Source organism: Nuphar pumila, chromosome 16 (genome assembly GCF_984573655.1).
Source record: "Nuphar pumila chromosome 16, dmNupPumi1.hap1.1, whole genome shotgun sequence".
Classification (NCBI taxonomy): domain Eukaryota; kingdom Viridiplantae; phylum Streptophyta; class Magnoliopsida; order Nymphaeales; family Nymphaeaceae; genus Nuphar; species Nuphar pumila.
In genome coordinates this window covers 60,653,217-60,725,305 of record NC_143264.1, presented here as the reverse complement: position 1 = coordinate 60,725,305, position 72,089 = coordinate 60,653,217, and the positions used below count along the sequence as shown (strand labels likewise).

The following is a 72,089-nucleotide window of genomic DNA, read 5'->3' as shown; positions in this document are numbered from 1 at the left end:
GCCAAGTTGAGGTCTCTAACAGGGAGATCAAGCGGATTCTTGAAAGGACAGTCCGACCAGACCGCAAGGACTGGTCTCAGCGCCTTGATGATGCCATATGGGCTTATATGATTGCTTTCAAGACCTCAATTATTATGTCGCCGTATCGATTGGTTTTTGGGAAACCATGCCATCTCCCTGTTGAGTTAGAGCATAGAGCGTATTGGGCTATAAAAAAGTTTAATTTTAATATGGCCCAAGCTGGAGCAGAGAGAAGATTACAGTTGAGTGAGCTAGAGGAATTGCGTAATGAGGCCTATGAGAGTGCCAAGATTTACAAGGATCGAACCAAGCATTTCCATGATCAGTACATTGTGAGGAAGCAGTTCGAGCCTGGTCAAAAGGTTTGGCTTTATCATTCACGTCTCCATCTTTTTACAGGGAAGCTGAAGTCAAGATGGGATGGATTGTTCATAGTCCATAGAGTTTTTCCACATGGAGCGATAGATCTTTTGGACCCTCGAACAGGCAGCATTTTCAAAGTCAATGGGCAGCGGCTGAAGCCCTATATTTCTGATATTGTGGTGAAGCAAGACATTGAGACTGTTGATCTCATGGATGCATGAGGGCACACACAAGTTTGTATGTTGTATTTTTAGTAGGATCTAGTAAATGTTCATAGATGGTTTTTCTTTATTTTATTTTGTTTTCTTGTATCTCATGAGTGTATTGTTAGATCAGGTATGCATTCTTGTGTAATCGTAGGACATGCAGTCATATGTCATATCAGGTGACTTCTACTATTTTCTCCCAATTATCTTGTTCTCACGTGCAGCCTCTTAGTTTCATACAAGCATGGGGGAGTGCCACTGAGGATAGTGTCATTCAAGCATGGGGGAGGGTGTAGTTTGCACACCTAAACTTTTCATGTCTTTGTACTTGCATTTTTTATGTCAACTCATTAAAATTAGGCTTTTAGGGAATGAGTTTGAACTTATATGACTGCTTTGCAACATCTAACGTTTTTAGAGAATTTTTAAGCCCCACGAAAAACTTTTTCTAACACGAATCTAGAAAATCGTGGTTGTTTATGTGGATTTCAAAGAAATGATTATAGATGCATGTTAGAGTTTATTTTGAATCACAAGTATGAATATGCATAGTTTGATTTTTGAAAACCAAGCAAATGAACAACATTGCAAAAGAGCTCAAAAAGTGAAACGAGCATACGTTTAGTTGTTTGATATCTTCGTACTCCCTAGTAGCTGGGCTTAGACACAAGTTGAAGTGTTTGAGTTCCATGTTGAAAAGGATAACGAAGGAAGGCAATTCTTTGTCTACGTTGATATCTGTGGCCTATTTTGTTCAAGCAAGTAGAGCCTGAGGGGTGTTTACACCTGGTGCCCTAAAGCCATCTGGTTTGAGAGCCATCGGCTTGAAAGCCCGTTACATAGACATTATAGAGAGTCTAATAGATATTGACATTACATATGATAGAGAAGTAGACTATACGTAAACTATAAAAAATCGAAGCTCTAGTGACTCAAGCAATTAAGTCTGAGGGATACTTTGTATCTGGTGCCCTAAGGTCGTCTGGCCTGGGAGTCACTGACCCAAAGCTCGTTACATGGGTCACAAAAACTGAAAATTCGGTATAGTGATCAATAAAAGATTGAAAAAAAAAGCGTAAAAGAGAAAAGTTCATTGCTTAGAAGCAAATATTGAGAAAACCTGTGTAGAACACATATGAGTGAGGATAAGTAAATAATAACATGTATGTATTTGAATTTCTGAGAATGAAACATAAATGACTATGCTATTTAGAAAAGTGAAAGAAAATATTTTATTCTGTGGTGGCAGATAGAAGACTATAATCATGTTTTGATAATGCAATGACATGAAATATTTGTGAAAACAAATTCCTAATGCTTTGTGTTCTAAAATTTTTATGCATACATGACAGAGATGTTTGTGGGTAGCATCACTGCAAACCCTCACAAGACCTTACTCGTCCACTGGGGTAACCCAGGCGTTTAAAGGGCTTGTTGCATGTGCTAAATGCAACCGTAATTCCTATGAAAGTGAGTTAGGTTTTTGTTTTGATTAGTTGTCATTTTTGTTTTTGCTTCAGTTTGCTCGAGGACTAGCAAACGATAAGCATGGGGGTATTTGATCATGCATATATTTCACATTTTATTAATTAGTATTTATGCATGATCTATGTTAAAATTGCCTTAAAAACCCATTTTTACCATTAGTTTTAAGAAACTGCATTGAATTGAATTTTATCAAAAAATCATATTCTTCAAAGCTTTCCCTGCATATATTTTTTTAGTGTTTCTATTATAGTTAGAATTTCTTAATTGTAGTTTAGTTTGCTTAGCTTTTTATTAGCTAATTTGTAATTTTTAATTAGTTTGGGAAGTTTGCTTTTTAGACAATAAAACATGTTTTTACTAAAGTGGGTCTTTTGAAAATTATTGAAAACTATTGGACTTATTTTGAAAAATTTGTTATACCCTAATATAATATTATAAATAGTATACTACATCAGAAAAAAAGGGGGCCCTCCCACTTTGAAGCTCACGTCTCTCTCTCTCTCTCTCTCTCTTCTTTCTCTACCATCCAGCCGATCTCTTCTCCTTTTCTCTCCTACTTCTTCTCCTTTTCCCCTTTCTTCTTGCCGGCGGTTTCGTCTTCCTTCATCAAAGGGTGCAGCGTGACGGGCATAGATCGTGGAGAGGCCGCTCTTTCCTCAACCCCTCCAGCCAAGCTTGGTAAGTCCTCCTTCTTTCTCCCCATCTTAGTAGCATAGGATGAGTGCATACCTTTTTTTATTTTTCTGCATCCTCATTGCCTGTAGCATATATTGAGATCTTGATTTTTTTATTTTTTTTGCATATAGGATAGATCTGATTACATTTTCTCTGCTGTTTAACTGGATCGTATAACTTTGGGTTGCAGCGTCGTTTAAGTGTTACTCAGTTATTATAGATTAGACCTCATGTTGCTTGCTTTCTTTATTTATTGGTTTCATTAAAAGTTTGTCACATAGCCAGATATTTTAGCCTCAACATTTTTTTTTTATTATTTGTTTAGAATCAATTTTAATGTCAATGTTTTAGAATTATTCATACTGACCACACGTTCTAGTTAGTAATGTATTAGCGTGTTTTGATTTTGTTTGTTAGGTTGCATTAAGTAGTGGGTATAATATAGTGGTTGCATGATTAATAATGTAGCTTACCATTTAGGTTAAGATCTGAATTAATGAATGCCTTATTGATTTGTTTAGCTGCTTTGGTTGATAGTGGTTTGATAAATAAATTTGTGGTAGTTAGTTAGGCCATTGAATTATGTGAGTTTAGATTGACATTTTTTTTTCTAGAATCAAGTTAGTTAGATTAGGTTTATGACATTACAAGCAATAGTGAGGTTGATTTTATGCTTTTCTTTGTTGTTTCTTTAGGCAATTAGTTAATATTCCATTGTTAGTTGAAATTGTTTTACTTTTCCTTTTTGATAATCAGTTTAGATCATAAGTTTTATATTGTTTTATGTTATTACATAGTTTTAGATTTCACGTTTTCTTTATTACTGAGTTGTAGTTTGTCTATGTGTTTTCTTTTTTATTAGTTTCATAGTTGAATTGTGAATTAGCTATTAGTTGTTTTTATTTCATTAACAATAGGCGTTAATTGATTTCTTTATTCATTACATTAGTCACAAGTCAAGTCATTAGTTATTGGGTTTAGTATACATGTTATTAGTTTTGATTCATCACTTAGGTATCTGTTTACGGTGTTTTATAATTGCATTGACGTCTTGCATTAGCCGTTCTTTGTTTTAGGCATTAGTCACTCCAGTGCTTATTTGTTTTAGTAAACTATTCAGTTTTAACATGGTTTAGCATTTGGTGTCTCATTAGGTCATTTAAGTAAATTTTAATTATTTAATAGCAAATAGTTTATTGATTAACTCCAACATGTAAATTTCTTTAATGGTGTAGTTAATTCTTTAAGTTCTTTTTAGAATATGATTTTAGTGGGTTTATACTCAATTAGACTAAGTTAGATCATGCATTAGAAAATCTGTTTAGTTCACGATTTTCTGGTTTTAAATTGGTTAATTGGTTGATGGTTAAATCTGTTTTGATAGTTTGTCTTTTAGTGTTAGGTTGTTAGTTTAATTTTCTTGTAGCTTAGTTTATGTTTAGTTTAGTTTAGTTTAGTCAATTCAAATCTTGTTTTTGCTGAATATTTTTAGTCATTAGTTATTAATTTCTTGTTTAGTTTTATCGTACTGTTTTGTTTTTGTATTTTTGTGTTTTGCAGGAAAGCATTGGAATGTGCGGTAGAGCCCTTTTTGTGCCATAAAAGAGCCCTCTGAGGTCCCTAAAAGGTCCCCCTCAGACCCTCAGAAAGACCTCTCAAGGAGCCCTCAGAAAAGCAAAACTTCAAGAAAACATATATTACCTCAAGAAAGGACAAGAAGACTCGAAGCACTGAAGCCTTTTCTTTTCTTTTTAGATTAGGGTTTTATTTTATTTTATTAATTTGGTCTGTAATAAAACCATTTATTTATTTTATTTAAGCCCTCTGCATAGGGCCATACTCCCTTAGTTAGTTAATTATTTAATTAATTCTTTTTATTTTGGCAATAAAGAGTAGTTTAGATTGTGTGTTTGAATACAAAGTATTTTCCGTTCCCTGAGATCGACCCGAACTCCACCACTTGTGCGAGCCAGTTTTTATATTTCTGGTGTCTGGCTTTCACTGAATTTTCATTAAAATTATTGTTTTAAAAAGGGTTTTCATAAAACTCACACCAGCTTATCATAATTTGGCATATCCAAATGATAATAATAGAACTCTCATTGGATATGGATCTAGTATATATCCAAATTAGATTTGGATATAGATTCATGATAAAAAATAATCGAGTTTGCAAATAACCTCATGATATAGACATATCATGAAGGAAAAATTCAACCAGTGTATGAAAAACCACATGATGCCATGGCTTAATGCAAATATTGCTTAAATGCAACGCATTGAAAAAGTGGGAGCGGAATTATAACTTTGCACATGCATGTGAGGATATTTATCTGTAATAATGATAAATAATCATAATGCTCCCTATAGTATGATGATATAAATACATGAAAGAATATTTTTCATGTTTTAAAGTTTTGCATAAAATACTAAATGATGTTGATCTATTCGGATCCGAATACACTAATCTAAAATGATCAGGTAGTAATCAATATGTGATAATGCACATGAAAAGTGGGAGTATTTGCTATGTTTGGTAAATCATGAATTTATGAATTTCATGGTACTCCACTAGAGTGCATGAATTTGCAAATGTTCACTTACCTTGAATGCTTAAATTCTAAATTCTTAGTTTTACACAACCTTTGATCTGAAATCAATAAATGCCCGTATCATTGTCAAAATTACTAAAATACCCTTATACTTAACCATCAAACTCTGACTTCATTCTTTCAGAGTTTGTCGTCACATCCTCTACTAATAGATTCTACTCAAGCAGTAGAATCCAAGGATTCAAGAATCACATGAATCTGACTTTTGGGCACTTAGTTATGCCTTGTATACTTTGTAGGCATACCAAGGGCAAAATTATCTTTTTACTTTTTTAACCATTAACAGTGACCTCTATGTCATATTTACCTCATGTTACTTTAAGATCCACATCCATAATAAAAAATTGGATCACTTAAGTCCTCAACTCAACTCTGATTTGGATCCTAGATTCGGTATTCTCGATCCAAACCCGCTTGAAATGGTTTGTCTAAATCTAAATCAGGTCATCTTATCAAGTCCGACTTGAGTTTTGGGTCCAAACTGGGATCCAAACCCAAATCCAATTTGTAATGGAAAAATCGAGTCTTCGCTACTTTGAATTTTCCATCGCACCAGATCAATCAATCGCACACATATCTTTATATACCCTACATGTCTGATTTGTTTGGGTCTAGACAGAGTCGGTTTGACCCATATTGGTTCCGCCTTTGGTCTGGGCTGAATCGGTCCACAATTACAAACCCGACTCGGTCTGCTAACTAATTCAGACCCGACTCGATCCGAATAGACCGAGACGGACTGTCACAACACACATATCCTCACTCATTTTTTTTGTTTGGCTTGGTCTGGACACACCCAAACTGAGTCCCTCCGATCTGCACTCACTTTGGGTCATGTCCAGCCTGATGACCGACTTGTTCTGCAGAAAATGCAGACCAAGCGTGTCATCTCGTCGTGCAATAGTTTCGACAACTTCTACTATTGTCGGATTGTTGTAGCTTCCTGCAAGCAGGGCGGCACCGTTGGTGCTCGCCGGTGGTTGCCGATCCAACGGTGGTAGTAGGGACCCCCCCCCCTTTTTTTTACTGCGTCTGCAATTGACGAGGGCATTAGTCGGACCTCCTGCCTCCTCACAGTAGGCGGTCTGCCCCCTCCATTTTTTCGTCACCAGCGGGTGACAGTAGTAGAGGGAAAAACCTCTCTACTACCCCTCCCCCATAGAGTTAGATAGGGTATCTCTGCAACTCGCCGACAACTTCTCGGTTGCCGGTGACCTCTGCTCTGAACATCAAAAGAGAGAGAAAACTCTTTTGTTGCCCCCTTCTATCGCAAGGCAAGGACAGAGTTCTCCCTATCCTTGTTTTATTGCAACTTGTCGGCAACTGTGGGGTTGCCGATGACCTCTGTATTAAAAAAACAATGAGAGGGAGAGGGCTTACTTGATGGCGACTGATGGCTGCAACACCTCCCTCTCCCGTTTCTCCCTTCATGCTCTCTCTCTTTCTCTGCTCCTCTGATGTTCGAGTAGGGAAAAGGGAGGCCCCCCCATGACTTTTATATCCATGGGGTGTCGTTTCCCCCTCCTCTCGAATTAAATGGGGGCAGCCCCCTTCCTCTCCCACGATCTGATTTGTGGGAGAGGAAGGGGTGTTGTTCCCCCCTCCTTTCATAACCCCCCCATGATGGGAGAGCGTTACAATTCCACCCTCCTTACAAAAAGATTTGTCATGAATCTTTCTAAAAAATAATTAGAAAAATTATGCGCGCATATCTGCCTTGTTCTCCCATGTGGCTTCATCCTTAGTGTGATGCTTTCATCTCACTAGGACCATTGGGACGACCTTGTTTCTGAGCTTGTGCTTTTTAAATTCAATTACTTTAATTGGTTCTTCCTGAATGCGTAAATCTTTTTGGATGTCTAACACTAATTCCACTGTATCCAATAGACGTGAAAGATTTGGCACGTACTTTCTTAACATGGATACATGAAATACGTTATGTATCCTGAAAAGCAATGGGGGTCATGCCAACTGATAGGCTGTAGAACCTATTCTTTTCAAAATCTCGAATGAACCGATATATCGTGGACTTAGTTTGCCCTTTTTTTCGAACCTCATTACCCCTTTAAACAGTGATATCTTTAAGAAGACGTAATCACCTAACTCGAACTCCAACTCACGTCGCTTCTTATCTGCATAACTTTTTTGACGACTTTGGGATGCTTGGAGTCTTTCACGGATGAATCTGATTTGTTCCTCCATTTGTTGAACCAATTCAGGTCCTAAGATTTTTCTTTCACCAACTTAGTCCCAGCATAGAGGCATCCTACAACGTCTCCCATATAAGGCTTCATAGGGAGTCATCCCAATACTGGCTTGGAAGCTGTTGTTATAGGCAAATTCAATTAGCAGCAAAATTTCGTACCATGAGTTGCGATACTCCAGTGTACAGGCTCACAACATATCCTTCAATGTCTGGATGGTTCTTTCTGACTGCCCATCCGTCGGTGGGTGAAAAGCTATGCTCATTTTCAATTGAGTTCCCATTGCTTTTGAATCTCTATCAGAAACAATGGAGTCTGGCACTCCGTGCAATCTCACAATCTCTTTTATGAAAAGACGAGCTAACTGTTCAAAGGAACACATTGTCTTACATGCGAGAAAATGCACAGACTTGGTCAGTCTATCAACAATTACCCAAATCGCATTCAATCCTTCTCTGGTCTTAGGAAATCCTGTAACAAAATCCATTGTTATATCTGCCCACTTCCATACCGGAATAGGTAGTGGTTGCAATAGTCCTCCCTGCCTCTGATGTTCAATCTTTACTTGTTGACATATTAGACACTTACTGACATACTCAGCAACATCCCTCTTCATTCCATTCCATCAAAAATTATTCTTCAAATCCCTGTACATCTTTGTACTTCCAGGGTGAATGGAATACTTGAAATGATGTGCCTCGGTAAACAATTATTTTCTAAGTTCCTCATCCTTAGGAATACATACCCGATCCCGAAATCTCAACATACCTTGATTGTCTACTTTGAAATTTGGATCTTCATCATCATCTGTTGTTGACCTGATTCTTTCTAACTCTTGATCTAAAAGTTGCTTTTCTTTGATTTTGTCCCAAATTTCTAACCCTAAGGTCATCTAGACAAACATCAGTCGACTCGGAAGACATTGCACTTCTACCTTTTGTTCTACAATGCTCACCAGCAGACTTGATATGGATAGTTTCGTGACTGATTCTGCTTTTCGACTGAGTGCGTCAGCTACTACATTAGCTTTCCCTAGGTGATACTTCAGCTCAAAATCATAATCTTTTAATAATTCTAGCCATCGCCGCTGTCTCATATTCAATTCCTTTTAAGAGAACAAATATTTTAAACTTCGATGATCAGTGAATACCTCAAATTGTTCTCCATATAAGTAATGTCGTCATATTCTGAGTGCGAACACTATTGTAGCCAATTCTAGGTCATGAGTTGGATAATTTATCTCATGCACCTTTAGTTGTCTTGAGGCATATGCGATAACCCTGCCATATTGCATCAAGACACAACACAATCCTTTATGAGATGCATCACTATAAATGGTAAAACCTTCAGTGCCAGAGGGCAAAACTAACACTAGAGCAATAGTTAATCGCTTCTTGATATCTTGGAAGCTTTTCTCGCACTTTTCATTCCATTAAAACCTTACCTCTTTGTCAACTTAGTCATGGGAGCTGCCAATATAGAAAAACCTTTCACAAAGCGTTTGTAGTAACCAACTAACCCTAAGAAACTTTGAATTTTTGTGGCATTCTTGGGTGTGTGCCAGTTGGTTACCACTTCGACTTTTGCTGGGTCCACCATCACTCCTTCTTTACTAATAATATGTCCCAAAAATGACACCTCATCAAGCTAGAACGCACACTTAGAGAACTTAGCATATAGCTTGTGATCTCTAACTTTTTGCAAAACGATTCTCAAATATTCTGCATGTTGTTCCTTACTGGTCGAATAAATGAGAATGTTGTCTACGAACACCACCACGAACTTATCCAAGAATGGTTTGAACACTCTGTTCATTAAATCCATGAATGCAGCTGGGGCATTTGTTAGCCCAAAGAGCATGACCAGAAACTCATAATGACCATATCTTGAGCGAAACACTGTTTTGGCAACATCCACTTCCCAAATCTTTAGCTGATGATACCCAAAACGTAGATTCAACTTAGAAAAACAAGTTTCACCTTAAAGTTGATCAAATAAATCATCTATCCTTGGCAGAGGATGCTTGTTCTTTATTGTCACTGCATTTAATTTCCTGTAGTCGATACACATACGCAATGACCCATCTTTCTTTTTCACGAACAGGATCGATGCACCCCAAGGTGATACCGATGGTCGGATAAATCCGATATTCATCAACTCCTGCAGTTGATCCTTGAGTTCTTTGAGCACAACCGGTCCCGTCCTATATGGAGGAATAGAAATGGGTGTTGTACCTGGAGCTAGATCTATCTGGAATTCAACTTTCCTATCCGGTGGAAGTCCTGGAAGTTCTTCGGAAAAAACATCCATGAATTCTTGTGCAATCTCAACCTCTGTGACCAAGAGTTTATCATCAACTTCGGTCTTCATATAAGCCAAGTATCCAATACAACCTTTCTGTAGATACCAATTGGCTTGAAGACATGAAATAATAGCCGGTTTCACAAGTTTTCTAATGCCTTGAAAGGTGATAGTTGAGGTTTCAGGGTGTTGAAAACTAACACTTTTTCCTCGACAATTAATCGTTGCATGATGGTTAGCTAACCAATCTATGCCCAAGATAACGTCCACTCTCTTAAAGTCCAATATTAGAAGGTCTATCGACAATAGACGTTCTTCAACTTGTACCATACATCCTTAGATGACTCCATCTATATACATCGACTTTCCTATTGGTGTCTGTACTTGGTATTTTATCTCTAGAGGTATAGGTGAAACAGGTAATAATACCATAAAAGTAGGGGTGGTGAAACTATGTGTAGCACCCGAATCAAAGAGAACATGTGCACTAACACCAAAAATTTGGAGTGTACCTTCCACCATATCAGGGCTAGTTAAGGCTTCCTGTAGAGTCGTTGCATAAACTTGGTCTAGAGCAACTGGTTTCTCCCTGGGTTTTGCTTCTTCTCTATGTACTGGCTGGGGACATTTCCTTGCAATGTGTCCCATTTGACCGCAGTTGTAGCATTTGATATTTTTTTCATCGCAATGACCTTCATGCTTGAAGCTGCAAGTCCTACAACTGTTGTTGCCCTTGGAAGGCGCTCCTCGGTATCGAGGTTTCTTAGCTTCTGGTTGTTCAGGCCTCTTTCCTTGCGACTTATTGTTGTTTTCTGCACTGCTTTCCTCTTGTGGCTTCGAATATCTATCGTTGCCTTGCCTCTTCTTGAAAAACCTCCGGGATGATGAACTAGTTTGTCTCTGTTGTACTTGCTTAGGTTTCTCTTGTACCTCCAGTTTTGTTGTTCGAGCATCCCAAAACTTGTACTGAGATGCCATCTCCACCAATCTGTCGAACCTCCAAATTTATAGAGGACCCACCATCCTCAGAATTTCAGGCTTTAGTCCGCGCTCGTATAGTTTGCATTTTTGTTTTTCACTAGATAATAAAGCCTTTGCAAATCTGGATAATGAATTGAACTTGGCGGTGTAGGCTGCCACACTCATATTTTTCTATTTGAGCTTTCTAAACTCTTCTTTATTCTCCATCTTCTCGATCCTGAGAAAGAATTGTCTGTAAAACTGGTTCCTAAAGGTGATCCAGAGAACAAACTCTCCACTCCCCAAGACATCTCTTATGGATCACCACCAGTACTCTGCATCCCCAATTAAGTTGAACGCTGTGACCCATGCTTTCTAGTTTTCTGGGCACTGTATCACATCCAGTGCCTTCTCTGCTTGCATCATCCATTTTTCTGCTGTTACTCCTTCAGAAGTTCCATCGAACGTGGGCACTCTCATATTCTTGAACTTCTCAGCCCAAGAACTGCTTCCTGACGCTACTTGGTTTTGACTTTGATGCAGTGAATTTTGTAATAGTTCATATAAAATTCTTTCTGTGGTATAGCCAGGAGACACACCACTACCAACTGTAGCACGTTCGTGTCGAGGTGAAACTGGTGAAGCACCTCCACCTTCTGCTCCCATGCTCCTTGGAGGTAGGCTGCCTGATGCATGTGGAGACACAAGACCAATGGGGCTTGCAACACCTCTCTTTGCAAAACCCTCATTCACGTGCCTCGCTTGAGAAGGGCCTGTTTGTCTCCTGCTTACTTGGGAACCTTTTGACTGGTACGATGTTCCTTGATGAGTCCTCATACTGCAACATGAGTAGAGTGATTACTAAAGGATTACATTTACTTACTCATTCAAATTCTCGTAGGTTTGCACATTCGTTGAAAGAAATTTATGATTTATTAATAAAAATAATGTTTTCACAACTTTTCATGGGTTCTTCCGTAATACAACCCGTTACTTACTACTATCACTAGGCAACCATAGGCCTTTATTACATGACTTAAACATAACAAACACTAAGGTGTCGGGGTACGAGGAGTGTAAGTAGGTTCTTCTTCTTCCTCAGAGACTGAAGGAACCCTAACTAGTGTTGGCACTGCCATATTGTTAAAAGCACGTAAGTATGCATGCCTATTCATATGCTCTCTGCCTCTCCTCAGTAAGGCTATTCCTCGAAGAGGTTGCACATGTTCTCTTATTTGTTCCTCTTCTATGACATTAGTGCCACTGCCTTGTTGCACCATCGACCTTTGAACACCTTCATGACAGGATGTATCAGGTTGCTCTTGACTTCTTTCGCTATTGGTAGGTGTAGCGATGCTCGGTCCTACCCCATTTTGGCTGAAACGAGGCCTACTAAAGCCCGAACAACCTGCTGCAGCTCCCCTACCACCTCGATTTGCCAGTGAACCTCTTCTAACGTGCCTGTATGGAGGACGTCCTCGTGGCCCTGGCGATTCTTCAACGGGTGGTTGGGGTGGTGCTACCCTTTTCTCTTGATCGTTGTACCCCCAGTTGTTGATTGTGACTGAAACTAGGGCTGGAGAATGAACGAGAGATATTATACTCCTCATTGCCCTAGTGATGTTCAACATGTCTGTCACGAAGAGTGAAAGGACAACAACCATCTGATCCGTCTGGATCACTTCGGGATGCTTGTGCCTCTCAAAGCTCCTACTGCCTCTACGGTCACTCTCATTACCACTATCCTTATTAGCGTTCATTCCTACTAATAAGAGACAATAATAAGTTCAAGACCTACGTGAACCTTCCTATGACTTTTTTTGCCACATAATCATTTGAATTGTTGTAATTTTCATTCTTTTTGGACCTTCAATATATTTCAAATCCAAACAAAATTCTTCTTTCAAAATCCAACTTTTTTTATCAAATCTGTCTCTGATACCACTTGTAACAACCCGATCTGGGGCCTCTCGAGCCCGGGTTCGTGGACGTTAATTCCCAGAGAGAAATTACTCAATAATCTCAAAAGCAACTCCAAATCATGCCATTTTTTATTTAATAATTAAATGTCCATACATCTATTTTTTTTTTCAATAACCATCCAAATGCATAAATAGAATAAAAGAGTAAAGGCAAACCATACTTTGATGTGGATGATGTGGCAGAGTCGTACTAAGTCCTGTGAGTGACGACAACAGTCTCTGAACCTACAGTTGCAACAAAAAAAAGGGGGGTGAGTCTACAACTCAGTAAGATTTCATTTACAAAGTGACACGACCGTTGCAACTGTAGTGAGCTCTAAGCTCCTAGTCTTAGTTTAGTTTGCTACTTTACACACATGTTATTTATAAGTTTTACCCCCCCCCCTTTTTACTGCATTTCTAACATCATTATCAGACACCTCTATTTTATTCGGCTATTTCAGATATAGCCTTCTAGGGCGTAGCAACCCATGTAGATAACTTAGAGTCTACGATGTTGGCCAGACATATGAATCACTCACAACAACGTAGTCCAAACCGGCCCAGACTATTGACACAGGTGCTGCAACAACTCGTCGGGAGCGAAGGGACTCAAACGGTAGCTAGCAGAAGAGCTAGGGTGGCTATACCTGTCCCCAAGGTGTATCAAAGAGCTATAACTGCCCCCAAGGTATCTTAAGGAGTTATACATGCCCTTAAGGTTTTGTGGTTCATGCTACATCCTACACGTGTCTAGTGGACAACGTTTTAACCCCTAAGGGCCACCTAGGAACATCTGAGGTATTCCCAAGTTGCTCAAGAGGTACACACCTCAATAATGCCCAAGACCATGCCTCCTAGTAGAGTTCTCCATCGTATTCTGTGTGGTCATCTTATACACAACTTTCTTTCAATGTCCACATTTTGAAGTCAGTGCGTTATACAATCAGCAATGTATGTTCACTAACTACTCTTTAACACATGTTCACATCTCTGAACTGTTAAGGATGACAACCTACAACAGATTAATTCACGACACTTACAATGCCCCTCCCAAGGTATAAGTGTGACATTTCCCAAGGTAATACCTACTCTGAGACTCTGGAACTCTACCCTCAATTTTTACGTAACACATCAATCTCATACAAGCAATCATCTCATGTTACATTTATTTCATAACTTAGAAAATATGCATGATCAGGTTTAAGCATCACACTTGAATTTTATAAATTCCTAAGCATGCAAAATAATGTCTATTCACAATAACACAACCGACATACTTGAAGCATTGGAATCCTAATAACGAATGCCTAAACTAGCTAGCATGTGTTTTAATTAACTAAGGAGGAATTTGTAAATGTTCACTTACCTAGAATGCTTAAATTCCAAATTCTTAGTTTTACGCAACCTTTGATCTGAAATCAATAAATACATCGTATCATTGTCAAAATTACTAAAACACCCTTATACTTAACTGTCAAACTCTGACTTCATTCTTTCAGAGTTTTTCCTCACATCCCCTATTAATAGATTCTACTCAAGCAATAGAACCCACGGATTCAAGAATCACATGAATCTGACTTTGGAGCACTTAGTTATGCCTTGTATACTTTGTAGGCATACCAAGGGTAAAATAGTCTTTTTACTTTTTCAACCATTAACAATGACCTCTATGTCATCTTTACCTCATGTTTCTTTAAGATCTGCATCCATAATAAAAAATTGCACCACTTAAGTCCTCAATTCAACTTTGATTTGGATCCTGGATTCAGTATTCTCGATCCAAACCCGCTTGAAATGGTTTGTCTGGATCTAAATCGGGTTGTCTTATCAGGTCCGACTTGAGTTTTGGGTCCAAACTGGGATCCAAACTCAAATCCAATTTGTAATGGAAAAATTGAGTCTTTGATACTTCAATTTTTTCACCGCACCCGATCAATCAATCGCACACATATCTTTATATACCCTACACGTCCGATTTATCTCGGTCTAAACTAAGTCGGTTTGACCCATATTGGGTCCGCCTTTGATCTGGGCCGAATCGGTCCACCATTACAAACCCGACTCGGTCTGCTAACTAATTCGGACCTGACTCGATCCGAATAGACCGAGACGGTCTGTCACAACACGCATATCCTCACTCATTATTTTTTTTCGTTTGGCTTGGTCTAGACACACCCAAATTGAGTCCCTCTGGTCTGCGCTCAGTCTGGTTCACATCCAGCCTGATGACCGACTCAGCTTGTAAAAAATACAGATGGAGCCTGTCATCTCGGCGTGCAATAGTTTCGGCAACTCTTACTATTGTCGGATTGTTGCAGCTTCCTGCAAGCAGGGCGGCACCGTTGGCGCTTGCCGATGGCTGCTGATCCAACGGTGGTATCTGGGACCCCCCCTCCCCCCCCCCCCCCCACACTCTTTTTTTTACTGCGTCTGCAACTGACGAGGGCATTGGCCGGACCTTCTGCCTCCTCGCAGCAGGCGGTCCGCCCCTCCATTTTTTCGTCACCAGCGGGTGACAGTAGTAGAGGGAAAAACCCCTCTGCTACTCCTTCCCCCATAGAGTCAGACAGGGTTCTCCTTGTCTCTGTATCTCTGCAACTCACCGGCAACCTCTGCTCTGAACATCAAAAGAGAGAGAAAACTCTTATGTTGCCCCCTTCTATCACAAGGCAGGGACAGGGTTCTCCCCGTACCTGTTTTATTGCAACTCGCCGGCAACTGTGGGGTTGTCGGCGACCTCTGTATTAAAAAAAACAACGAGAGAGAGAGAGAGGGCTTACCTGATGGCGACTGACGGCTGCAACACCTCCTTCTCCCGTTTCTCCCTTCACGCTCTTGAGTAGGGAAAGGGGAGCCCCCCTCCCCCATAGCTTTTATAGCCATGGGGTGTCATTTCCTCCTCCTCTCAAATTAAATGGGGGCAGCCCCCTTCCTCTCCCACGATTTGATTTGTGGGAGAGGAAGGGGCGTTGTTCCCCCCTCCTTCTGTAACCCCCCCACGATGGGGGGAGCCTTATCAGAATCGGATTGGAACAGCCAAAAATCACAAAACCTCGATACTGGATCCAACCTATTTGCATCCCTACACTTAGCTGTTAGTAAACTAACCAACGGGTTGGGGTTGGAACCCAGTTAAAAAAATTCAACCCGTATTACCAGACCCAGGTAGAATCTCTACAATTCTGGAACTGGTGTGAAATAAACATAGTTGAGCTTACTCAGATTCTCCTCTAAGGCTCTGTTTGGGAGCCGTTGTTGGGCAATGAAATCCGCTGATTTCGCAACAACATCCTTACAAGGACGTTATTGAAATCTGTTGATTTTTAACACCATCACCCCTCTGAACTCCACCCCCATCTCTGCCTCCCCTCCTAAAACTGGGATCCTAATTGATGGAAGTAATAGATTATACCTACTTACAGTGGATGCAAGTGCACAAGGTCTAATAATTCAATCAGATCCGTTACTTCATTGTGAGATCTGAATTAAATCCAGATCCAAAATTAAACCCTATCTTCAAAATCAGATGACCCGATGCATATGCAACTGATATAGCCCCATAATGGTCTCACAAGTTTCCAGCCTTTTTTCGTATGCAAGTTCTTAAGGAAACAGCTGCAGTAGTACTTTACAGACAACGGTGACATCTAGTGAGAGTTTTATCCAGATAAACCACATGAAATCTGGACCAAGATCAAATAGGAACGCAACTTCGTATGCCAAATGGATTTGGCTAGGGTTGGTCTGGATCATTAACGTGCTGTTCATTGACCAGTCTGGCATCAAGATCTCGACTTACCATGGGCTAAGTCCACTCCAGACAAAGAATGAGATCATGAACATTTTGCAAAAACGGAGGAGTGATGTAGGATACAAAAAAAGTGGGGTTGTAAATGGGTCGCATTCAGGAAGGGGAATTTGAAAAATTTGGCTGTCCTGGACCTGAGCAGATCTGAATCCCCAATGTATTTTGGGATCCGAAATCCGAACTGTTTGCATCCTACAAAAAAGAGTACCCCAATTGTGGCATGCTAGGTCGAGGAGGTTGCTTTCAAGCTACGTTTTCTTATATTTCTTTCTATGGAGCAAAGCAAAGCTGATTCGAATTGGGGAGCGAAACCGCCTGCACTCGTCGATAAAAAAAAAACATTTTTATATTTATTTTTTTGACTTATTTATTATTTTGGTTTTGACATAAAATTTGGATCTTAAATTACCTAAGACCCAAGTTACCGTGATCACTATTTAACTACATAAAGAAATTAAAGATTTAGGTACATGTTTGCAAGGCCCTGTGATTCGTAGATTTTCTCAAGGTCCTGTGATCGCAAATCATAATCACAGCATTTTTTCGAGTCAGTGAAACTCGAGAAAGTGCAAGCTGTGATTATGATTCTCGTTTGAAGATGTTCAGCCCTTTGAATACTTTGATTCTTGGTCACAAGACTGACCTTGTGTCTAACAATCTTAGCTTCTGCTTTGACAGTTATGATTTCACATTCTACCTGTAAACAAAAGCAAATGTGGCCTAGAGATAACTATATTAAATAAAGTTTAGGAAAAGAAAAGTTTTCCTATAAGTTTTGATACGATAAATTTTCTAAAATGAAAAAATTTCACTTGTTTGGGTATCATGCCAAAAATAAAAATGAAAAATCTTTAAAAAAATGAAAGAGGAAGAGGTTATAAGACCCGTAATTTCTAAGGAAAAATTTGAGTATTTTGAAAATAATTTGTGAAAGGTTAATGAATTTAAAAATTTAATTTCGTGGATTCAGAAATATTTGGATTTGGATCTTGGTCAAATACCAAAAGTATCCAAAATCCATTAGTTATAGGAAACAGATCCTGGATCTAGTTCATAGACAATATCCAAAATTTCAATAAAAGATATAAAAAAAATGTATATGGGTCGAATTTTGATGATTGAATCCAGATATCGAAATGATCCAAATTGAATCTGGATCCCAAGATCCGAAATTCAAATTGATTTCAGTAGGTGTATGGAGCGAGGTACATGAGACTGGACTTAATGAGATAAAATAAAATACAAGAAGTATTAAGAATAAGATTTAATCCATGAGATGAATCTTATAAGATTAGTAAGACGTTAAACATGGGGCACACTTTTTAAGTGGACCCCACTTGAACTAAAAAGAAATATATATATATGTTGAATAAATATTTAATATATAAGAAAGATAAACATATACACGTTTTTTTTGTAGGGGTTACATTAAGTGAAAGAGGTGGGCTGAACCCACTCTCTCCTATTTAAGTAAATATGAGAGGGAGTTACAATAGTTAAGTATGTTAGAAAAACAAAAAGGAAGATAAACAAAAAGTGTGGATATGAAAGTGGTGGGCTGTGGGGGTTACAGAAACCACCAAGGTGGGCTGAGTAACACCCCCATTCACGTGGATGGGATGGCGGAACTACAAAGCATATATATAAAGCAAAGAAGGGGCTATTGGAGTTCTTTAAACTCCCACCCACTTCTCTCATTAAACTCATACGTGAATGGTTACACTATTGGTTGTGTAACCTTCACTCTCTCCCATGCTATATAAAGCTCACATGAGCTCTCAATCTCCCATATTCTCTTGGATTTTTCTCTATATTTCGGTAGTTGAATAGTGGTGGAAGTGACGACTGGTAGCCGGGTTCGCAACAAATCGGTAGTAAGCAGTTGACAGAAGATCTGAAATTCAGTATTTTTAATCAACCATGTTTATTGTTTTTGCCATATTGTGAATTTTCGAAACTTGCATTTCGATCGGCCATATTATCTTTTGACATAAAAATAAAATTTGTGTTTATCGATGTTTCCTCTATTATGAAAATCTGGATTCTTTATTTGAACTGCTATGACTGTCACGAGCCTATTTTCTTCAATAGGCCAGCGTGGCGCGACGATTCTTCCTTACCGCCTCTAGCTTACTTGTCAACTCGATTGCCAGTCGCGAAAGCTTGTAATCAGTGTGCAAGAGAGCAATAATGAATAGAAGGAGAAGAATTGCAATCACAACGAGGGTGAACAAAAGAAAGCTCAAAGCATTTAATTCATTCACAATTTTGCCTGAGGGCTATTCCAGTTCAAGCATACGGGTTGCCCCTTCGGGGTATTGATTCACCTGAACCGGACAGCTTTCATCAGACTCAACAAAAGCAAAACAGACTCTAAGCAGCACAACTTTACAATATAAGTCACAAGGGAACATGCTCTCCCCTTCAAATCATGCGCCGTCCTCGACACCATCTGTTTCATGGTAAGCCCTGACTTCAGCCGGGTAGCGGCTGTTCATTCAGAATGCAGGCTCCCGCGTTGGTTCTGCTATTTCCTTCCACTGCACTAGATATTTCTTCACTTCGCCCAAGTAGTTGATATAACACCCGCGAACTTTCTGAGGAATTTACTGCTTACTTAGTGTTGATATGTATGCTTTCGTATAATCACGAGGTTATATCGCATAATTAAGTATATTTTGATTGTGCCTTGTATTTCTGCTTTTGCGCGCGACCCGAAAATCGCGTAAAAATACTGTGTAAATAAAAACTGCCTAATTCTGGATGAATTAATCTTTGAAATTTTAAGGGTTAATTTATAATATATTTTTATAGCTTTTCCCCGAATTTGGGAGCTATACGACGTAAAAACCTTATCAGTGCATGTGAATTACGAGTTTTGCTCTACGATTGGACCTGAATCATAATACGCTTAATATTTGCAAACGAAAGGCAATTTTATTGAAAGACATCAAGCATTCCATATTAATTAAGGTTATATAGAGCACTAAACGATTTATTGAAATTTATTTACTATTTAAATGCATTAATTAAGCATTATTTTGAAAGCATATGCATAGACAATTTTGGATTTGAACCGGATCAACTAGGAGAGGACCCAAATCCATTGGGCGTCCTCCCTAGAGGACATTTTTAGTCATGGTTGACCAACTGGTCAAGGTTTGACCAGCTGGGTGGCACTTTTGAAATGTTTTGCATGGTTTTTGAAAAGAAGGCCATGATTGGCCCTTGGTCTTTTCAAAAACCTCATAATGAAGCATTATGAGGGGCACACCTTTCAAAGGGAGGCATGGGGTTGGCACCCCATAGTATTTTTGAAAGATTTTTTAACCTTTTCAAATGGTGAAACTCGTATGGATGGCTTGGGCGGCAGCCCTTGTAATTTCTTCAAGTTTTAAAGGTTTTTCTAAAACCCTTTCAATGGTATTTTTGAAAAGCTTTTTAAAAGTTGCAAAAGATCAACATGCATTAGGCGTGGGCTGGCTATAGGGGGGCGTGGAGCACCCCAGCCGTCCATTACTTCTCTTTTAATCCTATCCGTCCAATCTTGAAAACCCTACCTATTTAGAGATTGAAGAGAGAGAAAGAGAGCCCATTTCCCCTTGGGCGATTTTCTCTTGGGAGGAGCTTCTCTCTCCTCTTTCCCTTCTCCAAACCGTGTGTGAGTGTGAGAAAAATTGTGAGTGTGTGAACCTAGTGCAGCCCTCCAACCGTGGACACCACCATCTCCTTCTTCTCCATTGTAAAGCCTCAAAGGTGAGCTCTCCTTTCATGTACCGTTTGTGGATTTCGTTTCGATCATGCCCTACATGCTCTTGCATTTTCGTAAATCTCTCTTTTTACATACCTTAAGGTGGGTTTTCGTTTTGAGAACACTTTGATATTTTCATTGGTTCCACGTTGATGGTTTCCTTAAGCAAGCTTGCATGCATTGAAGTGGAGTTATCGATTGAGCATTTTAGTTTTTGATTCTTCATTTATGTGTTTTTCAAAATGGGTTGCATGCATTGTGAATGAGCTTTCGGTCAAGCATGTTTTAGGCATTTTCTTCTTGCAAGATAGGCGGGTAAGCTTTAATCCTCGTTTGAGCAATGCAAATGATGCACTACAAGAAATCGGTTCACTCTTTTGCGTTTCATTAAATGTTCTTTTTCAGTTTTTCTTCCTTATGCAACATGGTAGTTGGTAGCTTAGAATATTTCAGTTTCCCCTTTATTTTGGCGATTTTTATTAGGCATGTCTGCATTTTGTTAATGCATTGTCGTAGCAACGCTACCTGAGCATTTAGACACACGTTTTCTCATGGCGTCTCATGCATCTTCTCTTTTGGTGGCCGGCTATCATGGCAGCCACGGTTCTGCCCTATTATGGCAGTGATATCGTGCTGCCAAGGCTCGGTTTGTTGGCTAGGAAGCCTCAAACCAACCTCTTCGTCCAGCAGCCGTACCCAGATGGGTCGACCCTCTTGGGTTCGGGCAATGCTGGCCTAGGTAGGTTGGGCTGAGCCCCATCTTCTTTTGCTCCTCTCTGTTTTGTCGTTGGGCGTCCAAAAATTTCTGGACGTTGTGCTGCGTATGGGTAACCCTCAGGCCGACCACAAACGGATCAGCCTGAGCGCCCTTTCTTTTTTTCCCATTTTGGGTTGGCGTAACCCTTAGCCGAGCCCACCAGCTTGAGCTGGCGTGGGTCGGGCTCTTCTCTGACCGGACATGGTCTGGACCGAATATGGTCCAGACCTGTCCCAGTGCTTGCTCTGAACAAGGTTCGGTTGGGGCGTTTACCCCTCTTCTCCCTTTTTGCTTTTCAGGTTTTGTTTCAGACCTTGCTGCAGCCATGCAGCAGGTAGGCTGCAGCTGGGTGTAGGCAACTGGGCTTGCACCCCTCTCCTTTTGGTGCTGGCTGAGCCCAGCTAGAGTCTGAACACTCGGTCTAGACCATGCTTCAACTAAACACATCCCCTATGGTCTGGACCAATCAGTCCAGACCTGGTTCTGTTCATTAGGGGACTGAGCCCATCCGGTTTGGACGCCTTGTCCAGCCCTCCCTATTAGATGCGTCAGTCCAGATTTGGGCTGCTTTCCGTTTGTTGAGGAACCACATCGAGACGTTTCCAGGACCATCCCCTACACAGTCCCAATGTTTGGCTCTTGCAGGTTGCAGGACAACATAGTTGTTGTCCTTCTTCCTTGGTTTGGTCCCTGCACCGTATGACAGTGTTGCCCACCTTTGGGACCTGCTGCGTGTGCATGGTGCTCAATGGCACCGTATGACAGACTTTGGTGTTGCGGGTCTGTTTTGGACAGACTCCCACCCCGCAGCCGATTGTAGCTGCCTCGCTGCCGGGCTCGTTGCCTTTTCCCTCTTTTGTTGCAGCTGGAATATATATATATATATATATATATATATATATATATATATATATATATATATATATATATATATATCCATTGTGTTGCGCCTTTTTGCCTCGTTAGCTAGCTTCAGACCTTTCAGCTGCAACCTTTGGGGTTGCATGTAAGCATACATAGCACGGGGTTCAACACCCCAAATAACCTTATGGAATTTGTCTCGCTATGTCGCATTCAAGTAGTGCATATCAGCCAAAGCCAACTGATATAAATTTGGTTATGAATGCACAAAGAAATGGTAGATTCATTGATGCGTTGTTGTATGGACTTAGCCCTTTTCATGTGTGTCCGTTGTCGCAATAAGAACGCAAGTGCTTGCAATAATACCTCGTTAAAAGCCTTTTTATAAGACAAGTTCTTGGCGTATTTGAGGAACCTATGGCGTAGGACAAAAGAGATACATGAGTACGGCACTTCCCTCGTATTACAAGGCACGACACATATATATTTATTTATTTAAAAAGTATTAACTTGTGTTCGTGGCGTGGCTTTTTGAATGTGTTAAAACGGTATGTACACGACCACACACCCCTTTAGCACGTAAGCTTTGCACTAATGAATGCAACCGTAAGCTTACTTTGGTGATTTTTAAATTTACAATCACATTGGCAAAATTACACGTATTTTCCCTAAGTATGAAGGGAGTTTTGAGACACTTGTGGATATCACAGTCTTGTGAGACTTATGCGATAATTGGAACTCCTTGGCGAGTCCTGTTGCGGGCAATGGCCCCACTTAGCGAGATGAGCTCGCTTATGGTTGCAATACATGGTTTATGAACTTTGGCACAACTGGCGAGTCACGATTTACTGTGACAAAATGTTTCTAACTGTCCCATCATAATGCACAATGTTTGTATTGACACTTGACTAGTTCTCGCACTTATGACACAATGCACATACATGTCCACTTGTATGTGTACACAGTTCACGATGTTACATCAATAATTTTATGTTCCGTGATGCATACTTCTTCTTGTTGCCGTGACCATCATTGGTAGTTCTTTCTGGGCCAAACCCGCTTGGTCCAGGGGATTCGGTCCCAGCTGTGTGCGGGTAGCGGGACAATACAACTTGTTGTCCATCTTCGTCTTTTTCTTCAGTTGGATTCTTGCAGCAAATGGTTTGCGGTCATCTCGTCGTGGGTGCTGCCGCAGTTCGGCAGCACAACCCCAACTGGGCATGCATGTGTGCGCCTGATACCTTTTTCAGCGTGTGGTTAGTAAGGTGGCCGGTCTTTTTGGGAACTGTTCCAACACAGTTGTTGGATTTTCCTCCCTTCCGTCTCGTTTTCCACTTCGATAGAGAACTCCGGACTGCAGCTTATGAGGCTGCATTAGTGCCTACGGCACAGGATTCAATGATCCAGTTGCCTAGGACTGTACCGTTGTCCAGACCAGCAGGCCACATGGACTCGCGTGGCAGCAACACCCTTATGGTGCTTTGGAGACTTCGTTCTCGAGTTGTGCGGCTGCAGCACTTTGGCTGCATTCTAGTTGTGGGGTGCTGCGGATTTTAGGCAAAGGCTTAGCCTTAGTTGCAACCAGATTTGGTTGATGCTGCTGCAGTTTTGGCGCAGCGGAAGCGTTCGGGCCCCGTCCGTGTAGTTTCACAGTCTTTTGCATGAGTTAGCTAGTTGATTAGCCGCACTCCTCAATTGCACGACATAGTTGCCACTTTACCTTTTCACAAACCACTGTCTTTGTCGCCGCCATGATAGTGAAAATAAATAGTTAAATATGTATTTGTTACGTGTGCAATGATATGCTAAATGCATTGGAGTTAGCACTCTCCGCTATGTGTGGTTCGCCAATCGTAAAGCATGTTAACACTTGCGTATAATGTGATTCAGTGTAAACCAAGGAAAACTGTGTTCTTATTGGCTTGCATGAGATTAGATTATCTGAATGCATTGGTTCGATGATTCGAACACTTTGTCTCTACCTCAGTGCTCATGACTCTTAGCATTTGCACACTTTCCGATGTACATGTCTCTCATCGTATAGTTACGGGATTCACGAAATTTAAGTATATGCACGATAATACCTTGTGTATCCATGTCGTAGAACTCCTTGGCGAGTTTTTCGGGCCATAGACCCACTTTGCGAGACGAGCTCGCTTATGTTAAAGATATATGTTTTGTATGCTTGTGCACGCCACTTGATTTGTTCGAGAGCTGCCTGACCATGGCCAAATGTTTCTAACTGTCTCATCGTGAGGCACGTTGCTCTGAAATGTTTAATTAGCTTGATCGTGTACTTGTCGTATTCTGCTCATGCATGACTACTCGCACTTGTGATATACTCGCTTAGTTCATGCTATTGCATTGACTTATGATGCATGCTCGCACTTGATCATTTAGTACGCACTTGTTACTGTTTCGCCTTGCTTGTGAATATGCGAAGTGCCATTGTTAATGTTTTAGAGACAATGCTTTGTATAGTAAAATTTTGATGAAACATCATATGCATGTGAATGTGTATTTGCTTGTACACTTAATTGTCTCTCAGAAATGATATATGCAATGCCTTTGTTGTTTATACTTGTGCAAAAGATAGAAACATATGATATTCTTACACTTTGCACTTGGCACATCCTGACACGGTTATTGAGTAGTGCGTACTCTGAGGAGGTACATTGCTTGAGGCATTGGTAAGCGCACCACATGCACTTACTTCATGAAATGAAAAGATTGAAAATATAACACCATAGGGTATAAATGTAAATGACTTGTTGTGGGCTCAGTTGGAGTCCTCGGGCAGTGGCTCTTGTGTTGTGAATGGACTCTTGTGTGATATACCCTGAATCAGAAATAATAATATGGTGTTATGACTGCTTTCACGAGCAGTGTGCTTTGTTGGCCGCGTGAGGCTGAGCATGTGAATGGGCATGCCAAGTCCTCGTTTTGCGTACCCCGCTAGGACCACGAGGCAAATTCCTCGTTGAGAGGTATGACTGAACATGAGCCTAAGAAAGATAAACCTGCTTCGCCCCATTCACAAAATGGTTCACCTTGGGAGAGGGTGGATGGTACAACCCTGAGTGGCTTGTTGTTACTACGACACGTGTTTTGACAGGAGTTGTAGCGTCCTTTGGCGTCCAGTCACTCAGAGTCAGGGAGGTCGAGGTTACCTTTTTAGGACCTCACTACTGCAGTAGTATGGATTGCAATCCTTGCCTATGCGAGTGCTTTCTCCTAGTCGTGTGTTGCTCGCATGAGGTTGACTCGGTCTGTAGCTTCTCTGGTTACCACACTATAATTTGAATAACAGACGTCGGGTGTATGTCTCACAGAATGCGAGGTTCCTTCGTGTACCCGAAGGAGTAATAAGAAGAACTTAAAGACTAACCAATCAGCTGACTTACTGTAGTTGCTACTTTACTTGATCTGTAGTCTGTGCTTCAGTTACTGTACTTGTTCAGTTGTTACCTCAGTTGCTTTTCTTGTTCAGTTGTTACTTTGGTTGCCTTGTTGTTCAGTACTCGATACAGTTTGTTACCGCTTTGAGTGCCTGCTTTACAGTTACTTCAGTTGTTACTATAGTTACTTGTTGCTTAGTACTCGTTATAGTTCAGATTGTTGTTTTAGTTACTTGTTGTACGGTTACCTTAGTTACTTGCTCGTTTCCAGCATTTGTTGCAGTTACTACAGCTTGTTACCTTTCAGTTGACTTGTACTTGTCCCTCTAGCACTTACCTGACACCGTTCACAGCACTTTGTTTGTTTATGTTCCTTGATGCATACTTTACTAATTGATATGGATTGTGCAATGAATTAGCTTAGTTACTGCTCATAGATTCATGCTAGTCATTCCTAATTATTGTTCCATGGATAGTTATGTACTCTAGCTCATGCTGTAAATGCTTAATTATTGTAAATGTGCATGCTATGTATGTCATGTATAGCTCTGCTTCATTTTTCACACTTTGGTATATTGTGTTTGGTTTGTCTCACCAGCTCGAAAGAGTACTGACCCTGTTTTATGGGGATATAAGTGTTTACTTAGGCGTGCGATGGAGCTCGATGTGCTGCAGCGGACTCTGAACCCACACTTCTGACACTCGTTGAATCTTGGCAATGGTTGGTTTTTGGTATAAGGGATTGGTTGTACATTTTGTAAATGTATTTAATAAAAGTTGTTTCCTTACTGTTGTTTCACTCCTATGGTGGCCGCCCAGACTCGCGGCTTTGTTGTTTTACGTACACTGTGTTTTCCGTTGTTCTCTGGTTAAACCTTTAAAAAAATTTCACAGAAAATCCTAAGTTTTTCCAAAGTCAAGGTTTGGGGCGCCTCAATTGACTTTGTGATGAAGGATCTTACTGAGGTGCTTCTCGGCCCGTTGTGCTGCCGGGGCCCTCTGCATGATGGGAGCACATTGTGGCACGTTGCGTTCTGGATCTCCATCGTCTGGATGGAACTGTTTGAGGTTGCATACATGGAACAATGGGTGCACCTTGAAGTCTAAGGGTAACTCCAGCTTATACGTCAGCTTGCCCACCTTTTTTGTGATGGTGAAGGGTCCTTCATACTTTCTGAGCAGTCCGCAATGTCGCCCGCGGAAGATGCTTATGCGCCTTGGATATAACTTCACCAACACTTGGTCCCCAACTTGGAACCCAGCGGGCTGACGATGCTTGTCTGCTCACTTCTTCATTCTCTTTGCCGGCTTGTGTAAGAATGCCTTCGTCAACTCATTTTGCTCATGCCAATCACGAACAAACTGATAGGCAAAAGATGACCTTCTCTTTTCTTGTGCGGTAAGAGTGTGCGGGGTCAGTGGCTGTGTCCTGAAGACTCACTCTTCTACATATTATAACAAAATTGTGCCACGTCAAGGAGCTTCACCCAATTTTTCTGATTGGCACCAACAAAGTGCCTAAGGTATTGCTCAACTATCCTGTTGATGTGCTCTGTCTGTGGATAGAAGCTTGTTGAAAACACTAAATCAGAGCCAAGTAGTCGAAATACTTCACGCTAGAACTTGCCCATGAAACGGGCATCGCGATCACTCACAATGCTCTTTGGTATGCCCTAGTGTTTCACCACATGATTTACAAACAACTCTGCAGTCTTCTTTGCAGAGCACTCCTTAGAAGCTGGGATGAATATGACATACTTTGAGAAACAATCCACCACAAACAAAATAAAACTAAGGCCCTCTACCTTTGACAGACTAACAATGAAATCCATGGAGATGCTATCCCAAGGACGTTATGAAATTGGCAGAGGCTCAAGGAGACCGGCAGCTTTCTGGTTTATCCCCTTATCTTGCTGGCAGATGAGGCATCTCCGCATATACCCCTCAACGTCGTCCCTCATATGCGGCCAATAGTAGCTGTGCTCAAGGAGTGCTAAGGTCCGCTCTTGACCAGGACGGTCGGCCCATAGTGTATCATGGCACTCCTTAAGCAGTTCTCGATGGAGGCTTCCCCACCACAGCACGAAGATGCGTCCTCCTTTTATCATGAGGAGGCCATTCTGTAGCCAAAATCGTCGAGTTTTCCCTGCCTGCGCCAGAGAAACAAGGTGTTATGCTGTCGGATCCTGCTCCATCTCTTCGCGTATGCGACTCAATAATGCGTCCTCCAAATGCACTTTAGAAGGCTTTGCACGTGTAGCTGCCAGTTCAGCCCTGCGGCTCAGGGCATCCGCAACAACATTGGTCTTTCTAACCTTGTACTCCAAGGCAAAGTCGAACTCAGCCAAAAACATCTCCCACCCAACTTATTTAGGCGTCAGCTTCTTCTGTGTCTAAAAATAGCTCATGGCCACATTGTTCGTCTTGACGACAAAATCGACACCCAGAAGGTAGTGTCGCCAGGTCCTGAGGTAATACATGATGACAGTCATCTCATATTCATGCATCATGTAACGCCTCTCTGCATCCTTTAGCTTCTAACTCTCATATGCAATCAGATGATCCTCCTTCATAATAACTCCGTCAATGGCAAAGTCTGAGGCATCTGTGTGGACCTCAAAGGGTTTTGAGTGATCAGGCAGTCACAACACTAGGTCCCTCACTAAGACTTTCTTCAAGCTATCAAAGGCATCTTGACACGCTTCTGTCTAGAGCCATACCCGATTATTCTTTAACAAATCTTTGAGGGGCGCAACAATGAGAGAATAGCCTTCGATAAAATGCCAATAGTAGTTTGCCAAACCAAGGAATGACCACAACTCTGGCACTTTGCTTGGCAAAACTCATTCCTGGATAGCCCTTATCTTCTGCCCATCCATGCGCAGCACACCACGCCCCACAACCTGGCCAAAGAAGTTGATCTCCTCCTGCCCGAAAAAACACTTCTCTTATTTGACACAAATGCCATTCTCCTTCAGCACCTAAAACACTGTTCGCAAGTACATGACATGTTTCTCCATGTTGCTGTTGTAGATCACGATATCATCTAGGTAAACTATCACGAACTTGTCTAAGTAAGGATAGAAGATCTGGTTCATTAAAGTGGTGAATGTGGTTGGATCATTCGTCAGCCCGAATGGCATTACTGAAAATTCATAAGCACCATAGTGGGTGACACAAGTTATTTTTGGCTCATCACCTTCAGCAATCCTCACCTGCCAGTAACTCGATCGCAGATCTAACTTGGAAAAGATACAAACACTACCTAGCTGATTGAACAAGTCCTCTATCAGTGGCAATGAGTACTTGTTCTTCACTGTGACCTTGTTCAAAGCATGGTAATCCACACATAACTGTTTGGCACAATCATGTTTCATCTGAAAAAAGACTAGAGTGCCAAATAGGCCTTTCGATGGACGAACGATGCTTGCGTCCAATATCTCATCTAGCTGCCTGCATAGCTCCTTCAACTCAACTGGCCCCATGCGGTATGAAACCATTGCGGGAGGCTTTACGCAAGGGATCAACTCAATCTTATGGTCGACCTCACATCTTAGTGGAAGACGCTTTGGCAATTTCGGAGGCATCACCCCCCGAAACTCCTCCAACAGTAGGGCTAGGGTCGGCGATACTGCTGCTTCTACCTTCCCTTCTTCTACACGCACAACAACTAAGAATGTCTGTTCTCCATACTTGACACACTTCTTCAGTTGCATCACTGATAACACTGAAGACTTGCCTTTCTGCATAAGGCAATGCACTGTATCAGACAGGTTTGGCCCCATAATCGTCAACGTGTTAAACTTTGGCAGCATCATAACATTCTGGCTCTCCAAAAACTCTATATCCAAAATCATCTTGAAATCATAGAGGGGCACCACAGAGAAGTTGGCTTTGCCTGCCCAACTCCCCACTTGGATAGCCACATCTCTTGCTTCACCAAGGATGGACTTGGCCTCAGAGTTTACTATTTTGATGGTCCTCTGCTTTGGCCCAGGCTTCAAGCACAAACGCTCTGCCTTTTCCCACAAGACAAAGTTGTGTGTGGCCCTAGAGTCTACCATAGCTGAAGTAGACTTTCCATTCATAATGCCTTCGAGATATTTCAGTTCTTTGCTAACCTGCATGTTCTTAATTGTGTAATTTCTAGCTGCATTGATCGACCTCATGACTCTTATCCGTGGTTGCATAGTCTCAGTGTTGTTGCATTCAATATCACTACATTTTTCCTGTGTTGCATTGGCTTGCTCTTCGTCCTTCACGAGGCGCTTGGGGCATTGCCTGGCGATATGTCTATCGCCACAGAACCAACATGTCACAACCGCACCCTTGTTGCTGTTGTTATACTTTGGATAGTTTTGTTTCTTATCGGATTGATGGCGTGTCGATGCCTCACCTTTGTCATTGTGTCGCTCGTCCTTCTTGCCTCTGTGGTTAGGCTTCTTCTCAACTTTGGTTGATGGGGTGAAAGGCTTGCGCTGAGTGTCAACTAAGCGCTCGGCCACCATATATGCATCTTCCAAAATACGAGGGTTGGTCCTTTCCACTTCAGACTGTGCTCATAGCTGAAGTTCCACAATGAACCAGTTGAGCTTGTCGTCTTCTGGCATGTTAGGCACCTCCAGCATAAGCATCTGGAACGTTCTAACATAGTCTTGCAACGAATCAATATATTTAAGCTCATGAACCATCTGGTATGCCTGCCTTTGCACATTTCTTGGCATGAAGTAGTTGCACAACTCTATTTTGAAGTCGTCAAAGGTGTCTATCATGCATTGACTCCTCTCCATGTCACTGCGCTTCTGGCTCTACCAAGCGATAGCATCACCATCCAGTAATGCTGCTGCAGCTTTAATACTGAGATCTTCAAGTGTCACATTTTGAATATCCAAGTAATCTTTTACTTGGAACAAAAAGTTCTCAATGGCCTTGCTGTCTCGAGAACCATTGAACTTTGCTGGTCTTGGCACATCAATCTTTGATGGCCTCTCACAATTTCCCTCATTTAGGGTCACTGACCATTGCAATATGTGGTTTTTCAACTAAAGCTCCCCTACTTCAGTCTGCAAGTCGGCCACTGTTGTCGTCAACGAAGTGACCTATCCCATCAGTAAATTCACCTACTATTGCAGGCTTGCCACCACATCATTCAGTCCACTGAATGATTCAACTGCGTGTGAAATCGCTTCCTCGTGCGAAGTCACATCTCTCACTAGTTTGTTGACAATTATAGTCATCTCCTCAACTTCGACAACTGTCGTGCCTTTGGTGTTGCGTAAGTTTTAATAAGGCGCCATGATGTTTTGCTCACAAATCGCATCATGTCGACGTGTTTGTCGACACCGACTCCAGAGTCCCTTCTCCAGCACGAGAATGGACTCTGGTACCACTTGTCACGGGCCTATTTCCTTCAATAGGTCAGCACAACGCGATGGTCCTTCCTTACCATTTCAAGCCTACTTGTCAGCTCGCTTGCCAATCGCAGAAGCTTGTAATTAGAGAGCAAGAGAGAATATAGCGAGAAGAATTGCAATCACAAGAAACAATCACAAGGAGGGTGAACAAAAGAAGGCTCAACGCATTTAATTCATTCACAATTTTGCCTAAGCGCTATTACAGTTCAAGCATACGGGCTGCCCCTTTAAAGTATTGATTCACTTGAATCGGGCAGCTTACATCAGACTCAACAAAAGCAAAACAGACTCTAAGCGCAACTTTACAATGTAAGTCGCAAGGGAACAATGACAATGATTGATATAAAACATTTATTCAGTGGTGACCGATTTTTCTCATATGGTAAGTTGCGATTTTCATTTTGTCAGCTCATATTATTGCCTGAAAAAAAAATAAATGGGTAAGTTCATTGAGAATGATAGGCGATATCATTCTTCAGGGGAATATGCATGCACTTAGAAACAATTTATGTGTGTAAGCATAGGCATTCTGGTGAAAGGAAATTTCCATATGGTCTGGACATCTATGTAAATGCGAAAGGAAAAAGAAAAGAAAAGAGAAACCAGATTTACTTGAAACATTTTTGTTATTGAGAGTGTAAGACAAGTTTTTCAGAATCTGGATTTTCGGTGAAATGGTCCAACCGGTGTTGGTTGGGTCACACAGAAAAGGTGTAAACATCCGATTATTTGTTTTTAGCATAATAGATTTCTGAAATGGGTTTATATAGAAACAAAAAAAATGTCACAATTCGTGACTGGAGGCTAATTCTGAATTGGTTTCAAATGCCTATTTGCAATCAGCAAATTAAGCCAATGTATTTTTATAGAAAAGAAAATTTTTAACACACTTGTCAAGATGTAAAATCAGCAACTTAAGTATTTGTTTATGAAAAGCGTCATGAAAAAATTTGGTGAACTAGAACCTATATGATGTGTTAATCTAGTAAGCCAAATTGAGTTAAAAATTAATCAAGGTTTGATTTGTGTTTTGAATATATTCTAAGTCTTAATTAAAAAAAACAGCATTGATCTTGCTTATGTGTTTTCAAGTATATGGGTTTAGAAAATGGTGTTGGTTTATAAATGGATTTTGGTTTTTAATTTAAGTTTTGATGAGTTTAGAAGATGGTGTCGGTTTGTAAATGGATTTTTGTTTTTTATTTAAGTTTTGAAGAAATACAGTCCCATTAGTTGCCTAAATGGTTTTGAAATGACATATTAGCTTCATACCATATTATGTGCTTTTACCATAATTCTGATAGAAATTTTGTATGTCATAAATGTGACTGGAAGAATGTGGAACTAGTATTTTGCTTTATGAAAGAATGCGCTTTTTCAATTAAGAAAAAAAATCATGCATTCAAACAATACGAATGGTTTGACAACCAACTGGATGGTATTAATTGATAAGTGCAAAGAAAGTTCGTATATTATTTTGAAGCACTTTAGCAAAATGTCTAAATTGACTCACAAGATAGTGAGAAATGTCATATCTGTTCTGAACTTCTGAACTTCTAAACAAAAATTTATAATCTGCATGCCCCAAAGTGGTGGCCAATGACAGTCTGATAAGTAAAAGAAAATCATGCATACTTATGCCCAATAGAGGCTATTGTAAAGTCTAAAATTTTTGTTTAAGTACATATGCCATGAGAGTTAACTAATTAAGAATGTGAATGTTAATTCTCATGTGTCTTACAATGAGAGAGTAAGTGGTATGTCTGGCTCTGTGGGGTATTGTAAAGCACGAAGGGTTGCTTTTTCATCCACAGAGATAGATGATAGCTACCACCAGTGCTGCGAGATGGTAGTGAATAAGACTTCGGCTAAAGAAAAAGATTGATATACCAGGTTAAGGGTGTTGGGGCTTCTCTCTCGATAAGTTTCGTCCCTCACCCAGGTTCAGAGAGGATGTATAAGGCCAAGGTAATAAGACATAAATTGTTTGAATGTACCCCTTGGTTGTGTCTCCAATTTGGATACTGTCTATGTCATACCCATAAAGACTGTTAACAAGAGGAACAAAAATATATTGTGCATTCTGATGAAAGCATCACATGTATCATTTAAGAAAGAACACCTAAATAAAAGAATTTTAAGCCACTCATGTCATAGATGTATATTATATTGCATTATTAAGTCATGCATAATATCCTTGATTATGCATATGTACTAAAGCGTTTTCAGTGATTTTAGAATTTACAAAATGTTTGTTTGAAATGATGTTTCCTGCATGCCTACTATTGTATACATGTACTTTGTCATTGTATTTCTACTGAGGTGTTGTTTTGACCTCCTATACAATTACATGAATTGAATGAATCACTGAGGTGATGACGGGGAGCTATGGCAAAGTCTGAGAGCCATTCCATTTTCCTTCTTTGAAGACTGGATTTTAGAACTATTTTTATTTTTTTTTATGAACTATATGCTACCATAAAAGTTTTATAAAGAGATGTTTTCTTATTTATTAAATTCAGTGCTAGTGTATTTGACTGACAATAACTTGCATAAGGTTTTTGGATCCAATATGTTGAAAAATGTTTCTGCTGACGAAAAAAATTACTCAATTTTTTGGGTTCAAAATCTTGGGGTGTTACAGAGGTGGATACTGATGGAGCTTCTCCAACGTAGTTTTTCGGGAGGTGGGTGATGGTGGGTAGTGATAGATGGTAGGGAGGACAATTTTTTGGGATGTGGGTAATGGTGGTGGTGGAGCTTCTCTGGTATATAATTTTCTGAGAGGTGGGTGATGGTGGGTCATAATGGTGGTGGTGATGGATGGTGAAAAATTGTGGGGAGGGTGGTTGACCGGGAGGTGAGTGATGGTGGGTAGTGGTGGAGGTGGTGAGATGGAGAGAGAGGACCCAATTTTTTTTTTAAAACATTCCTCCACCTCCTTATTGGAAGAATATTTCTTATCAAAAAATATACTTTTTAGAAAAACTCTCTTAAAAATATTTTTTTTTGTTTAAAAGGGTTGGAAAAATCATATAGATTTTTCTTAGAGAGATACCAGAGGATTACTGTGATGAGTACTTCAAAGTTGAATCGTATGTAAGTGCATATCATATATTTTCATTTATCTCAGTGCTAGATAATATCTCACACAATACTCTACTGACTCTTATTTTAGTCTATCCACCAAAGGTGATGCGTAAACCAAAGCGACCTACAGTGAGGAGACGGATAACAACAACAAAGGATGGTGTATCATACAAGTGCAGTATATGTATTGAGGTTGGACACAAAAGGAGGAAGCACACATAAAAGTATGTTTGTGTATCTCTTCTTGCGAAATTAGTGTGTGTTTGTATGTGATTTTCTACGTGTATGTGTATTTGTTAAGAATTTTTTTTATATATATTTATCAAGAGCTTTTTAATGAACTACTAAATGTATTATGTCTTCTATATGTATCTTAGGCATTTCATGATATCACTTAAAGGAAAACGCGACAGCAAGAAGGGAAAACAAGTTGATGACAACCAGCCACATGGAAAGAGTATAGTAGTAGAGCTTTCCGAGCATGATTTCTACATGGACACTTTGTTGTCCAATGATGTAAATGTCAGGTTTACATGTTTGTTTGTTATGTTTGTATGTAGACTCATTTGAATCTAATATAAACGTATCACATATGAAAATTATGTAGCATCTGTATAAATTTATAAAAAAAAAGTATTTAGAATCATAAGCAAAACATTGCATCATGAAATTAACAAACAAAAACCAGTTATTTTATCTCATATTTTTCGGTGAGTCTTTAAAGTACTAGTCCTCTTATTTTTTTATCAACTAAGAGAAATTGGCTGCTTAACATTGTTCACAATAAATGATCGTGCCAATATGAAAGAAGGGACACATACTTTCTTGGAAAACCAAAATATGTTGTATCCTTTTGAGGAATGTAACAAGGTATCCATTGAACAATATTGCATACTTACATTTATATTTATATCATATACGATGTGTGCTTATGTCTTGAACTTGATATATGTTGCAGATCTTAATTCCTCTCAACTGGGGCAATAAACATTGGTTTTGTGTGAGATCACCATAAAAAAAAGAGTCCAGCCTCTACAATTCCACGAGATTTGTATATCATACAAATAATGATATAAAAAATATAGTACAAACTCATTACTTATTTAATAATATCTTTTTTTTTCTCGCATATTAGGTAGGATTAATATTGGGTTGTAGGTTAATTTTTTTATAGAGTGCTTTTGCTACAATGCTTACTCGGATTCGACTACTTGTCCCATAGATCATATTTCTCAACAAGAGAATGAATAATTATTTTGCACACGTCTGTAAACTCAATATATACATATACATGTTTTTATTTTTTATATGATTTTTAAAGGAAAGATTGTAGTATATTTGCCCTGATGTATATGTTATACTTGGGCAGAAACATGAACCTCCATTTCACACAAGTACGTGTTTATATGTCTTGTTTTGTCATGTTCTTGTGATGTAAGTTAATTAGTTATTTGATAATAATAATTTTTATGTTGATGCAATAAAGTGCATAAAGAATATGGTTAATTACTACAAGAAATTGAAGAAGAAGAAGGAAAAAGTGGCAACCCAAAAGAAGGCAGCAAAGAAGGCAACAAAGCAAAAAGTTTTAGAGGACAAACAAAAAGATTCAGAAGAGGAGGCATCGGAGGACCTTGATAAGAAAGTTGACATGAAGCTAATGTCGATATTTTGAGTCACAGTTGACAACATTGTAATCCGATGTTTTGTAAATTACTATGTAAATTACTTTGATTATAAAATTATGCACTTTTACTATTTATTGTTACCTTTATGTCAAATTTACATTGATTACAAAGTTATGCATGTTTATCTTTTAATGAATAAATGAATGAATTATTGTATGAGCATGTTCATTTTTGAATGAATGGAATGAATATATATATATGAACAAGTTTATTTTTTAATAAATAAAATGAATATATGTATCATTAAATTTATTTTTAATAAATAAATGAATATATGTATGAGCATGTTGATTTTGAATTAATAAAATAAATGTATGAATATAAATACATATTATAGTGTGTGAAACCATGAACATTTGCATATAAGAGTTGTGAACCCCGGGTCATTTACAACTGAGGATAACCTTATCAATCAGATGACATTTACACAACAGAATGTGTAAACCTCAGGTCATTCGCAACTAAGGACAACCTTATCAATTGGAAGACATTCACACATCAAAATGTGTGAACTTCAAGACAATTAGACAATATTCATATATCATAATATGTGAACCTCGCGACATTTGCAACTGAGGAGTTAACTTTATCAATTGGATGATATTTGCATATTAGAATGTGAGAACCTGAAATCATATTTGCAGATGTTCATCTTTGAGAATTGTGAGATCCATATGAAAATTACGTGTGAAGGTTCCCACATCCGCAAATATATGACCACATTCACAAATGTAGTCATTCAATTGTCGTGAGGTTCACACATTATGATGTGTGAATGTCGTGAGGTTCGCACATTATGATATGTGAGTGTTGTCCAATTATCATGAGGTTCACACATTTTGATGTATGAATGTCTTCCAATTGATAAGATTAATTCCTCAGTTGTAAATGTCATGAGGTTCACACATTCTGATTTTTGAATGTCGTCCAATTGATAAGATTATCATCAAGTTTGCACACTCTAATGTGTGAATGTCGTCCAATTGAACTTGCTCATGCACATATTCATTTCATTTATTTAAAAATGAATATGCTCATACATATATTCATTCTATTGATTAAACAATGAACATGTTCATACATATATTTATTTTACTCATTCAAAAATGAACTTGCTCATTCATATATTCATTCATTTATTCAAAATGAACATGTTACAAACATTCATAGTATATACACTCGTGTTACAAATAGTCATAATATATACATTATTGTTAGAAACAATATATGCATTCACACATCCACAATATATACATTCACAATGAAACAAAAGTATATACAAACAAAAAAATATATTTATATAAATTATATTTGTTTGTGAATATATTTATACAACAGAAACAAATAAGGGCACCATGTTGTGAATGCTACAACTACTGCCCTCATGCTATTAGCTCCTCAAGCTCCCTATCTTTGCTAGAGATCTCTCTATCTTTCCTAGAGATAATGAGGTCTTTGCTAGAGAGCAACACTGGCTGAGCTTGCAAAAGCTCTTATAGACTATGTATAATGAGGTTCTTGTTAGATAGCTTCTTATCCTTTGCTTCAAGTAGATCCTGCAGCCTACATATTTTAATTCTTGTAAGAGATAAGCCTGCACTGTCTTCACTTACAGTCCTTCATTGCTTTTGTCTCCTTGCCCCTATTTTCTCATTCTCCTTTCATTTATAATCAAAGTATATATATATAAGTGTATGAGGTAATAAATTTGTAATAAAAGTAAATTTTTTGATAGAATAAATATATGTATATGTGCATTATCATATCAATGCCCTCTTCATCACGGAATGGCTTGAAAATTGTTGGGTGTCAAAAAATATGTTATCATGGTGATGAAGTCTCATAAAATATAAGCAATGTCATCATCACTGATGTGCCAATGTTTCAGTTTGAAGGAGAACAATATGGGGTAATCATTCGATCAATCCTTTAAAAAAACTAAAATGCTTCTACTAATGATGAGAGTGTGACAGGGTTGTTGTTGAGCATATTTAAACTGTCAAACAACTCGATTGACCATTTAACATTCAACTTCATTCATGTTGAGCAACTAAATGTTCTTTCTCATAAAGTCTATGTCTTGGACAACCACATTCTCTTCCACTACATCTTCTTTGTAGAGGCACCACATTAACTACATAATGAAATTTCATCATGGACAGTCCTATACTGTATTATTTATGAAAATACCGCCACTTTTTCAATGTATACCTACACGTGCTTCAGTCAATACACACAACTTTTTTCCCTCGTCTTCCTTACCAATGCAAGACCTAGTCTACATAGCAATACATAAAAATTGAGAGACTAAGTCATGTACAAGGGGTCTTCCATTAATGGATATATGCTCTCATATATAAACCTACAATGATCAATATATAGATTAATATGCAAATTAGTAAATAAATATAGCAAAATCATGTTTTTATATCAATCAAAATAAATTAATATTCATACCTCTAATAATACCAATATGCTGACAGGTTTTTTCCTTATGCTTCATTTGATTCAATATTGCATATAATTGTGCAAGTGAAGTTGTGCCCCATACAAATTCATCGACTTGATTCAGGTCATGTAGCATTCGCATATATAGTGCATAGATCAACTTTTCACCACTATTGATGAATAAACAAATACTCAAGAAGTAGAACAAAAATGTCATCAACTCCCTATCTATCCTATGATCGGTCGTCCCTTCAACACAGAGTATATTCTCCTTCATTCTCTTTATCTTATTGTTGTCATATGAATTTTTTAACTACGACAACTCTAACATTTCACCTTTAAACGCATCCTCGAGTGCTCCCATTAAGACTTCACACTAGTGCTTCAAATCTCCAATTTGAGGTGCATTCACTGGCTCCCCGTGTCACTTCAGTCCGGTGATGTATGCTGATGATGCATGAAATATATATCATTTATATATATTATTCATGCATTTTCATGTATTTTGAACCCATATATTTGTGTATTTAGGTATGAAGAAGCTACGATTTGAATTTCACTCGTATCCGAGCTAAAATGAGAAAATTGGAGCATTTTTAAGGTTTTAAAGTGATTTACGAGGCCATTCAGATCCAGATCTGATCCAAGAGATCAAATCATGGATCATAGACTAGATCCAAACCATAAATATCTATAAACTCATTGATCCAAAATATATTCCATGAGCTTTTACCAAAAACCCCCTATTTTTAATGCATTTAGGTAGTCATTTGAAAATAAAACATAGTGTTGACTTTTAGTTAAAATTAATTTAGCTATTAGGTAGGTTTTAGAATTAGGTAAGACTTTAGATGTTTAAATAGTTCAAAATTTTATGGTTCAATATTTTTGGCTCTTGGAGAAAAATGCCTCTCTCCCTATTCCCTTCTCTCTCCCCTTTTCACTCTCTCACCCTTTCACTCTTATTTCTCTTTTCCCTCTTCCTTTTCTTTCCTCCATGTTGTTCTGTGTTTTTCTTGTGGTGTGCTGTGTTTTATTTTGCAGGTGTTGCAGATCTGTTTGAAAGTTTTTATATTTGGATTCGGCTTGCCGTCTACTATCACTGAGGCCTGGCTGTGAACCCTCTTCAACCACGCCTCATTTTAAGCTTCCAACACCGATCTCCCCTTCCGTAGCTCGGCTCCCAAAAAGTTGAAGCATCTGAAACTAAAGTGCAAACCATTAAAGAACGTGCAGGTGTGCTTTTCAATGCCATTAACCGCTCTTTCTTCCCCCACCATCGTCGGATGAACCCATGAGGTGAGTCTTCTCAACCCTTTCTTTTAGTTAGCATTGAGTCGGGTCATGTCAGTGTCCAGTCCTAAGTCCAGTCATGAGTCAGCCTTTATTATATTTTCGTCAATCCAAATCCAATATTTTTATAGCATAACATTTTTTTATTAACTTCTTGCATGTGCAAGAATCGATTTTGGGTTTGCATCTTAGATTCAACCGATTGAAGCACTCGATTTTGCTCTTTCAAATGCAATCGGCTTAATCGTGTATATAAACTGTTTGCAATTTTTATTTTTATTTTCATTAATTAAATTAGGTTTATACAGTCGTATTTAACATTCTGGTCGTGATCTAGCTGCATCTAGATCAGATCATTAACATTAGCAATTGGGTTAAATGGGTTAGACTAGGGTTAATCAGTTAGTGTTGATAGTTAGAAATTCGGTTAGATTAGGTTAGCACTAATTTCTCAACCAGTATTAACTTTAGTTAACTTGTTAATTTTGTGTTAGCAATCATTTAACAGTAGGCAATGTTAGATATTTAGGTTTTATGTAGTTGTTATGTAATTAGATTAGATATAGTTATGGGGTTAGCATATAGTCGATATTTTCTAAGTTACTCGAGTTGTATAGTTGTTTAATATTTTTTTTAGTCTCATTGATTTGTATAATTCAGTTAAGTTAGGTTGATTAGAGTTAGGTCGTGTATTTTTTAGCAATAGAGTTATTAAGTTAGTATAAATATTTTGGTATATAAAGTAGCATATTATTTGTTTAGCAAGGTTTGACTTTTACTTAGGGTTGTCAAGAATCGTGTAGTATTTTTTTAGTCGTTTGATTACTTTGCTTAGCTTTAGGTAAATTCTAGATTTGAATTGCTATGTTAATTATTAGATGTTGCCTTCTAGGGTTGATTTTGGTAAATAGAAATTTTTGGTAGGTTTTCATTGATAAGTAGGGGTATCTTTACCTAATTTTAGTAGGCTTTGACTTTTGGTTAGGGTTTTATTCCAAAATCGTGCATTGTGTTGTCATATATAATTTAATTGATTGTCCTATCTAGCTTTAGGTAAATTCTATATTTTGAATTGTAGGCTAATTATTAAACGATTGATTCCTTCTTTTCATTTTTGGTAAGTACTCATTTTGATAGGTTTAAAGTAGTAAGAGTGGATTTTTAATTAGAGTCTTCAAAATCGTGTATTGTATTTTAGGTAAGTCCTTTAATTGTTTTGTTTAGCTTTAGGTAAAATCTTGTATTTTGAATTGTAGGTTGGTTATTATATTTGGATTCCTTCTTTTCTTTTTTAGTAAGTACTTATTTTGATAGGCTTAAAGTAGCAATTAGACTTTTAATTAGGGTATTCATGCATTTTATTTTTTTAGTAATAAATGACTTTAAAGTAGGTTTTGCAAATTCGTATGGTAGGCTAGGGTTAGTTTAGGTAAGTAATTGCTATTTCATTCTTAAGTCTTAATTTAGTTTTCATTTTTATTCTTATCATTAGATCTTTAGCTTGAATTAGGTAGTGTTTCCATATTTTAAATTATAATTGGTTTACTTTCTTTATTTAATTAGTCAAGCAATTTTTATTTTAGTTTTTTTTTGTCAAGTGTATTCAATCTTAGTGGGGTCCACTAGGGGGTGTGAGCATCTAATCTTGAATCAAATCAAAAATTTCCCCCTTGTGCCCTAATTAGGCTAGTTGACTTAACATAGTTTTAAATTAGTTTTTTATATTTAAGTAAGTTAAAGTAGTTTTAAATTCAATCTTCAATTGTAAGCTAAGTTAGTTAGTTATTTTAAGTTAAGTAAATTAGGTTAGTTACTTTCATTGTTTTAAGTAATCTAATTTGTTGCTTAATGTTAGTTAGTCTATGTGTAGCTTAATTAGTGAATCATGTGTTTAAGTAATTTAGTTTTACATATGCTAGTTGTGCTTTGATTTTTTTTTGTCATTGATATTCATTTCATGCTTAGCTCCTTAGCATTTAAATTCCAATTAGTTAATGTGCTTAGTTTAATTTAATTGATTTTAGTTACTTAATTCCTTTAGAATTTACTGATTAATGCTTAGTTGAGTTAGTGTAATGCTAGTATAATTAGCAAGTAGTTGTTGTTATTTTAGTTCATAATTATTTCATTTAATACTCTACTTTAGAGTAGATTTAAATTAGTGCATTTTTTGTTTTCTGTAGCAGTAATTAAATTTTAATTAATTAGTTATTTTGTTTTTATAGTTTTAGTTAATTAATTAGTTGAGCAAAGCCATAATAGAATTTATGTAAAATTCAGATTTTTTTATCAAACTTCGGATCATCATTTTATGTGTGTTTGATTGATTTTGACTTGAAAATTTTATACTAACTTAATTAGCATGTCTACTGCACCTCTGCCAAAATTCGAAATTTCCATGCTGATTTGATCAAGTAATTAAATCGATTTCAAAAACCGGTTTTATAGAAATTCTTATTTTGATTTATTGTTGTCAAGGAGCACTTTCAGCAATTGAAAAATTATTTTCTCTAGATTTCGGTGGAATTTTTAAACTCTGTAATTGGATCTGATCACTAAGTGTTTCCAAAATATCTCTGCAAAATTTTACAGCAATCTAATCCCATTTACATTTTCAAAACCACGATTTCCCAAAGTCTGTCCCTGTATTTCCTGCTTGACTAGTAATTAGGGTAGTTTAGAAATTTTCTTTAGAATTAGTTTTTAATTTTTAATTATGTTATTTTTTTGCTTATTTTCAATTAGAATAGGTTTTGTATTTTGTCAAAATTTAGTGAATTAGTTTTGATTAATTAAGTTAATTATTTAATTTCGTGATTTACTTGCTTTGTAATTTAGTTAATAGTAGTTGATTAGGGTAGGATAGTTGTGATTTTTATAAGTTTAGAATTAGTTTAAGTGCATTTTATTCATTGCATGTTTACTTTTTAGTTAGTTAGATCTTTAGTATTAGTTAGTTCATTAAATTGTTTATTATTTCTTTAATCCTGTTAGTTTGAAGTAGATTAGGTACTAATGTTGTTTTGCAGGTTCGAATGCATATGGAGGAGGGTGGGTAGTGAAGTTGGTCCTGTGGATTCTTCAGCTAACATCAGAGTCCCAGAGCTTAGTTAGATTAGGATTTTATTTTTATTATTTGTGTTTTTGTAAACAGTGTAATTCTTTTATTTTTGAAATATTAATAAAGTGATTAGTTCAAGTGAATTGTCGTTGTCGTATTCCATTTCCTAAGTTTGACCTATTCTTACTACTAGTGTAAGTTGGTTATTTTTATTATTTGGTGTAAAGTTTACATGCAAGTTTTTTATTGAAAAATATTGTTTTAAAAATGCTTTTACGAAAGTTACACCATATGCCATGTCTTTCAAGGTAATGGTCATCTTAAAATTGAAGATCTTAAACATGTTTTGTCGAGTTTTATTACTGCACTATGAAATCTACGAGACTATGATGAATTTAGCATGGTATAACCATCAAAAAAATTTAAAAATACATTTGATACAGTCAGTCATTTGCTTGATGCATAAGGGGTATTGGATCATCTGACTCTTAAGCATGTGAATCCTGCAATCACAATTAAATTTGTATATAATCAGTCAAATATCACAATTCATAGAAAAACATAAACTTGAAATTGAAATTTTGATATAAAATTGTATTTCAAATTTAAAACCAAGAACATAATTGAAATTTAAATTTACAACCAAATCTAAACTTACCATTCAGATTTTGTTTGAAGTTTAAAACTCACAATGTAATTAATATTTAAAATTTTAAATTAAAATACTAACTAATCTAGATATCCTTCTTATACAATTTAGTTTCAATTTCAACTCCAAACTCATAATTCAATTTCAACTCGAACTTCAAATTATAATCTTACAAACTAGTTATCTTACACATTCAATTCACAATATAAAATTCATTTAAAATTCAAACTCAAACTCAAATTAATTAATAAATTGCAAGAATCAAACTAGTTATTTTAATGAATGTATGTTTGTACTAAGACTAGTTATCGTAAAACATACTTCACAAGTATATGACAAATTAATCGAAGAATTGCTTATTCAAAGTAGTGATCTTATATAAATGTATCACACACATATATAACACATTAAAGATTGAATTACAAGAATTGTTACACACACACACACACAGAGAGATATATATATATAATGAATGATTAAATGTAACATTAAAATTGATTGCAAACATATTGCACACAATAACTTCTAAAAAAAGTTTTTGTCCACAAACATTGAACCTTCTTTGTTATTGTGACCTCTTTCTCAGGGTATTAACTTGCTCCTCCAAGGGCTCATTTTTCACCTCCTCAGATTCTTTTGCATCTTCCTGTGCACTCTCCATATTTGGGGTTTTCTCCTTTTGTTGAGGTACCTCATCTACAGAGGGACCCTCACTCTCCCCTTTTGGCTGAGGACCATCAACATTATTCACCACTTAAGCATCTCTACCTCTTATCTTTTCCACCTCAGCCATGACATCCTCCCCTTGTTGAGGTACCTCATCCATCTTCCTATAACTGAGCATTAAGGTTAGCAACAACCTCAGACTCAATCAATGACTCCTTCAACTTCTTCACCAGTGACTAGGCACATAATCTCCTTCCTTATATGCTTCTAGAATGAAAGACATGGTTTTGACCACATACTTCTCAATATTTTCGTTTGCGATACTTCTGACCACTAAAGGTGTTGACTGCTTATTTGAGCCCAACCTTTTGGGCCTCCTCTCACTCATGATGCATTTATCGTAGTATATGTCGGGCACTCATATTTTTTGCCACAGAGCATGTTTTTTCTCTATCCATGTGTCAAGCATAAACCATACTTCATAGTAAGACAAACCAATAAGTGGGTAAGGTATTTGTTGTTTTTTTGTTCTGTTCCATCAGTAGTAGATGTTGGTTTAGTTGTTTTTACCTTCATGATAGCTTCAATCGCAATTTTATAATTAGTAATTAAAGAATTTCCTACAAAAACAAAATGGACAAAATGGTGATTGAGACTAATTGCCTTTAAAACTTATTATCCAAAGATTACATGGAAGATCATAGCTACAAATAAAAGTCAATCCATGTATATAGGAAAAGACATGATGATTATGAACATGACAAAAAACAAAATTTAAGTGCACATTTGCATTTGTCAAACATCATATCATACGAATGGACATAAATGAGAAGAACTGTGCAACATTATCAAATTATAATACAAAGTACGTGATATATGAGAAGAGAGAGAGACTCTTACAAACACAATATACAAAGAGCGATTGCTTTTGTTTTCACATAAAAAATATCTTGAAGAGTTACGATGAAAATGAAGTAAATATATACAAAATTCTAGAACCTTTTATTTATTTAAAGATTTATCCACAATACACATTTTTCATGGGCCTAGTATTTCATTAATAACCAAGAGACAGTGACCAAAGATTATCAAAAAAAAAAAAGCAAAGCTAGTTAAGCTCCAAATCCTAAGCTTATAGAGGTTTCTTAAGCCATGGTTGAAAAGTGACATACAAATATATTTAGAAATTCTTTTTGGTAACTTTTGATATAAAAAATATCTCATTGAGTTGGATTGCAGCTTAGAGCCAAAACTTACCAAGCAAAGAAGACTAACATTCTTATGGCATTTCTACTCATCCCAAAAATCCATGTTCTGAAATTGTCAAGACTCAAGATCATTTATCTAATTTCTTTCTTTTTTTGAAACTTGTTATTTCACAATGAAATCACTATTTCCTTTTTCTTTTTTAGTAGATTCCCAATGGATACACCTAGATTAGTTTTCAAAAGTAGTCTATGCTATGAAATTATTGGTATTTCTAATAAAAACTTTGGTTTTTCCTTGATAACACAATGTTAGAGTAAATTGAACCACATTATTTTTATCATGAAACCCAAATCAAGATCCACAAAATGTATTAGATTTATGATCAAGAGTGGAATCAAGTAGCATTAAAAAACAAAATGCAATGCATAGGATAAACATGCATGCCTAAAAGTAAAAAAATATGTAAAAAAAGAGAATGCCAAAATAACATGAACTGGTAAAATATGAAGCAAATTTTAGAGTTGTACATTTATCTATTCATTTAGTAGGAAAAGAGAATGCCAAAATAATTTATTCATGTTAATGTTCAATTAAAATAACTAATTCATGTTAGAAATTTCAAAAAATAATGGTTTCAACCGTTAAATATATGCTTACCAAAATATCTCACCACTGATGATGTGTTGAACGCTCAAAAAGTCGTTGATGAAGTCCACCAAAAAATAGTCGCAAGACAAAATTATTGGGAGAAACGGGGTGGAGCAAAAGGGGTTGGAGACCACAAACAAAGCCCTAAAATGTGAATCACTGCTTTTTAAATATCGAAGTACTGCATTTAATGCTAAAATAGACATTCACAAAAAATAGGGAGATTCGCATTTAAGTCTTCAAAAAATTTGTGAATCTCATGTCCAATGTGCAAATGTTCAAAAAGTCTGCAAATGAAGCACAAGATCTGCAATACAGATATTTGCGAATGTAAGCATACATTTTTTTATTTCCTCGAGGAGTATTTACTTAACAAAGGTTTGCAGGTTATATTCGCGAAGGTCGTACTGTATTTGCAAAGGTCATGTTGTATTTACAGCAGCCTCATCATAGTGTGAAAGTTGGAAAAATTTGCAACTCGTATTTACAAATGTCACACACATTTATGAAGCTCTTTGAGAAGTATTTACTTAAGTGAGGTTCGCAGGTTATATTAACGAAGGTCATACTATATTTGCAATTGTAAGCAAACATCTTCAAAGAGTATTTACCCAACAGAGGGTCACATATTATATTCACGAAAGTCAGTGTATTTGGACAAGTCTCGTCAGAGTGTGAAAGTTGAGAACAATGTTACACACATGTGCAAGACTCCTTGAGGAGTATTTACTTAAGTGAGGTTCACAGGTTATATTAGTGGTCATACTATATTGGAGAAGGTCGGCAAGCAATCTCCTTTTTATTGAAAAGTTGCGAATTTCCTACAACATACTTATATATTGTGTAAACCTCACAGGTTCACATGTGCGAAAGGCAAAAATATCCTAAAAAAGTATTTTGAGGTATGCGAAGGATTTTGTCAAATTGCTAAGTATTTTCAGAAGTGCACTGTTTTGCAAAAACATAATGGTTATTTTTTGCATTTTATATAATATATACAAGAATGATTGATTACAATCAGATCCAAAGTCCAAACAAATTATATATATATATATATATATATATATACAGTGTCCTTGTACCCCCAGTTTTTTAAATCATCTTGTCGTGCGTACCTGCACCCGTGTCACGTAGTCCTAGAGACAACATTTTGAAACCAGTCCACAAACAATACAAAATTTAAAGTCTAGTTTAATTAATAGATAAACATGTCCATCTGAGGCATGAAACCCCATTACAAACCTAAGCTCTCCATATTTCTATAAGAAATTTTCAACTTACATAAACTCTCCTAGTTATCATGAGACAGTCGACAGTTATTCTGAGTATCAGTAATAAAATAAAAATAATCTGGGTATGTGCATGCTACATTCATGAACAAAATAAGAACAGTTAAACCCAACCAAACCCAGGACTAATAAGTAATCGACTGCACTGAAGACTAAAGGATTAAAATCACTTGGAAACAAAAGAGAATCCATATATCCGTTGCATAAGAAAACCTTTTAATTACTACAACTAAGAATACAATAATGTACATTTTAGATATTTAATCTTTCAAAGCTAAAGTACAAGAGTGGCTCAAGTTACAACCGTTAGTTGGACTTTTAAGACATTTAATCCGTACTAAATGCATCCAAAAAGTGGCCGGTCAATAGCAGGACCGATCATAGTTGATCATGCGAGAAGCTAAGAGACAAAGCCCAGGACTCACTTTGCCGCTTCAGGCATTGCAGCCACACTTGCTTTCATCTTTCCATAATAAACAGGATCAGAGCCAGGATACATTATGAAATTCCTATCATGTGATCCTCCTATTAGATAAGATCCTGAAACTCCTTCCTTCAGCTCAGTTTTCCCATTGAGTGAAACCTTTTCTTTCTCTTCATCAGGTGGCTTTTCCACCAGAGGTTTTTCTGTTAATTTCTCCTCTTGACGTAGGTCAGCAGTGTCTTCCACAGTTTCGTATTGTTTTCTCATCTTCCCTAAAGAAACTGTTTCAGCCCTAAGTTGCTTAGACAATTCCATCATGAGCCTGAGGTCTTGTACATCCAAAGAGAGAAAATAGTTAAAGAGAATAAGAAATAAATGATTCCAGATGATTTGATACTAAAAAGATTCTAAGAACGTCTAAAAAACACAAATGTTATTTCATAGCTACTATAATCAACAGATTTACAAGAATGGTCTGAAACAGATGTTGCTTGTGTGACCTTAAACTATACAAGTGAAAATAATGCTGATTCAAATGCAAATTGGATTTGACATTTGAGAAGACAAGCAGGCCACATCAATTATGCAATTGAAAAACTTCAAGCTTGTTCACTTAAGATCCATGAAATCAAGCTTTTACTATCACCAAATGAAGCTTTTGTTAAGAAATCCTTAAAGGAGGCTATTACCAACAATTCTTGGGTGTCCACAGCCCCATTAAGTGATCATGTTATTATATTCCCTTCTTGAAAATCAAGCTCTTGTTCTCAAATATTGAAATCAAATATGCCTAAACTGAAAGGTTCTATATAATATAGGCACAATTAATTGGCATTTTTAAAGTTAAAAATGCCAAATCATAACCCATGTAATGTCATAATGCCCTCAAGAGCAGAAGCTACAATACAAACTGAAGTAACGAGATGCTCATATTAAGTTTATTGACTATGTTGACGACTTCAAAGGGTTTAGATGTTACGACATAAAAAATAAATGCATCTGCATTTCTAGGAATGCAATATTTGATGAAAGTTGTTTTGTGTAGAATGCAAAGTATTATCAACCATAGTCAAGTGAGGAGTTATTTTATATTCCTCCTCATGATGGTTCAGAAAAACATGGGCAGCAAGTCAGAGTTTTGAATGTTGATGAGACTCAAACAGCTACAAACACATTCCCAAAGGAGCAACAAGGCAGATATAAAGGATTGGTGTATGCTCAAAGAGATAGAAATGTAGTGCCTAACAAAGAACATGTGCACCATCTAGGCAATGAGGAGCATTCAAACAATATGTCCCCAAATATGCTAGAGCCAAGGAGATTAAGGCATCTTGTTGAGGGATGGGTCAACTACAAGAGTTTTTAGCATGGATCATCAGGCATTTCTTATGCAAATTTAAAAATGGTAGGAACCAGTTTCTTATACTCAAGCAGCCTCAAATAAGAGGTGGATTGAAGTGATGAGTGAAAAGATGAAAGCTTTACATAAATGTCAGACATGGGAGATTGTGAGAAGACCTCCTGATAAGAATATAGTAGGATCAAAATGGGTTTATAAAATAAAATATAAATTTGATAGGAGTATAAAGAGATATAAAGCATGGTTGATGGCGAAGGGTTTCATACAAGAAATGGCATGAACTATGAGGAGACTTTCAGCCTAGTGGCGAAAATGGGAACCATCCAAATTATTTTATCCCTGGTTATCAATCATGGTTGGGTGTTGAATCAGCTTTATGTGAAAAATGTGTTCATCCATGGAGATCCAAAGGAAGAAGTTTACATGGAGCAATCACCGGGCTACGGTAAGAGTGATCTGAGTCAGTATGTGTGCAGATTGAGAATAGCCATATATGGGTTAAAACTTGAAACATGTACTCCCTGGACCTCAAGGGTTTTACCAATCAGAGGACAGCCAATGTGTGTGTGTGTGTGTGTGTGTGTGTGTGGGGGGGGGGGGGGGGGGGGGGGGTTGTTTCCCTTGGATTATCCAAAAAAATGGTTCTTGAGGTTTTACCAATCGGTCTGAAATTTTCTATGTTCTATTTATAGGTTCTTGAATCTTGACCATGGATATCAAATCCATATAGTCACGTTTGGCAAAAAAACATCTCTGAATACAAATTATGAAGGTGATGACAGGTAGATGGATCATTTAGTGGGAGGATTATTCCCCTTCTTATATATATATATATATATAATGCTACGGTGATCTAGGAGCACCTACACCCACCTAGTAGAAATCATAGATGTAGGTTGCATCTTCTCAATCAGGCTTCATAGATATGTTCAATATAGATTATTTGATAGGAATCATGTCTTAGATCATGTTTTTTGGGCATAAAATAAGATTTTTTAAAACATGAAAATTTGGTACATTGTGAGCCGTTGATTTTTTAAGGTCTTCAAAAATCTATACAATCATCACTATCACAATCCAAAGCTTGTTTTCTACAAAAAAATGCATGTAGATCACATCTATACGGTCTGATCAACAAAACAACTCAAGAATTTTGAAAAAACAAAACTTTCATTAGGTGGGAGAAGGTGCCTCCTAGAGCACCCAATCATTTCCAATATATGGGTAATACATCCGTGCTAAATATGACATGGTGATAAATGAAGCATGCTATTGGATTTTCGTGGGTTTTTCAAAATTCTGACCGTACAGATGTGATCTATATGCTTGGAATCAATTCTTTGAGCATTTGATTCTGATTCATGGATACGTTTTTATAAGGTTTCAAAAGTCAACGACCTATAATTTTCATAAATTTTCAAGGCTCCAAATGCCATTTTATCCATAAAAAATGCATGATCCAAGTGCCGATTTCTAGTAAATCAATCATGCTGAACACATCTACATGGTCAGAACTTCGAAAAAACACCAGAAATCCAATACAATTATTGATTTAGCATGGATGTATTACTCTATATATATAGCGCCACTAGAATATGAGAACGAGAGTGTGAACCGAGATTTTCATGGTTTTTTTTGTTTTTTTCTTAAATCTGGTGGTACAGATGTGATCTACATGCTGGGTTTTAAAGGGACCAGCCCTCAAATCATCCAATTGCAATGCATATGCAGGATTTTTTAACGCTTGAAGATTAACAACTCAAAATTTTCGTAAATATTCAAGCATCCAACAATTATGTTTTTTTGTCGAAAAAACATGATCCAACAGTCAGATACCTAGCAAATGGACTATGATGAATACATATGCAGGGTCAGATATGACACCACTGTAGTTTGAAGTATCCGTGTCATAGATGAGATGATGATCCATGAAAAGTAAGTCTATTCTATCTTGCAATGCATATGCAGGATTTTTTAATGCTTGAAAATTGACAACTCAAAATTTTCGTAAATATTCAAGCATCCAACTATTATGTTTTTTTGACGAAAAAACATGATCCAACAGTCAGATACCTAGCAAATGGACTATGATGAATACATATGCAGGGTCAGATATGACACAGGTGTAGTTTGAAGTATCCCTGTCTCATAGATCAGATGATGATCCATGAAAAGTAACTCTATTCTATCTTGCACCACTGACAATAATAAGGATAACAACTCCTGGCAACATGTTTGAGAAGATGTCTTCCATCAATCAGTTTTTTTCGCATCAGATACTATCCTTGGCCATATTTTTTTGCATATAATCTATGACACAGGGATTTGGCTAGCAGGGTGCCGCACCCGCGTCGACGCGACGCGACGCGGGTGCAGGTGCGGCACCGGGTGCAGTCAACCCGACCCTGGGTGCGGTCAACGCACCCAGGGTCATTTTGGTCCAATTTTTCGGACTTAAAAAAAATTGCGAAGAAATTTTTTTTTAATATATGTGAGGGATTCTCCAACTAGGTGCCGCACCCGATGCGGTCAACCTGACCCTGGGTGCAGTCAACGCACCCAGGGTCATTTATGTCCAACTTTTGGACTATATATATATATATATACTCTTTTTTTTTTGCCGCACCCGGGTTTTTTGGAAGTGCCGCATCCCCGCACCTGCACCCATGTGACATAGCATATAATGTAGTTCTTTTATCTTTCTTCAGCATTCTGCAAGGACTGTTTGCAGTCTAATTTCCAAATACACTCCTAAGTAGACTTGGCAGCCAATGTACTGGTTGTCTACAATGTCCATGCCTAGGAAGTATGTCTACTTATCAAGAAGCAGATAAATGATCCTTGTCCTGAATCACTGCATGTGTCATAACACATCTGAAGATTGATCTTTTAGACACATTAAATACAACATGACATTTAAATATCTATATTAGCCATTTAAATAATAAACAAATTACTCTCTAATAACATCTAGTGGTAAGCGCTTGGATAATTATTTTGCAAAAGAAACTGCAAAGAAATACAAGGTTCTACAACCTCATAAAAACCAACAAAGACCAACGTGCTGAATAACTCATCCATAATGATGGATCACTTCAAATGTTAGATGCCAATCCAAAGCACGACGAAACAATTTAGCACAAAGTTATCTAAGGCAATTAAAACTATCATATAGGAGGAAATCATCTCGTAAGATACAGAGGTCATACTAGTTTAGAACATATGAAGAACTACCTCTCCGAATAGTATCAGAAGATTTGCAACTGTGATAGTCAGGGGCTCGTAGGACCTTCAAGAAACATGTGCCAGTGGTGGCAAAGTAAGTCAGAAGCAGAGTTATATATGAAGGCAAGCTAAAACATCCAGTCCAAATAAAAAAGTCAAATAGTCTAAGCACTCTTTATTTAGTATAACAGCATTCGAGCAATAACCATTGCTTCAACTGAGCATCTTACCAATAGGAGTCAATTTCAGGGTTCTTCTTGTGCCAGAATATTTAAATAAGATGCATCGAGAGTGAGGACAAGGATTTGTAATAACACATCATATAATATATGTAACAGCAAAACAGAAAACAACTCAGCCTTTCATGAAATGTCTGTTCTGCAGATACCAAGGACAAATTTCTGTGAACCATCAACAGATTGCAACAATAGTGTTAGATGGATCCACCACAATGACTCATTACTGTTCATCAGCCAGAAACACAAGTCTCAATTTCTGAAGGCTTTGCATCCAAAGCTTCGAAATTGACCTTATTCTTCTTTTCTGTATGCTGAAAAAAAGCTCACTTTTGCCAACAAAATTACAATGTCTCAAGTTACATCAGATGCCACATGTTTTGCTGGACAAATACTTGTCAAGCTTTATTAGGTATGCTAGAAAATTTATTGTTTGAACTACAAAAATTTGAATTTTGAACATAGACAAGGAGCCCAAAAGCATACATTCAGACCAATTCATACATCATAGATTAAAATTTGCTAATACAAGACACAAACCAAGGACCTAAGAGATGTCATATAATTTCACAAGGCACCACTACATGGTAATATAGAACTTAAGATTACAAGTCATTTACTGTCTGACAGAACTGTAGGACATGCAGAACCCATCTTCCAGTAACTTGGTATCAGAGTGAAATGGAATAAAAACTATGGTTTCGGAAGGACTATTATTTGTACTATTCAAGAAATATTGCCGACCTTGATGTGCCCAAGATCAAGACTCAGATGGAAGATAATGTCTCTTGCAGTGAAAAATGGTGGATAACTTTCCAGAGAAGAACAAAACAGAGGGTTCAAAGGTGGAATGGTTTGTTAGAGGAGCTTGAGAAATAAATAAAGAAGACTAGACTGAGGAGAAATGGCCAAGTACGGTAAAATTCTTGGTCAAATTGTACTAAAGTAGTTTACTAATGGAAAAATAACCAGCTCCTTTCCCAAACAAAGTCATTTGAATTAGTCTTTTTCCGCATATTATCATTTTCACTCATACAATCCACAGTCTACAAGCATTCAGATGTTCTGGCCTAGATACTAGAAAACCTTTCTTGTGCACTTTCTTCTAGAAGCTACTGGCGCTTGCATGTAAGGATAATATCCCCATAAAGGTATCAAGTTGTAGAGAACTGACTCTGGGGGGTGAGAGGGAATGAGCAGCATTTGGCATTGCAAAAATATAAGTAATGTTAGTGAGCATTTAGAGGAGAGGTGAAATCATATGAAGTACTTCGTGGTCAAAATTTCAGATTTAGGTGTATGTTTAACTGGTCATGGACATAGCACAGATAGGATATTGTAAAATTAAGGATGTGGTTTTCCCCTATGGACAATTCATTAGCGATTTCCATTTCTTTTGAACTTAGGGTGGGCAACCATGTCAAGGGACATCCTCGTGTTCCTGTTTTAAACAAAGTTTTCATTGAAATTCATAAGAAAGAGTTTTCCTTTTGACAATCATAAAAAAGAGAAGCTGCCTGAGGCTTCCACAAATTTGTAACCACATGTAGCAAAAAATGTTGCAAATGGTTTTGATCAATGGTAGGGAAACAACAAGAAAAATAATATATCCTAGGATCCTTCACTAATGTGGACTCGAACAGGACATCAATCTAGTGAATCCCCCAAGTTGAAAGTTAAGTTGCACTCCAATAAGTTTGGTGTTTTATACAGGAGAATCCATCCCAAAGTCTATACAAGGAAGTACACGTATGTGTCGATCAACTGCTTAACATTCAACACAAGGCACCAGCTAAAGTAAAAAATACACTCTCAATTCATAGGCAGAGAACCCTGTCAATATCAACAAATGAAATCACTTAACCATGCATCATTCATGCAGAGAAGATGGCAAAAAATCACCAATGTGAAATCCTTGCACTTCTTTATGATAGGGAAAGCTGCACATATAACTGGGGAAAACTATGTTTCTTTAAGCAGGACAGAGGTTTTGTACCAATGTGAAAAACTATCCTATATAAGACATGAGGTGAGGGATTGCCAAAAAAACCAAACTGTTTGAAAGTTTTTGATGGATGAGGAAACTAACATATGAAACCGGCGACAATCATCGATGGAAAGTTAACCATATTAGATGAAAGAAATTAAACACCATTAACACATATAATGAGAACACATAATATTTTAAATGAACATGAACCCTCTAGATAGAAGAACACAACCGCTAGAGGTACTAATATCACCATATAAAAGCCATGTAGGTGACAAAACCCCAAAACCACGGCATGAAGTTGCATGATGATCCAATAAGCAGCTTTGTCAACAAAACCTCTTAAAAGAAAACGAACAAAGAGCACGATCTTCCAACAAACTCAACAAGCAGCATAAAACACATGACGACTCAAACAAACACCCAATTCTTGAAACTTCCCTCAGATCAAGAAACTACTATCCAACCATCACTGAATTAACAAAAAATCGATACCCACAAACACTAACCATCAGAAAATCAGCAAAATCATGCCGAAATCGACCCTAGAACACAGAAAACGGGATCTCGCGACTACCCAATTCAGGAAACCAACAGACAGACAAAGTACAAAGAGAAAAACCCAATGAAAACACGAGAGAAACCAACAAAACCAGGAAACTGGAAAATGGGGAGGAAGGCAACATATTCACGGATTCTTACGTCGACGATGGAAGGGCGGAGGCCCTTGAGAATGGAGCGGATCTTGCAGTACTTGGAGCTCTGAAACTCTGCATCTTCGAACCTCCTTTTCTTCTTGGGGGTGAAGACGACAGAGGAAGGGGGAGTAGGGTTTTGTGGTGCTGGTGGTGCGGATCGGTGAGCAGAGGTAGGCTCTTCCATATTACGAGGCACACCCACAACGCGCCCGTTACAGTTGGAGCTCTTCTTGGCTGAACATTTTTAAGCTTCAAGAATGAATTATGTGTGAATCACGCACCTTCCCCTCTGACTTTAGGTTAAACAAAAAAATAATATTGAATAGGAGAGAAAATAAGAACACAAAAATGAAGAAACAAGGGAGAAATATAGGAACGTGAAATTGTCACAAAGACACGGACATGAACCGTGACGCGATACGATCGTCCAGTGAGTTTGCCAATTCAGAATTGTTTGCAAAACAGGACACGATTGTTTGGAACGCACGAGGCCTCAATTCCAGATCGAGGCAGCAATTTCTCACTAACTGGAGGAAATATGTGGGGTCTGATGTACTTTGCAATTGTGGAATCAAAGCTAGATCTCATTGACTCTTTTTGGGTAAATTTCATTTGGAGGGATTGTGACTTCTCTTTTAAGCCTTCTTAGGTTGGAGCTTCGGGTGGTATCATTATTTTGTGGCGCCGTGGTTGGTGGTGCGGTTGCATATGGGGGATTTCTCTGTTTCCATGATGTTCACGGCTCCTTCCCTCCAAACGCAAGTCCTTCTCAGAATTGTATACGGCCCAAAAGAAGTCATTTAGGTCTGAGCTTCGTCGTATCGCTGTAATGGCCCCCGGCTCATTGGTGTATCATGGGGGGATTTTAATTGCTTACGTTCTCTGAATGAATGTAATCTGCCGGTTAAATCAACTAGATCAATTCAGGATTTCAACTCCTTCATTAATAGCAATAATCTCTACGATATTCTAACGGGGGGGCAAACTTTCTCTTGGTCAAATATGCGAATTCCTCGGTAACAAACCTCCCTAGGCTTGTGTCGGATCATGACCCTATTGCTAATGGAATTTGGTCGTTATTTACGATCCCCTCGTAGATCCAGGTTCGAATACTGGTGGCTTTCCAACCCTGGGTTCAAAGGGGTCATTTCAAGTAGGTGGGAGTGTAACTGTCAAGGCCGGTGGACGGCATTTCGTTTATGCAGAAAGCTTCGTCAGTTATGCCATGCTTGGGACCGTAATAACGGTGGCGTCCATTTCAATGGCGTGCACAAATGGGGCTAAGCTTCAACTTGTCGATTCCTTGCCGGCGGTTGACCCATCCAGAGATGCTCTAATGTTTCAATCTGTGGAGCTCCTAAACAATATTCATACTTAGCGTGGTAGAGATGAAATCAAATGGTGCCGATGCTCGAGGATCTTTTGGCTTCGATGTGGTGAGCAAAACAAGTTCTTCCATCTTAGGGATTTTCATCGACAACATCTTTACAATTATGAACATATTGTCATAATACACAGATATCGCAGGAATTGGTTTGCTCATTAAAGAAAATTTCTCTATAAGTCCCTTTAACCACTCAGCTTTGATTCATGTGACATCTAAAACACAGATCTCAGCCTCAAAAGTAGACTATGACATGATGGTCTGCTTTACTGACTTTCAGGCGACTGCGCTGTCACCCAAAGTAAATACATACCTTGTTACGCTATAACTCCCAGAGTTTATGGTTATCCAGTTCGCATCACTATATCCCTCAAGTACGGTAGGGAATCTCTTGTAATGCAAACTCAAGAAAATAGTTTCTTTCAGGTACCTAAGTACCCTGTCCAAGGTCTTCCAATGATTGTGATTTGGACAACATGTGTATCTACTTAATTTTGTCATAGAGAACGAAATAGTCGGTCTCGTGCAATTTGCAAGATACATCAAACTTCCAATAATCTGAGAATACCTTAATTAAGACACAGTTTACAAGTCGTATTCTTATAAAGAGAAGTAGAAGAGTCATATGGAGTTGTTACAGATCTTTCTTTCTTATAGTCAAAATTTTCAAGTACTTTATCAATATAATGAGATTGATAAATAGTTATACTATCAGCTGAAGGAGTCAATTTTAAGCCTAAGATCACATTTGCAATACTCATATTCTTCATATCAAATTTACTACTAAGAAATGACTTTGTCTCATTCACAATTCTCGTATTGGAACCATACAATAGAATGTCATCTACATACAGACATAAAATGATACATGCATCAATTTTAACTTTACAATAAACACATTTATCAGATTCATTGACAACAAAGCCAAATGATAAAATAACTTTATCAAATTTCTCATGCCATTGTTTAGGGGCTTGTTTTAGTCCATATAATGACTTAACAAGTCTACAAACTTTATTTTCATTACCAGGAGTCACAAAGCCCTCAGGTTGATCCATATAGATCCCTTCTTCAAGATTGCCATATAAAAAAGTGGTCTTTATGTCCATTTGATAGACCAAGAGATCATAAATAGAAGTCAGTGCAATAAGCACTCTAATTATGGTCATCCGAGTAACCGGAGAATAGGTATCAAAAAAATATATTCCTTCCTTTTGTCTGAACCCCTTGGCAACTAGTCTAGCCTTGTACTTATCAATGGATTCATCTGGTTTTAACTTCTTCTTAAAGATCCCTTTGCACCCAATAGTGGAGCTACCACGAGTGAGGTCAACCAGTTCTCAAGTACCATTAGAGACAATGGAGTCCATTTCACTCTTTATTGCTTCTTTACAATACCTTGCTTCTAATAAAGTCATTGCATCTCGAAAGGTGGAAAGATCATCCTCGATATGATAAGTGATATAATCACTTCTCAAATCCTTGGTAATTTGTGGTCTCTTGCTTTTTCTTGGTTCAACCACTTCCTCGGACTCATTTGGTCTAGAGTGGAAACAAGATGACTCAACCCCTACATTTGTCATCCTTTCTACATGTTCGGGAATTGAACCATAAGTTGAAGGTACATTTAAAGAAAAAAGATTTTGAGGTAAACAAACTTTTATGAGAAATATATTCTCAAAGAATGTAGCTTCTCAAATATCAACAATAGAGTTTACATCTATGCCAAATATTTTAGACTTAATTACTAAGAACTTATAGGCATAGTTATTCTCTATATAACCCCAAAAGACAGCATATACGGTTTTAGGACCCAGCTTCTTCCTGTTGTGCTCTGAGACAAGTACCTTTACAAGGCACCCACATATTTTGAGGTATTTTAAGCCAGATTTTCTATTTCTCCAGAGTTTAAATAGGCTATTATCCTTATGCTTCTGGGAAACTCTATTCAGAATATGGCAAGCCGTATTCAGAGCATCCCCCCACATATAGGTAGGTAATTTAAAACTCTCAAGTAAAGCATTTATTATGTTAGATAGGGTTCTATTCTTTCTTTCTGCAATCCCATTAGATTGAGAAGAATATAGAGTTATAAATGCATAAACTATGCCAACGAATTGGCAATATTAATCTAATTTGTTAGATATATATTCTCCTCCTCTATTAGACCTTAATCTTTTAAGTTTTCTACTAGTTTGTGTTTCTACTTTATTCTTAAAAATAAAAAACTTATCAAAAACTTCATCTTTTGATTTTAGCAGATACAAATAACAATATTTAGTGTAATTATCTATAAAAGTAATAAAGTACCTTTTATGATTTCTAGTTAACACTTCATTAAACTCACAGATACCTGTGTGCACCAAATCCAATATTTCAGAATCTCTAACAATCATATGGAATAGTTTCCTACATTATTTTGCTTGCACATAAATTTCACATTTTTTAGTTTTATCTATGAAATGCTCAGAAATCATCTTCAAGTTTATCATGCTTTTTACAAAATTAAAATTCAAATGACCCAATCTTTTATGCCATAAATCAGATGATTCTATATTATAAGAAATGTTAGACAATGAATCAAAAGAAATATCATTCTCTAATTTATTAGTGAAAACATGTTTAATACAAAGTTTAAAAAAACCATCATCTAAATACCCCTTGACAATAAATGTTCTAGAATGCAAAGTAACAACTTTATTGCATTTAAAGTTAAATTCATAACCCTCTCTAACTAGACATGAACCGCTTAAAATATTTTTTCTAACTACATGCACATGATGCACTATGTGTAGTGATAGAACTCGTCCTGAAGAAAACTTCAGGTCTACGCATCCAATCCCCAACACATTTGCAGCCATAGAGTTTTTCATAGTCACAGATCTACCTTCAGCGGCCTGGTAAGAGACAAAAACAAACTTATCAGCACAAACATGAACATTAGCCCTAATGTCAACCAACCATTCAGTTGGCTCATAAACAAGATAGATTTAAGGGTTAACAAAAACATACTCAGCGTTGGTCCCAACTTCCTCAGTCACCATGTTGACTTGAGGAGTTCTATTTATAGTCCCATGAGTTTTGGCCTTCTTGGATGGACATTCCTTGGCCAAGGGTCCAACATATCCACAGTTCCAGCAAGGTTTATGATGCAGAGCATCTAGAGGTTTAGAGTTCAGAAGCGGAGTTGGATCCCAATCCAACTCTCCAGACCCCTGGACATCGCTACCTGAGGCGATCCACCGACTTGCAAGGCATTTCTTGTCTCAGTGGATCCACAATTTAGTCGATGCTCGCCTTTATCCTTCACTTGATTCCATTACGCTCTTCATGGAATCGTATTTTGGACATTTTGTCATCAACCTTTATTTTATGTAATTTTATTTTATTTTTAGGAGTCGGATTCTACAGATCTAGATAGTTCTAGTGCTTTGTAGGATTGTTTTGCGGCACTAGAGGGTGTATGGGGCACTCAGAGTAGTTTTTTTTTTCGATTTAGAAACCCAATATTGTGAAGGTTTTTTTAGAGCAAAAGCATCATTTGGATCTTATCCAAGATCCAATTCAAGCCCTAGATGGTGCCACCTTGATTGGGCCTCTATAACCCTCATTTGAAATCAGATTGACCATAGAAGGTCAAAAAAGGCTCTTGGAGAGGCAATGATGCCCATTTTCAAAAGAAACCCATGCATTGTGCAAGTGGGCGGCACCTTGGAGAAACCCAACCCCCTTTTGGTGTGATTGGAGCTGAGGGGTGGTCGACCACGGGGGAGGTCTTCTTGTTTTAAGAAAAAAGAGAGGAAATTGCAAGTTCTTTAAGAGAAAAACTTGGGTTTGGGGTTGAATCTCTTGTTGGTGTGAATTCGTCTAGTGGTTGGTTGTGGCTGCAATAGTTCATGGATGATAGAGTTTGGAAAGGTCTGCAACATCTTGTTGCTTAAGTGATTCAGCTGGAGTTTGCTGCTACACCGCAACATCCCAACGTGACCTACACAAAGATAACAAGTTTTATTTGGTGTTTCATTAGCGTAACATGCTAGATCTTAGTATTTCTGATATTTATCAGAGCTACAATTTGTGCTTGAGTGATTGTATAAATATTAGAAGCATTTGTATGTCCTGAAAGTGATTTCCAATCCTCTTGTGATTCTGAGCATTGGGTTTTGTCAATTTTGATTTTTGTCAAAAATCGGATTTCCGGTTCTAGATTTGTCAGATACAACTACAAAGAATTGACTGTATTTGCTAAGATATCGGTCTGATTTCAGTGTTCTTGGGCTTCTTGGAAAGCTAAGACACAGACCTACAATAATTTTTTTTGAGGTTGTAGCCTTATTCGGCAGGTAGGGTCCCAAAAATTCTCTCTCAAGTAGTCGGTCAGACAAAATCTGTCAAATCTTGTCCCATCCTAAACACTGTGAATAGTGTTCTATATTTTAAAAATTTCTCATGATCTCCTCCATAAAAATCTAATCCATTTGATTCTGTAGAAATCTAGGACAACGATCTATAATTTTTATGTTTTCCATTTTCACCAATTCATTCTGCAAGTAGTCCAAAAAAATCCATCTTTCTACACTTTTCTTAAGTCTGAATATAATATTCACTCTTAGAGCATTATGTGTATAGCTTCTTAATTTTTGAATATCTGAATATTTATGGTATGAAATTAAAATCTAAATGTTAGTCTGATTAGCTAACATCCGCCTACACAATAGTGAAGTTTGGGGTTTCTTCTGAAACCCTCATTTGAGTACCCGAATCCGAGGTGATTCACGCGATCAACTAGAACCCATTTATCAGGTTAGACTAGTTAACAATTAGCTCATCAAGGATTTTTAAAATTCAGTAGAGGCACGTAGGATTGCTCAAAAATTCTGAGCCATAGTTTTTAAGAAAGGTCAAAATCTGACCTTCAATTCATCTGTTGGGAGTTTTCATAAACTTCGTCGTCTGAGGAGCCAAAAACCTCTTCGAACAGGTTGTCCATCAAACCTGAAGAGCTTGTCATAGGCTTGATTATTAGTCCCAGTGTTGAGTCTGTTGAATGGACACCTCTGATCTGAATCCAGTGATTTTGGATTCGTTGAAAAGGCGTGTGAGTCTCGCACAATTTTTCTTTAGACCACCTTTGTCGAAACAGACTGCACGGGTCCCAAAAACCATGTTTCTCATAATCCTATTCAGACTCATTTTAGTGAAAAGCTTCTGCGCATTTTGAGATCTGTTTGGATCTTGGATTGTGGATCGGTGTTTACCAAGTTCATATCATTTTGGTATCAGAGTGAGGGTTGCCGGATTTCTCAGTCTGACACAATTCCTGGTGTGGTGGGAAGTTAAATTTTTTTTAGGTACCATTCACCATGGCGGGTCGAATGGGCAGTCGGGGTCAAAATGCCCTTAATAGAGGAAGAGATGATTGTGACCACTATTATGAAGTTTGAGATCTTTAAAGACAACTCGTCGAAGCTAGGCGCCAAATTGAAGAATTAACTCATCAACTGGCTGAAAGCGCAGGAACACAAGAACGGCGAGTGGAGCAAAGTTCACGCGGTTTTCGTGGAACACACGAGACCCAATCTTTTGATTCTGACAATGACTTTGAGTAAAATTATCACAGCTCGGAAAGAAGAGATAACTTCCAACCAAGGAGATCACATTGAGATTTTGGTGTTTGTTTTGAAATCCCAAAATTCAAAGGAATGGGTACTCTCGGAGAGTTCTTAGATTGGATTAACGAAGTTCATGAAATCCTAGAGTTCAAGGAAGTTCTAGAAGATCATCGTGTGGGATTGATATCCCTCAAATTAAAGGGTTGAGCTGCATCCTGGTGGCGATAACTCAAGCAAACACGCAGACATCAAGGTCATGCCCTGATTGAGCGTTGGGAGCACATAGAGCAGAAGCTTCGTGCTCAATTCCTGCCATTGAACTATCACCGAGAACTATATAAAAAATATCAAAGTATGAAACAAGGAACTGGATCGGTGGATCAGTACACCAAGGATTTTCATGATCTCATCGCACAAAACGACATCCGTGAAAGTGAGAAACAGTTAGTGGCGATGTACATTGGAGGTCTGAACTTCCAATTATAAGATATGTTGAATTTTGTTGAGTGCTATATGGTGTTCGAGGTACACCAAAAGGCACGTCACTGGGAGAGGTTCACCCAAAGAAAGACCTTAGATAGGCCTAGTCCTGCGACTAGACCAGTAATGCGAGCCCCTATGGTCCCCAATGTGAAAGTTGCCCCACCCTACCATCACCCCAATCTGTTAAACCCACCTAGGGTTACGAGCCAGAATGGCTTGGTAGGAAACTAGGCTTGGACATCTAGTTCAAGCACCCCCATCAAGTGCTATACATGTGGGAAACTCGGTCATAAGTCCACAGAATATTATGGCAAAGCCTTGTTCATCGAGGGATCTCATGAGGAAGAGGATGCTCAATTTGATCCCAAGTTTGATCCATTTATGATCCGGAGATTCTTGGATGATGGATTGGTGCTTACCGAGTCCACATCAGTTTGTTCTTTGTCTTTGTATGGATTTTGGCCTTGGATTTGAATTGGTTTTCATTGTCGGTTTAGCTTTTTGGTCTTTTCCTTTAAATGATTTGGTCATTATATTAACTTTAGGCTGTTCAGTTGACATCACAACTTGTTTCTGACTCCTATGCTCTTTCTCAATGGTTATGGCTACCACAAGATCATCCAGGTAAATCTTTCCTCTACGGTGCTTGAGAGACATGCCAAAGTCTACCCAAGACTTAAGAAATTTTTCCGCGATGGTCATGACTTGAAACTTCTCACGAAGTTTCATATCAGCCTTAGCCAAACTATGAAGCAATAGCAAAAACTCATGTGCTTGTTCAGTGACCGACTTGCCCTCAACCATTTGATACTTCAAAAACTTGGCAACAAAGTACTTCTTAAGGCCTTGGTCTTCGGTATTGTATTTTTTATCAAGTTGATTCTATAGGGCTTTAGCAGTGGTAGAGGAGGAATTGTATATGTCGAACAAAGTGTTGGACAGAGCCAACAGAATGCAACCATGATATATATCATCATTCTCTTTCCACTCTACAGCCGCAGTAACAGTGCTGAGATCAGGATCAATATTAGAAATCGTAGGGCATTCGAACTCTAGAACAAAAATCAAGCCTATAGTCGTGAACCAAATTTTTATACGTTGTTGCCAATGCTTAAAATTTTGATTGACAAACTTTTCAGGCATACCAGACATGTCTACTTTCGGCATAAAACTAGATGAAATCGACATGCTTTGTATCTTCTCTAAAACTATTAGAATCATAAACAGTATCATGATGTAAATCATGATTACAATACAACATGATATGCATGTTTAACCATAGATTCAAACTGTAACAGGGTTTAATCATGTCAAGTATTATTGTATACCGAAATCCAAACGAGGATAACAGATCAAACAGAATCTAGAACAGAATAAGAACAACAATGAAAACATATTAATATTCTGTAATAGGCTAAAGTGTATAAAAATACACCCCTTAAAGAGGATTTGCCCTCACATAAAGTGCAAAAAGGGTTCAGCATCCTTCCCCTGGATATAATAGCCTCAACGATCTGAATCGATGCACTCTAATGGTAGATCACCCTTCGAAAACAACCTATGTGAATAATTGCTCTATAGAACTCTCCTTTTCAGGAAATGCCTCCGAGAAAAGCCAGAGAGAGAGGGCAAGAAAGAAAATACTGTAGGATAATTCTTAATGATTAAATCACCATGTACGATATAAACCCCACCACCATTTTGTGATTCATCAATATGGGACTATTCCAGATCATCAAAGTCTAAACAAAGGTACTATATAAAAGGAATGGTCCCAGAATTGTTTTTTTCTTTTAATTATTTCTTCATATCTTCTTACATCAACATCTCCCACTTCTTTAAGTTATTTTGAGATGTTTGTCAGGTTGATTTACTGCAGTTTGTGGAGGAATTTACTTCAAATGGTTCTATGCTCCGGAAGCTTAATTGTTTGAAGTTCATTTTGATTCGGAAGGAAGATATCTCATGATTCTGTCCTATTTCGCTTCTTAATTCTTGGTACAAGATTCTTGCTAAGGTGTTGGTTGAGCGACTCAAGTTGGTCTTGACATCCATCATTTATCCTTATCAATCGGCATTTATTAAGGGACGACTGCTCCATGACAGTATCTTCATGGCTAATGAACTGTTTCACTCATTGGCGGAGTCTGGTAATGCTTTTTGGTTCTTAAGCTTGATATTTTTAAAGCATTTGATACTGTGAGTTGGGATTTTCTGGAGCAATGCCTTTTGATACGGCCTTCCCAACTATTTTCATCAAATGGATTATGGAGCTATTGAAATTGCTGAGCATATTTTTTTGGGTCTATCCCTAGTGGCCTTATTTTACAACATGATTGGATGAATTGCCTCAAATTGCTGACCTTGGGGCCTCCCTTTCCAAAATTTTCTAAAAAGTGGTGTTGGTCTTGGAGATGCTGATTGGTTTTGACCTGGTGGGAGATCTAGAGGGAGCATAACAACGACAAGTGGTTGGATGTTCAAGGTGTATCTCTTTCTATTCAATCACATCTACTCTATGTGCTCGTGCTAAATGGCCATTTTCTGATATCAACTAGTTAGAACTTTCTCTTTTGGGTTCTTTTTCAAAAGTTATGATGGAGATGGGATGACGTGAATGCCGACTTTTGGCTTGATGCTTAAGGGTATGTTTGATGGCTTGTTCAGGAGTAGACTAAATGAACAAAAAAGATGGGTTTTGTTCGTTTTATAACAATTGCACCAAGTCCAACGTTTGTTTGGACTCGAATGTTGTAATCCAAATGTTCGTTGTTTGATGATGATATATGTACAACTTGAACAGTCATGGATAATTGGTCGGATTACTTCATTTTGGATCATATGACCTGATCCACACACCGTTTTACATATTTTAACAAGTTTATTATGTATTTTTACCTCGAATCTCGAATTGAATCCAAATACCATAACATAAAAGAAAACGTTTAAAATATAAAAATCTTGTATTGAATCTAAAAACTAAAGAACGTTTCATTCATGACAAATGACAACAAAAAAAAAACATTATTTTAGTTTATTATAGTGCCTCCCTTGCCAATTATGCCACCACATGCACTATTAAAAAGTACAAGTCACAACTTTGATGCAGAATTCACATCATCACCGTCTTCGACATGTAATTGAATAACATAAATTTATTAAGAAAAATGTACAAATTTAATATTGAATTGACAATTGTTGTGCAACCACGCCAGCAATAAAAAAAAACTCGTATTACAATGGTACCCTCTATAGTTTTGAAAGTATAAGTTTCATTGCACTAAGTATCTCACTAACACTTCTAGTTATCATAATGATTCTATATGTTGTTCCTAAAAAATCTTCATTGTTATGGGACAACTAAACACGAGTTCCAGATTGTAACTACAACTCGATGATTGCTCAACCTCCTTTGCCAATGATAGATCCAACTGTTGCATTTGACAAAAGAGATTGTTCTCTTTCTCATCTAATAAACATGCTCGCATTAGTACAAAATAGATTGTTCTCATAAGATGATGCAGTTCATCACATGCAGCACATGTCAACAATAAAGAAAAGATAAATACATATAAAATAAATAAACAAGCAATATGAAGAATGACATTTAACAATTCAAATAGCTTGAGAAATGATTCACTTGAACAAAAAGATCTCACAGAAAAATCTATTGTGTCTCGTCATCTCGCTCCTCTTCTTCAATCTTGATTTTGAGTGACCTAGCCCTTGCCCTTGCCCTCATCTTCCCCAAATTCCCCGACTCCCGACGATCAATCCAACATCGCCCAGCTTCTTCTCTGACGTCGGCCGAGCTTCTTCTCCAACACCGGCCAGCCACGCTTCTCCTCCAAGCCTTCGGCACTGCTCCCATGCTCTTAAGTGAGCGAGATGACGAGACACCGACCAAGCATGACGATGAGACACTGATCTTTTGGGTAATTTAACTAATCAAATATGTGCTAGTTTGATTTAATCAAATTATAGGTGGATTAGAGTGGATTGAAGTGGATTTAATCAAATCAACTCTGAAGTAGGATTGATCCTGACTTGAAACAATTCACTGCATTTATTTTTTATCAAATTTTATTTAAAATAAAAAAATAATTTACCCATTTTGGGGATAAATCCAGTGAGAATCCGATGATAGTGGTGAAGGAGGAGCGGTGCTGGTGGCGGTAGTCACCAGAGAGAGAGAGAGAGAGAGAGAGAGATGCATCATCGGCCTCGCCTCCCCCTCTGCAGGCTGCCTCCCCCTTTGCTAGCCTTGCCTCTTGCTGCTACACAGGGGAGAGAGAGAGAGAGAGAGGGCGAGAGATGGGTGCGCCCGTTGAGGCATTTTAACTGTGTTCCTTCGATCCTCGTTCTTTTTGTAACAACTGAGGGTGGACATTCTGTGCGTCCGCGTTAACAAATGTGATGCGCGGAAGACGCCATCAAACATACCCGATGATTATCTAGTATCATTGTTTTTGCTATTCTGATTTGTATTGTCTTCTTGTATTGGAATCGTGGCCATCCCTCGTCGCCTGGTTCCCTACCTGCTTTTTTATGAAGTTGATTATCTTTTCCCTAAAAAACAAAAGGGACATTTTATTATTTTATCGATTAAAATGTATTTTTTTATATATTAATATATGGAAACACTTTTTTCTTAGCTAAGTCATGGAAAATGTATTTCATCACTTATTCACTCTAACACGTTTGGAAGTGAAAAGATGGTAGAAAAAGTAAAAGAAATAAAGAAAATAGTAAATTTTTTCAACAGTTCCAAGCAAGAAAAGATTTTTCAAAAGAAAAGTTTTCTAAAAATTATATTTTTTTATAAAAAAAATCATTCACATGGGGTGGAGGAATTTTTCCTATCAAAAGTTCTCTTCTTCTTCTTCTTCTTCTTCTTCTTCTTCTTCTTCTTCTTCTTCTTCTTCTTCTTCTTCTTCCAGCTCATTGGAGTAAATAGAGAAATCTCTAGAGTTTTCTCCTCTTCTTCTTCCTCTATCTTCTTGCTTCTCCACCTCCACCTCATTGCAAATTCAATCTCTACATAGCTTATATAGTTCAAGATTTCTCAATATTTCATCATATCATGCATGAACAACTTTGTAGTGTCGGTAGCTAAGCAAGTGGCAAGAGCAGGCACGAAGATAACATATTACGAGAACTTGTCCACAACCACAATAATTGAGCTGCAACTCTGTGCCTTTGACAGACTAACAATGAAATCCATGGTGATGCGCTCCCATGAACGACTCAACACAGGCAATGGCTACCATCTATGTCGTCCTGCATCCGTGGCTAATAATACACACGCTTCAATAGTGTCAACGTCCTCTGCTGCCCTGAGTGACCAACTCAGTGTGTCATGGCACTCCTGTATCAAGCGCCTTCAAAGAGTGGTGTGAAGCATATCATCTTCAAACCAGAATCTTTGGGTCTTTCTTTCTTTTGTTAACGTGATAATCTGTTGGTCTATCAAATCATTCTTCAATTCTTCTTGAACCTGCTCAAGAAGATCACTTGTTGGTTGACTGGTGTCACCTTCATCTTCGTGCAATGCTGTGAGTTTTGCCTTTCAACTTAGGGCATCTGCAAGGATACTGGTCCTGTGAAGCTTATACTCAAGGACCATGTCAAATTCTGCAAGGAATTCCTGCTAATGAGCTTGCTTTAGACTCAGCTTCTTTTGAGTTTGGAAATAACTTGTCACCGCGTTGTAAATGCGCACAACTGCGACCCCAGAAAATAGTGTCTCTACACGCAGAGACAATGCACGATAGCTAACATTTTTCGCTCATGCAAAATGTACTTTTAATTTGCGGCTCTCAAAGGCAATGTGATGTCCTTGCAATAACACTCCTCTAATCGCAAAGTCACACATATCGATCTGCACTTTTAACGACTTATGGCAGTCAGGCAACTTTAGCACAAGCTCCTATTTCAACACATGCTTTAGTTTCTCAAAAACTTCTTGACAAGAGTCAGACCACACCTATGACTTATCCTTCTTCAGCAGATCAGTGAGCAGGATCAAAGAATATCCTTGAATAAATCATCGATAATAATTGGCAATTCTCAAGAAATGACACAACTTTGGGACTTTGGCAGGTGGCTTCCACTATTGAATTGCTCTGAGCTTTTGGTGATTCATCCTCAGCATGCCTCCTCCCATAATGTGGCCAAGAAAATGCACTTCTTTCTGGACAAATAGGCATTTCTTTCGCTTCATGTATAACTTATTATCCTTCAAAGTCTGAAACACAATCTAAAGGTATTGAACATGCCCTCTATAGAATTGTTATATACCACTATGTCGTTTAGGCAAACCTTGACAAACTTGTCAAGGTGAGAGTAAAATATCTTATTCATCAGTGTAGAGAAGGTTGTGGCGTGTTCATCAAGCCAAATGACATAACAAGAAACTTGAACGACCTACACCATGTCATGCAAGTGGTCTTGGCTTCATCCCCTTCGGTAATTCTAACATGCCAATAGCCTGATCATAGATCCAACTTCGAGAAAATATGAGCTTTACTAAACTTGTTAAACAAGTCTGTAATCAAAGGAAGTTGATACTTGTTCTTTACAGTCAATTTGTTCAATGCTTGGTAATCCACACACAAGCACTTTAACCCATCATGCTTCACATAGAATAGCATAGGTGCTCCAAAGGGTGCTTTGGACACTTGAATGATCTCAGCTTCCAACATGCCATCCAACTATTTATGCAACTTTGCTAGCTCGACAGTCGCCATGTGGCACAATGCCATAGCAGTTGGTCGTACACCCAACACCAACTTAATATCATGATCTACCTCTCTCTGCGGAGGTGGCTTCCTCGGTAGCTTGACGAGCATAACATCACCAAAGTCCTTCAATACTGGTGCTAAGACCATTGGGACATCATCAACACTCTCCTCTTTATCAATCTCGTGGATGGTCACAAGGAAGGTCCCATCCCCTTTCTTAAGACCTTTCTTCAACTGGAGCACGAACACTAAGCACTCACAAGGCTTCACCACAAGCAGTGTGGCAATCGTGCAAGGTTGCTTCTCGTCCTAAAAAATAACAACATTCAGATGAGGCATCGTCACAACCATGTTGCTTCGAAGGAACTCCATACCTAGGATGACCCTGAAATCATCCATTTGTGCTATAGAAAATGTGGCCCTACCAGACTAGCTCAGGATTCTCACTGGTGTATCATGGACAACCCAGTAAATAGGCTTGCCTTCATAGTTGACCGCCTTCATCTGACTCTCATTCTTTTCTCATTATAGCCCCAATCACTCCACCTATTCAAGAGAAATGAAATTGTGTGTGGCGTCTGTGTCAACCAATGCCTTGGTAAGTCGCCAATTCAGAAAGACTTCCAAGTACATCGGTTTTTTGCTCATAGGTGGCCTGACAACAGGTGTCACCTTCACTGTGTTCATTTGCATTGCTCTAATATTCGGCTACTCTATGGCAGCATGCTTGATTTCATCTTGGACGTCGTTTGCAGCTCTAGGCTCACGATTATCTTTGTTCCTTGAACCACGATTCCTGTTCGGACAATAATTTGCTCAGTGATCACCATGGCAGATGTAACAATCCCGACGATGACAATTTTTTCCTTGGTAGTTGTTATTTTTCTGCTAGTTATTGTGATGTCCTTCCTACCGACCATGATTATGATGGTTATCACCCTATTGGTTCTCATTACTAGCATTGTTCTCTCAGTCATTCATTCAATTGTTCCTTCTATTATTGTTATGACCATTTTCGAATTGTCTTCTTTGTGATATCGTATTGCGCCTATCAATATCAACGAGATTTTTGACAATAACAAGTGTCACAACAAGAGTTTGAGGGTCTTGTTGATTGAGCTCCGTAGCTGCTTACCCCTTCAATCTGCTTCAGGGTCTACATCTTGTTGTGTGCAATTCTACTCTCATTCTTGGGTAAAAAGATGTTGCATAGTTCCTTCTTGAGGACCTCACATGAATTTACAATAGGATGCCCATGCTCAATATTGCCTTTGAGGCATCTCTATCAAAGCATAGCGGCATTCGTAAGGTACATTATTACAGTGCACACCGAATCTGCACCTTTTATCATATATCGAGCCTTGAGGTACTGGTCCATCAAGTAAATAAAGTTTTCGAGATCTCTCAAGTTTCGAGTGCCTTTGTACTTTGGAGGCTCTGGCAACTAATATGTGGCCTCACATTTGTCGATGCTTCACCAGTTAGGGTGGTCCTCAACTGTCGCTCAAACTGATCATTTTTTCGTCGAACAACATCCAATTCAGTAGTCAAGATGTTAAGCATTTACAACAGATCATTGAACTTGGTGTTAAGACTTCCAATAGGGTCTTCATATCTAATGGCCAAATCTTCTATAAAATATTTCACTCGCTCTACTACAGTCTTGATTTCTTGGTCAAGCACGAGAGCTGTTACACGGTCATCAGCCATGCACTTGTATTTGAGAGAAACCTTACTACCTGAAGGAATATCCTTAGGTTTCTTCAAAGGTATTCTCAATGAAGAATGTCAAATCCTTGTCCCAAACTTCAACAAGGCTCTGGCACCAACTTATCACAGGCTAAACGTGAAGACTCCTGTGATGTGTCCTAGCGTACCCTAACATCAAAACGGCCTTTCAAGTGTATAGTGAAAATCGAGCTAAATATCATTCATCAAGCGTGTGAGCGCAATAGCACAAGTATGCATGAACACAATCACATAAGAGCAAAGAGACAAGAGAGAATAAAAGAAGGCAAGAAAGCAAAGACTTCTATTAACAAGTTAACAAGCACAAAGGGACCCTGAAATCACCGTCTACCCCAAGAGTTCTTAGGCCAAAGACATTACATTCACTTAAAGCAAACAAAAGAAGAACTACATAAAGCTTAGTGGTCCGAAACACCTGCAATGCATCAGCATAAAAGCCATTTGTACTGTAATCAAAAGCCATCGTGTTCAATGATGCTTGCCTCCCTTAAACTCCCAAATTTTGCATACATGTCAATTAGCGAATTCGTGACATAGACATCACGGCAAAATCATAATATGGAAACATGTGAATGGATCACTTCGCCTTTGGGCAGTGCCCCCATTAGAGGGCATCCAAGAATGTGAAATTGTTGTGTTCTAGATTGGATGATAGGAGCAGAGGATAGAGTTGATGACTTGCTAGCGACTTCTCAACAAAGAAGGATCTGAATAACCGAATATGATCCACATTTTTCGTTCGATGATGAGCATGGGAGATCAACAATCGCAGTGTCTCGCACGTGTATGGGCTGTGGGTGATCGATGGTAGTGGTGGCAATCGGGTCGGGTTGGCGTGTCAGCATACCTCAACCCGAACCCGACCCGTTTATTAAACGGGTCGGTGGTGGCAAACACAAACCCGACCCGTTTAATAAACGGGTAACCCGACACGACCCGCCAACCCATTTAATAAATGGGTTGGGTCGGGTAAAGGGGTTTTCAGGTTCGTGGGTCAGGTTGGCGGGTCGGGTTGACGGGTCGGGTTGACGGATCGGGTTGGCAGGTAGGCAGGTTGGCGGGTCGGGTTGACGGGCCAGGTTGGCGGGTTGGCAGACGAGTTGGCGGGTCGGGTTGGCGGGTCGACCCACCCGCCTAACCCGTTTATTAAACGGGTCAGGCGGGTTGGCATACCCCTAACACGAACCCGACCCGTTTAATAAACGGGTTAGGCGGGTCGACCCATTTATTAAACGGGTTCATTTTTTCCAAACCCGAACCCGCCTAAGAGGCGGGTTGGCGGGTTGTGTCAGGTTTTGCCACCCCTAGTGGTGGTTGGCACTTATGAGTAGAGATGTAAGAGAGGGAAGAGAAGAGGATGG

General features: G+C 38.0%; 1 protein-coding gene across 1 annotated transcript; it reads right to left on the bottom strand.

Moving 5' to 3' along the window:
• Positions 1 to 47,019: 47,019 nt before the first annotated feature.
• Positions 47,020 to 55,019, bottom strand: LOC149813313 (uncharacterized). Its single transcript, XM_089991409.1, has 3 exons — positions 54,762 to 55,019; positions 51,843 to 51,897; positions 47,020 to 47,577 (listed from the first exon to the last, which is right to left on the bottom strand). The coding sequence occupies exons 1-3, from the start codon at positions 54,939 to 54,941 to the stop codon at positions 47,246 to 47,248; spliced, it is 567 nt and encodes a 188-aa protein (XP_089847535.1). The 5' UTR covers positions 54,942 to 55,019; the 3' UTR covers positions 47,020 to 47,245.
• Positions 55,020 to 72,089: the final 17,070 nt, after the last annotated feature.

Bases quoted from the DNA above. Each gene is read 5' to 3' on its own strand.
- LOC149813313 (XM_089991409.1), bottom strand. From the start codon at position 54,941: ATGGAAGAGCCTACCTCTGCTCACCGATCCGCACCACCAGCACCACAA. The intron at 51,898-54,761 runs GTAAGAATCCGT...TGTTTCTTGAAG, and splicing joins TCCGCCCTTCCATCGTCGAC to GTCCTACGAGCCCCTGACTA. The intron at 47,578-51,842 runs GTAGTTCTTCAT...TGGATGTACAAG, and splicing joins TTCTGATACTATTCGGAGAG to ACCTCAGGCTCATGATGGAA.